The sequence below is a fragment of the Megalops cyprinoides genome, chromosome 13, assembly GCF_013368585.1.
Source record: "Megalops cyprinoides isolate fMegCyp1 chromosome 13, fMegCyp1.pri, whole genome shotgun sequence".
NCBI classification, from domain to species: Eukaryota; Metazoa; Chordata; class Actinopteri; order Elopiformes; family Megalopidae; genus Megalops; species Megalops cyprinoides.
The window spans coordinates 10,104,443-10,175,911 of record NC_050595.1 but is presented as its reverse complement, the minus strand read 5'-3'; the positions used below and the strand labels follow the sequence as shown (position 1 = coordinate 10,175,911).

Sequence of the window (71,469 nt, the reverse complement as noted above, 5' to 3'; positions counted from 1 at the left end):
TGCAATTGATGGGACTAAAATGTAATCAGTATGCAAAATCAGGATAGGTTTTGTAAACATTTTTGCACATCTGTTTATATATGATCATTTTTTGATGCTTGGTATACAATAGTATTTTGGTTGGGATTATTGATTAGCCTATTCTGAGAAAAACATTGAAAAATGTTGTAACCCTCTACTGTTGCAATTTGTCTGCATATTCAGAAATGGCAAGTATTTGAAGTGAGTCATTGAGGTTTGTTTACCTGTAAGTGTCAATTTCATAAAGCATGCACCATGCGGGTGATTGGTATGTTAAGTTAGGAGTTCTGAGGAAGGACTCACGGGTTCACATGACAGAGTAGTGTCAACATGCCTTTCTGATTACCTGTGCTCTGTGCTCCATTCCTTCCGATTGGCTGTATGGGTTACCCATTGAGGCCCTGGTTGGGGGAAGTGTTTCTCCCTCAGTTTGCGATTTGATTTTGTGTGTGTGTGTGTGTGTGTGTGTGTGTGTGTGAGGAGTCCTCAGGGACAAGAGGGAGATTGTTTCAGGCCCCTGTCTCACAGTCCTGTAAGGTAGCATTCCTCTGCTTTATGGTTAACTGATACCGAGAAGGAGATTTACAGTTTACCTTTTTCAAAAAGAAACAAGGACAGTAGGAGGGGACACTTTCAAAAAAAAGCAGCTGCTATTCAGGTTTTCCTTATCAAAGCCTTAACATCCAGTTGCAAATTAGTAGTTTTAAGTAGATGGAATGCAACAGGATGGCCGTCCCATTGTATACTTTCAGCTGCCTGACAAGCTACTTGGCCTCAGGCATTTTATTTATGCATCGAAGGGTGCAACTAATTTCTGTAAGCATTGTTTCATCCACCTCCATTTTCATCAACACACCACTTGAATGAAAAAATTAATTTACTTGAGCTAACAATAATTTTTCTGTGACTAGGCTGCAAACATTATATTCCCTGCCAGTTGTCCAGTATGATTTGAGTTAGGATTGTTCTGAATCAGAAGGAAACCTATTTTTTGAAATGTCAGTGAGGTGAGTTTGAATGTGCATAAAGTACATAAATTGTCACAAGGAATAGAGGAAAGAATCTCACATAGTCAACATGAGCCAAAGCAAAAAATCACTTAAATTATCCATTAGCACACTTAAAAAAGTTAGTGGTTTTTATTGTAATCTGTGATTTATGTAATTGATTTGTAACTACTTATGAAGAGGATTTGAAGTCCCTTTGAACGTTATATAGGTGGGTGATGAACTATGCCTATTCTCTGTTCTGCTTGCATGACAAATCATTTGACTGCATTGACATTAAGAAAAAAGTATAGCCCAAATGTCAGTAGAGTAATACTTTTTCGTATCAGGTTTATGGCTGATTGCCATCATTTCATCAATCAAATCAATCTAACACTGTGAACTGAAGTTAAAATGTTCCTGCCAGACATTGTTAGAAGGCACCTTGAACCCAGCCATGTTCAAACTAAAATGATTGTCAATAATGAATGTCGTATATGAGCATTATCAAAAGATCGACAGTCTAGTTTCAAACATTTGTACTGCTGTTGTATTGAACCTGCAGCTTTAGAGGTGAGTGGTTTTCTAATAACCGGTGTTGCACTGGTGAGAGGCTGTGTTAGCAAACACTGATAGACGTGTGCTTTTTTGATGGTCTGTCTGCACGCTTCCCTTCTAAGAAGTGAAGCATGGCGCTGGTGTTTTTTTTTTTTTACGCGTGCCAGGTTTGCATTGCAAATCCTGGGCTCTGCGGCAGTTTCGGCTCTTTTTCCCCCAAATATTTGCCATGTTCTATCAGCTGGGTGACTGGGTGCATTGTTAACTATCAAACTTGCCCGGTTTCAGTCGCGACAGAAAACTTAAAGGGGAAAAAAAAAGCAGCAGGTTCATTGCAGCTTCTTATTAAAAGTGTAGTCTTGTCTTCTCTCTTACATCACCACTTTGAGTACATGCAAATTTAAATGTAAGTGCTGCAGCGCTCCTGTCTGCCCCAGGCATGTCTGAAGTCTTTGCCTGCAGGCTGGAGCAGTTTCATTAATAATAACAGACTTTATTTATACAGCGCTTCTCATACAGCTCAAGGCATGTCTGCTTGTGTCCGTTTCTCGCCTCACAGTACAGGAAGAGTCTGACGAAAATCCGCTCAGATCATAAGATGTCTGTTTGCGCAGTAAAGGTGTTCGAGAGTTAAAACAGTCTGCAGGCCTCTCTCTATTTCCTTGGTAGTTTCTCTGCCCTGCACCTGAAACAGGTGGGATGTGCGAGTGTCCACTTATCTGTTGTTTTATTACACCATCATATGATGCTGAATGCATAGTACTACAAGAATGTAAACAGTGATGAGCAGACAGGAGATAATGCTGTACGACTGTCATTTTGACACACTTGTGCCCGGACAGACCAGTTTAAATGTACTGTGCATGTGTCACAATGACTTTTGAAAGCCTTCTGTGAGTCTGCAGTCCTTTCTTTCGTGCCGTGCTGGTGAGAGTGTATGCAACTTCTGAATTGTTAGTCCTTTCCTTCTGCTGTTGAACTGTCAGGACTGTTGTGAAGAGGATCAGCTATGCATTTAATTGGGTTACAGTTGCACACCAGCTCCCCCAAGGAAACTCTCACCATGGTAACTTAAGAAAGCCATGTCCCCTTGGGTAACGCTTAATCCTGACTCAAACACAGGTGACGCATCTGAAAATTGAAGTGAGAGTTTTATGTATTCGTTAGCAGCATTAATGTCCTCGGGGGGATGGAAATAAACCTAAGGTGTAATGAACAGGTTTTTATAAAGATAATACTTGTACTGACATGAACGATTTTGATTTTGTGTAAATACCTGTCGCTATACTTACTGTATGCACTTTTGTACGTCGCTTTGGATAAAAGAGTCTATAAATAAATAAATGTAAATGTAAATGTAAATACTGCTTTAATCAGTCATTTTAACAGTGTATTGTCAGTGCCTTGAAAGCATTTCAACTTTGATTGTTTATTGGAATTCAACCGTTTTGACTGACTGTCATTGGCTCAACGGGTGTGATCATTTTCTAGCTTTTGGTTGCGATTACTCTGAAACTGTTGACTGTGTAATGACTATTTTGACTATACTTTGACTGTACTTTGACTGTTCATTTTTTGGCTGTGTATTGACTGTGGTGTGAGTGTTGTGTCTATGTCTTATTTTGACTGTGCTGTTACTGTTCAGACTTGTGATATGTGTTTTGACTTCTGTAAATGGACAGCTTTGTGTCAGTGTTTTGACTGTACTGTAAATGTTCTGAATGTGTTTTGTCAGCTTTTTAACTGCGCTGCGTAAATGTTCTGACAGTGTTGTGAGCATTTTGACTTCTCTCTCCCCTGTAGGACCGTGCCAGTGCCATGCTGTGGTAATCCAGTGTAAAAGCCCGTGTCACAGATGGAGCTGAAAGTGTGGGTGGACGGCGTGGTGCGGGTGGTTTGTGGTCTGTCCGAGGAGACGTCCTGCGAGGATGTGGTCATCGCTCTTGCCCAGGCCATTGGTCAGTCTCTGGTTCTGCTGTGCTGATACTCTCTTTGCGTGGTCAGCAGGTCAAACAGGTTTCCCTGAATGGCCATTTCGTGATACATACTTTACACTAATTTCTCAAGGAAACGAGTGGGTTCATATTTCATTTGTCCTGACCACATTGTTCTATAACTTATGTATTTTAGAGCAGCAGGTCACCCGTCTGATCCAAAGTCCTGATTCTGATTTGCTGTCTGTGTTCTCCACAGGTCAGACGGGCCGTTACGTTCTGATCCAGAAGCTCAGAGATACGGAGCGGCAGCTGCTGGCTAATGAGCGGCCACTGGAGTCCCTGGCTAAACTGGGCCAGCTGGGCAGCGAGGTTCAGTTCTTCCTGCGCCGCACCGGGCCCAGCAGCAGCGATGGGCCGGCTCCAGACAGAGGATTTCCTCTACCTAAACTTCCAGAGCCGGAGCCCCCGAAACGCAGGGAGCCGAAGAAGTCCCTCACCTTCAACCTGGGCCCCTCCTGCTCACCCAGAACTAAAATAAAGCAGTTTAAGAAGCCGCCCAGAGACTCCCCAGAGCAGAGAGCGTCGCCCACTCCTCCTCCCCCAGCCCCCTCTAACGGCGTGTCCAAGGACGAGGTGTACCGTCAGGTGCTGCAGCAGCAGGAGATGCTCCAGGCTCTGCAGGCCCAGCTGGAGGCCCTGGACCAGGAGGCCTGGGAGCTGGAGCAGCCCCCCGTCCCAGACCCCCGGCGGAAGGAAGAGCTGGAGCTGCTGGATCAGACGGTGCGGAGGAACGAGGCGGAGCTGGCGCACGAGGACTTCTGGGAGAAGGAGCTGCGGGTGGAGGCGGGCCGGGAGCAGGGCATGCGCAGGCAGCTGGAGGACCTGCGCTCCAAGACGGACAGCTGCGGGCGCCGGCTGCACGATTTCGCCGCCCGCTCGGCGCAGCTGGAGCAGGAGATCCAGCAGGAGAGCTCCCGGAGCGCGCCGCCCCCATCCGAGGAGACGCTGGCTGCGCTGAAGGCGGAGGTGCAGAGGCAGCAGCATCATGGGGCTGAGCTGGAGGACTCCCTGACCGACACGGAGAGGGCGCTGGAGAGAGTGGACAAACTGCTGCAGGTAAGTGGGGAATGACCTGGCCCAGGAGAGGGGTGTCACTCTCCCACTCTGACCCAAGAGAACACTTGGCCTACATGGCAATCCCGAAAGAAGAAACTCATTCCCTACTGTTTTGTAAACCATGATATCTCTTTTTTTTTTTTTGCAATCCTTCTACCACCTCACTCTGGAAGGACTCTTTTTCATTTTTTACATAAATTGTATATAGAGGAATCTAGATTTTTATATACAGTTGATAGAGAGGATTGCAATAATACAGCCATGGTACATTCCCCCATACTCTGTTCTTGGCTCATCATCATCCTTTCCCCCAGAGCTCCACCCACTTCATTCCAGCTCAACACCACCCGAGTGCAGTCATCACACCCCTTCTTCCTGTAGCCATTTTCCCTCTGGCACCTCTTCACTATACAGTGGTAACTTACAACTCACAAACTGATGTCAGAGCGGCAGCAAAAACAGGGAAATATAGTTGACATTTTTACACTTTTATGTCATTTTTTCATTTGGACCAGAATGAACCAGCCCAACCTGTCTGTCCTGTCTGAATTGATAAGAAAGCATCACATGCTTATTGTATAAACAGATGCACAGATTCATTTGTGATACTGACATTTCCTTGGCTGAAATTTAAGTAAAGAAAGGAGCACAGGTAACAATTACACTGAAATACAACTGAGATTTTTTTGGGTCATATGATTAAAGTGTATGAATCCAAGCTGTCTTGTCTCTTTAAGATCAGGAATGTTTGTTTTAGTGTTTGCTGTTTATTTAATAGAGCCGCCTCAGAGGTATGTCTGGTTACATTGCTGTCTTTGGACGTTCTGTTTAAATAATTACTGTTACAATAGTCTGTTGGCACCTGACAGAAATGGAAGAATGTAAACATAGCTGTTTTACAGTGTGTAATGTACAAGAGAACTAGGATGAGATGGAGTGATAGAAAAGAACTATGCTGGTTGTAATAGATTTTTTTTTCCCATTCAAGACATGTGCAATGCAGTGGTAAGGGATCCTTGAAGCAAGACCCTTAAATCCCCCCCGAACTGTAAAAATGTGCAGAAAAATGATAAAGATGCCACTGTGTGTGTTTGTACACTGTGCTTCATTCTTGGCCTCATTTTTGTGGTGTTCTGCTGATAATTTATGAATTTATGGTGATAGTTTTTTTTAAAATCTGAATTGTTTGGGAATATACATTTTCTTCTGTGTCAAACTAAAGATAGAAGATGGATGCAGTTGGAATGTATGAAATGTAGATGACATCTTAGTTATGGTTTACAATGATTTTATATAATTTAGACAGGAGATCTGCGCTTGCAGGTTGTATCTTCCCCGATTGTGTCTGCCTCGATTCAGATTTTTGTGGACTACTGCCCCCATGTGGCTGGAGTGTGAACACTTGCCGTCAAAGGACCTGGCGGTGTAGAGGAGAAATGCCTTGTTTTGTGTAGAATTATAAAATACTTTTCCCCAGCTCACTACTTTTTAAAATTCCAAACAATAATACCACTTATGGTGTAAGTTAAAATGCTGCACAACTCTTGAAATATGCCTACATGCTGGCATCTTGGGAGAAATTGACTTCTTTGACCACAAAGAATATCCTTCTTCCTTTAACCATGTATTACAAATGCGTGATTGCTGTGCAGTTTCAGTTTCAGTTTCCAATGGTCCACTCATGGCTTTATGAGTGGACCATTGGACATGAATAATTTATTACATGTTTATTGTGTACCACGAAAGAGGCCCAAATTAATCAGAATTGAACATTCATTATTTTACAGGGTATTTATCAAACAGCTGTTGAAATGATCTTAAAATTCTGAATATCAGTGAACTCCCTCCCGGCGAAACCTCACAGCTGCGATGCCTTGTGTCAGTTCTTTGTCTAAGCAGCGTTTGTTCACCAGGCCACTCCAGTGACAGCCCAAAGGCTTGGCAACAGCACCTCTCCTGGTCACTAACAGCGCTGCACTCTGACCCTCACCCTCAGGTTAAGAATCAGGAGCTGGACGACCTGAACAAAGAGCTGCGGCAGTGCAACCTGCAGCAGTTCATCCAGCAGGCGGGCGTCCCCGCCAGCCAATCGCAAGCGCGCACAGACCTCCAAGAGCAGCTGGAGCAGCTGGAGCTGGCACGCCTCCTACCTGAAGGATCCTGCAGTAAAGGTTGAGACCCTCTCGTTCTGCGACCCTCTCGCTCACTGCTGGTGCCAAATATGGGCAGGCCCCAACTGTACACTGACACAGACACCCTTAGAAGACTGCATATGTACACATACTGTACGTACACACACGCACTCACACATACAAGTACTTATATGCACATGCCAACAAACAGCAACACACAAGACATGTTCACACTCAGAAAGAAGCACTTTTACAAACAAAATGAAAGGAAACGTACAACAGTGTTTATTTTTTCATGAATTTATTTAGGCTTTTATTAAACTTTTTGATAAGTGATACGTGTGGCATACCTAATGTGCTTGTATTGTAATTGCATTTTATCAGCGGTGTGCTGCTTCTATTGACGGTGTGCATTTTAATGACACAAAAATTATTTCCCAATGGTTAATAAAGTACATCAATCAATCCAGCAAGCAATCAGCACATGAGTGTTCAGTTGCACAGAAGCTTTTAAGTGTAAATGCCACCTCAACTGTCTCTCTTGTCCCTGACAGACTCCGTCCCGTTTCCCACGGAGTCGCCCCCTCGTCCCACTGCCAAGCAATTCCTGGGAAACCCCCGTAACCTGCAGAACCCCCTGGTGTCCAGACTCAACCCCGAGGGTGTGTATGTGTGAGACCTCCCCCGCCCTCAGCTTGCAGCCTGACTCCGCCCTGCCAAAAGACCGTGTCCCCTCTGCTACTCCCCTCAGGGGAATCCCGGCCACTGTGTGCCTCCGCATGGAATCTCCTCTACCCCAGCCCTCGGACCTCTCTGTACCACTCTCTCCCCTATCTCTCATTTTTGGACATTTTCTTTGTTTCTCATGATCTCCTGTTTAATCTACTCTACATTCTAAGGCTTTTCTGTTTCCCTCCCTTTTCTTTCTGTGGGTCTGATCTCTTGTTTCTCTATTTTTAGTCTCTCTCTGACCTCCTTTTTTCTGTCATCCTCCGTATGTCTCTTATTCTGCCTTCTTTTCCTTTGTACTAATGATAGCACTGACTTCTGACTATTCTAGCAGCACTATAAAAAACAAGGCCGAGGGGATCTGAGCTCTTTATTCATTTATTGAATGGGGCAGAGTGAGATTTTCATCAAAGATAAAGCAGCAGTACTGTTACAAGCCAATGAGTCTCACTTGGTCTGCCAAAGAGTGAATATTCTACACATTATCTAAAGGCACCACAACAAGCTAAATATTTATGTTTAACTTTAATTTTAAGATGAAGTCCTCCATTTTATAAGTGATGAGGGCATATTTTATCTCTGCACTAGAATATGTGGCATACCGTGTTCTTTAAATATTACGTTTAGAGACAGTCGCTTGTGTCTTATCTAAACAACCTTAGCAGATCTCTCACTACCAGTCTGGTAAGAAGTCAGTGCTGGGTACTGTTTGTGGACTTAAATCGCGTGAACTGTGTTGCTGGGTTCAAATGCTTTTCAGCCTGAATTTGTTCAAACTTGAGCTGCTAGCACTTTGAAGCTAATTGTGAATTTTTTTTCGTTGAAACAGAATGTGCTGAATCTGTATTACTGTCAACCCAAAAATCCCACCTCCCTGATAACATGGTTCTCTGCACCTCAACTTAACAACCAGCCATTGACATCTCTGAAATTCGTGAAACAGGAGAGTGTGCTGAGCATAGTGGTGATTAAAATATACACGCCAGAACGCTGTGGTACATGAATCATGTGACAGCGCTGTTTTAAGATGTACAGATAAGCACTGTGAAGCAAGGCAGAACTCTGTACTTTCGTTCTGTGGCTCATCTGCACGTCCCTTTAACGTCACATAACGGTACACAAGCATGTTTACATTGCCTAGCAGCTCAAGTGGGTTGTGTTTGCCCTTTCTCCTGGATGCTGTGCAATATTTGGGTGTTCCCTTGTGAGGGACAGGTGTGCACCTCGGCGGCTGGAATATTTGCTCCCGTCCCCAGCTGCACGCTCTCTACTCTGCCCCTCAAGCGAAAAGTGTGGTTCTGAAGCCAAACTCTTGGAGCATCACTTCGGTTATTTTTGTGTGTCTTTCAGTCCTGACATCCAGAGAGTCATCGTGGAGATAAAACGGCTACCGCAAGCCCGCGGATTTCTGTCACTGCTCACTTTGTCACCACGTATTATCTTGTTATTAAAGCTGTCATTTTTGATATCATATATATATATATATATTGTGTAGTGGTTTGCTACACTGCAAAGTATGTATTTAGTTAAAAATATTTTATGAAGCTTATTACTCTGTCTGTGTATATAATAAAGATGGTTACTTGTGTTTTAGACAATTTGTGTGTCGAGTTCCTTTCTCAGTTGAACAACCGCTAGCTCAGAATAGTGTGCACATACTCCTCAGTCTCTTTGGAGAAACTGGCACTTTTTCAGTTAGTCTGTGCAGTGATTCAGTGCTATGTGATAACCACTTGTAGCAAATATCAACAGTTCTCATGGAACTTGGTGTTCTTAGGAAAAAAAAAGCATAATCCTGAAAATACATACTACAGTGGACAACAGCTGGGGGGGAAATCAAGAGGTTGGGCTCCATATAGTGTACATGTTATGTGGGTTGGGCTTCTCTGTGTGTAGTGTCAAGTTAGTAAGTGTTCCACTAATTTAAAAGCCCTTTCCTGTCTTCACCACATGAGCAAAGAGCCACTTTATCCTTTCTGGAGTATAAATAGCATATGTAGGTTAAACAGACCCACAGCTTTCTCCCAGGACCAGTATTATTTCCAGACGATGTTAAGCATTGTCCTTTTTCATGGGTGTGAAAGTAAAGGCCTTAATACATGTGGTTTTTGGAATGAACATGTTTTCAGATGATCTTTAGAATCTCTTAATACATGACCATTGTGCCATTATAACTGATTATCAAATATGAAACAGAATTTTTAATGAATGACGATGGATACTGGTACTAAGAGCCACCGCTCGTACATAGACTCATGTACTCTAACATTGAGTACAGAATCTCATCTGTAAAACTGCATGGACTATCTTTTGAAAGTTGGGAGATCATACAACTTGAGGGATTTGGTTTTCTCACCTCATTTTACTGATTGGTTTATTTTGGGGAAACAAATTAGAACACTGATACATTGGTACATTGTATCAGTACACTGGTACATTGTTGAAAAAGAATAATCTGATGCATTGTACAAAACATTTATAGCCAAGGGTACTCTCTAACAGCAGTTGGGCTTGTACATGTCATGTGATCCAGCATCAGGCACTATTTGGTAAGGTGATACCTAATAATACATAATAATAAGGTGATACATTTATTCATTTAAAAATAAAACCACATTCCATAAGATAATGAATTCCTGTGAGACCTTATGTACAGTATTCCCAATAATGTAATGCTATAAGTTGGGGAAGGTGGCCCTCAGACCCCACTGGATGTAGAAATAATCACATTTTCCATGCACATTCTTCACTGTTGACCTTTGACTTTGCATTGTCCACAGTTACATTTCCCTCTGTTTTACCCCACTGTTTGTTTACATAACTATACAGACATGGTCAGTGTGTGACAATGAACCAGACGTGGGAACTGACACACTTTTTGAACACGTTTGTCTTAGTAAATCAGCAGAACAATTCCACCATACAGTGGCTGGTAGCAAAGGTAATACTCCACCTTAACACCTTCGAGAATTTCTACTAATCTTATTCCTGCCACATACAGGTTACCTCAGCTCTGTTGATTTAGTTTTGGTCTTCAACAGACTTCGGCAAAGGTTTGACTGTTTGGGTTTCCCCTGTCTACTGTTCGGGGATTGTAGTTAATTACATAAAAAAACTGCATTATGGTGATAAGATCAGGGAGAGTTTGGCGCTGCCTGGAACAGTTAAGCTCCAAATCCCTGCCATCCTAATAGTCTTAAAAGGCCTATCGGTGCGCAGCTGAGCCGCACATGATGAAGCACCAGTGACATATACAGCTGCTGAAATGCGGGCGGCACTCCTGCATCTGACAGGAAGACTGAGGGGAAGAGGACGCTCATACTCTCACCGGATCAGACTCGCCCTGACTGCCGGAAAGACCAGAATGCCAGCATGACGGAAAAGAAAAAAAAAAAAAACAAGCAAACAAACCAAAAAAAATTCTTTATGCAGTTATCTTTGTGTTTTTGTCAGGATTGATGACAGGTGCACTCCTGTGAGTCACACCAGTGCAAAACCTCTGCTACTGCTGCTCTCCAAACATCTCATGAAGAGTGTGACAATAGATTATGGTTTTCAGGGCCTATATAAAATGAAAAAAAAATGCTTGTTGACCGTTCCTGTTAAACAAATGATTGAACATTTCATACAGTTCGACACAGTGCACTTTCACAGAAATATCAAGAAATCCTCAAAAGCTGAGATTCAGTTCCAACAGGGTCAGATAGCCTACATCACAAACTTACTTTTGTCACAAGTTGTGGTTCGAAGGTGTGAGAGAACAATCATTGAGGAATAGAAATTTCACCAGTTTTTTACCCATATAATAAACCTCGTGTACGAAATACACACAAAAAACCCCAAGCGTTAGTGACCACGGTGTATGGCGCAACGATTTCCAAGTGCGCGTCTGATGGAAAACGCTGGGTGCTTCGGCAATCAAGCGCCGTCTCGCTGCAGCTCCTCTGCATTCCCACGAAAGCGACCGAAACCCCAAAAAGCAGGTTAGCCGCTGTCACACGCACAGTGGACAGAGCAAAACGCGCAATGTGCGTTAGTCAGTGGCTCACCTGCTTTTGGAAATCAAACACAGGGACTTCCAAAATGCCCACGAAGAGCTAGAAAAATAGAACAGGAATAAATCACAATAACACAATTCACAAGCCACCGGAGTCACTAGTACACGCTTCTGTCCAAAGGCCAGCTGCAACTCAGTTTGGAAACTCATCCAACTCTGTACCTTTATAATTTCGTTTGGGACATTTAATTACATTTACATTTCAAAATAAAAATGTATTTTGCCAAATCAAGAACGTGTTAAAATAGTTCCAAGAAATAACAATAAAGTCCACCATGATTTGGCAAATTATTACCCAAAAAGAGCAGTACACGACATAAAATGTATTTTACAATTCACAGACTATTTCATATTTATCGATGAAATTAAAAATCTACAAATTCTAGCTATATCAAGCCAGACAGCAAGCTTTGTACTCACCCCTGCTCAAGTTTTCCTTATTTCTTGACGAAGGCCTTCCTTTAGAATGATAATTTCGATGGCAGTCACGTTTCTTTTATTGTAATATGAGGAATTGGTTTCTGCCAAATGTAACGTCCGAATTTAATAAAGTTGAATTTTCTTTCATTGCTGTAGTCACTATCACAGAAGTTCAGTTACACGAACCCAACCTAGTCCACACCTCTGTATCTGCAACCTGACCTGGTTATGCAAATTAAGCGGTTATTGGCCTGACCTATACCCAATCAAAGAGTACAGTAGAGCTGGAAAGCCCGCCTAATAAGGACTCCTATCGTATTACAACCTCTGAGGGGTGTGCTAACTGTCGCCAATGGGTTAGGTGGATTTTCTTGAGTTATAGTTGGGGTGCGGCGCGTTCAGTTCTGCACGTCTTACTTTGGGAATAAACCATTCTCACGTCATCCGTTTCCTTTCCGTGGTCCCTTTTCACCCAAAACCATCCGCTGCATGATTTGGCCGATAAAAAATAGCATCGAGTGAGACAGCAGCGGTGATTGAGGCGCGAGTGCAAATTCTGAGCCCCGTTTTCGAAATAGCGCTCTACCCGTGCTGCGCCGAGTGGTTGTTCTCTGTCCAGCAATGTACAGTTTTGCCATGAGGCAAGTGTCGGTGCGCACGTACCGAGGACGCGGCGTGACAAGACAGCAGCGACAGGGGGGCGAGCCCTACTGTAAAGCGCGATGGCATGAGAGCGGGCGTGCATGTCCTGCAATGTCCAAAAACATTGCGCAGCGCGCCTGAAGCGTTTGCAGAAATCACAAACCGACAGAGCACGTTACTGAGATGTGCTGCCCTGTGTTTTTAGAATATACAAACAGGATAAATTATATCGACCCAGCTAACACATAACGTTGCGGCAACGTCGCCAGTAAGTGCTCATTACCTTCTGGCGACGTTCTTGTGACGTCGCAGCAACGTTGAAGCCTGTGTTGAGTTGTACCAAAGAGTATGTCATGGATTTCAGTTTCACTGTTTCAAAAAGATCGACTAATAACTTCTTTTGATTAACTGTCCTGTGTCAAATTCTCTGGATAAGAATAACCTGAAGGAAGTGTAGTGGGATATATAAATGTATATACACCCATATAGCCTAGAAATTCGTGTAGAAAGATGAATCTGAAGGAGGAGGTGTAGCCTAATACTCGGCGTTTAAACTTTGATAAACCATATTATATATTTACATACTTGCTGTGTTATGTTAATAATTTTGTACGTGTTATTTTGTATTCTGTATGTTCCTGTTATTTTTTTATAACTGTTTTCAACAAAGCGCGAATAAACACTTAAAGAAGGGGAATTTCCCTTACTCATTCGGCGATGTAGCGTCCTGTATAAGGCACCGAGGTTGTCACCAGAGGCTTGCGAGTTCAAATCCCAAGCGGCCCCTGAGCATGATACTGGGGAGAATTTCGGATCACACTTCACATTTTTGATCTAACTCTGTGCTGAACTGGTGGCACTATAGCGAGCTTGTCGCATAGTTAACTTTGCAATGCCCCGGTACCTTTCATTGAATAGCTTGCACGTATACTTGAACATATTCCTAAAGACTGCGTTATACTACAAAGCAGGCATTGATTTATGTATGTATGTGTGTATGTATTATTTGACTGCTACTACTGTTACTACTAATTATACTAAAACTATAACAGCAATTACTACTACTAGGATACTAGAACTGTAACTCCAGAAATCATAAATGTAAATCATCTGTGGATTGAATTGAAATATTTTAATGCAGACGGTTTAGATTTCTAAATCGGATTTTACAAAACATGCGCAAAAACTGGTGAAAAAAAAAGTTTATTCACGTTTGTTTTCCGCCCGAACCGGTGTTACTTCTCATAAATAATCTACCCAACTAATACCACATTTCGGAGTTAATTTTAACGACAACTGCACTAACTTGTGCTGTGTCTTTAAGAGTGTTACAGCGATATGAGTACGTTCGGCCATTTCCGTCACAATCTCCAGCCGGCAGTGTCACTCAACGAAAAATACCACAATTACCCCACGCACAGCCGATTAGGGTAGGTGTGTAACATGGCTAACACTTAAATATCTTGTGCGTGTAAATAATACGAGGGCGTTTGGTAACGCTATGGGATAGGTGCATGCATCATCTTGTTGTTGTTAACGCTAAAGTTAGACGCACTAACCGGCGAGTTTGCTTTAACAGGGTAGTGTTTCTAACTGAAGAGGCAAAGTAGCTGGTTTACGATACAGTTTGACAACGTTGTTACTTGCGTGGTTTTGTTTTTCGCTGAACTGTCGTGTATTTTAAGAACTAGATATTATAGTTCTAAATATATTTAGCATAAAGTTGGCATGTGCGAAAGTGGTAATTCCAAAGAAGCTGACCACCTCGTTCGCAGTATTGTTGTGGAGAATATTGCTATGCTGTGGTACAAGCGGCTCTCAACATAAGAAACAACCTTACTAGCGAAGGGTCAGCTGGGCTAAAACTTTGATCGAGCTTGTTTGTTCCGGGCACATACACGTGTATTTACATTCAGTCATTTAGCAGGCGCTCTTAGTCAGAGAGACTTTCAGAAGTCCATACGAAAAGGTTAGGCTAAGAGGTAAGAGTGAGACGACAACAAATCAAACGTCCAGCTTTACTTTTGTTCTTGGCCTGGGCTATGCTTTGCACCCTCGACTTGCATGTTACAGTTGGTGCTGGCTGGTTATGTTGCTCATTCTCAAGCTATTAATCAGCATGGCAGCACAGTAGTTCCATGCATCGAGTAGAACCACGGAACCATATTCTTCAAAACAGATGTGGTTTTTCACAGCGTGCTTCTGTTACGAAAGGGGGGGGGAGGAAGGTCTTCAGCAGTTAGTACTTTAACATAACGAATGGCTGGCATTTCTATATCAAGGAAAATTTAAATTGATTTGTTTTGTTACGACCAATAAAAAGATAGATAAAAGACATACTTTTAATAACATACCAAAAACGACTGAACAAAGCGGCAATGGTTGGCTCCCCTCAGCCGGGACGGATATTTGTAATACTCAATCATTTTGACAGAAGAAACCACTAAAATGTGCTTTCCAGTGGTAGGAAGTTTATATCAAAACATATTCACAATTGGTTCACTGTAAAAATTCCACTGAAATAAGATAAAGCAGTATTTGCCATTTGTCTTGTACTTGCACACTGATTATTATTTCATGCAAACTGAATACTGTTTTATTTATCCGTAGAGTCTTCTGCATTCTGAAAAATGACACTGACATGACAATGACACATTATAGAGCAACTGTTGCGTGTTTGTGTATGCATTAGCTGTTGTTATTATATGCTTTGTGTACAGTCTGTAGAGTATCTGGTATAATGTATCACTGCACATTGCACAGCATCTACTACTATGAGTATTTGTGTCCATAGTACATTTTTTTTCTAGTGCAGGTAACAGTCTAATGGTTAGCCATGGATGAGGAGGACAGCCAGGATGAGTTGGTCATCAAGAACACATCCCACGGGAAGGGCAAAAGGCCTGTGTCATCCATCTTTACTGATGAAGGTGAGAATCGGAGCGTCAGCATCAAGATCTGGGGAAAGAGCCGCTGCTGTGGTCAGCTTATTGTGTCTCTTACCTGAGAACAAAACGCAGTGGGGATAGGGGTTGGGGATTTCCAATGTCCTGATTAGCCCTGATGTTGGATTATTTAGCGAAACACCTTTTCTGTACAGTATGTGTGTTTTGAGGTGCATGAAACTTTCCTGGTCTGTGCTGGATTAGGCCAGGTAACAGCTATGGGTATGAAAGGGATAGCTTCTGTTTGTCCTCAGGGGGACAGGAATAGATGGTTTGGAGAAAAGCAATAGAACAGTGGGGCTGATCTGAGTTCTGATCCTATTGTGGTCATTGGCCAGGCCTGATTAGAGGAACTCGGCAAGATGGCTCGCCACTAAATTGCATTTCCTCATTCCAGGAGGGAACATTACCAGGTCTTTTCAAATAGAGAAGATGAACTCAAACTTGTAACTGTAGTGCCAGATTATGTCTGTTAGCATATTTTAGAACATTGTATTGACTGTTTAGTTATCTGCTAATGTATTCACTGCCCATTCCATTAAAAAGCCCTTCCCTCATCATGTCTCTGTATTCAGAAGATGACACTGATGAAGGTGGAGACAACTTAGAGGAAAGTGACGATAGTGGGGAAGACGATGAGGAAGATGAAGAAGAGGAAGTCGATGACAGTGATGGTGAGCTACCAGAAGTGTCCTCATTCCATGTTCAAAGACACTCACTGACATGCACTCATTTTATAGCCTACCATTTAAATCTTAACAAAATGTGGTATTTGTACAAATCATTTAAACATCAGTCTTACAGTGTGTAGACTTTGAGGACAGCAGATTGTAAACTGAGTTGAGCTAGCATCATTCTGTACTGTTGACTTCCCAGATGGTGAGGAGGATGCTGGGAAGGGGTTGGAAGGCGCTGTTGGCGGAACCTCTGCTGACCTGAGCTCTGACGAAGATGCAGAGAAATGTCCCATCTGCCTCCACTCCTTCCAGGAGCAACCTGTGGCCACACCTGAGGGCTGCGAACACTACTTCTGCCTGGACTGCATCCTAGAATGGTCCAAGGTGGGCACTGCGCCGGGGCTGAGATTTGTCTCCAGAAGCCACCAAAATTTTGTTTTACAGAGTGTTTTACAGCAGCAGTGTTTTACACCATTCCCATGTTATTGTTCCCCCTTCTTAAGAATGCAAACTCCTGCCCTGTTGATCGGATTGCCTTCAGCCACATCCACCTAAGAAAGTGTTACGGAGGGAAAGTTACAAAAATGGTAGGTCACGGCGTAAACCTTTTCACCAACAGCTTAAAGCATTACTTCCATCTGCCTTCGTTCTGTGACCAAAGCTGTTTCCACGGTTTATTTCAGTGAGTTTCCCTGACGGTATTTCTGTTTGAGCAGATCGCAGTGCAGAAGCCAGTGAAGGCCGAGGAGGAGGTGCTGGACGTGGATTTTGACCAGACCTGCTGTGAGGTGTGCGGTCGGAGCGACCGTGAGGACCGGCTGCTGCTGTGCGATGGCTGTGATGCAGGGTGAGGCAGCGTGCCCGCACCACGCTCTCTGACTCCGTCGCACGGGTTACTCACTGTACCAGGGCAGCAACGCCCTTGGTTTGAGGCTTGGCCCCTGAATCCCCAATCTGGATGTCGTGGCAGGTACCACATGGAGTGTCTGACCCCTCCGCTGGACGCAGTGCCCGTGGAGGAGTGGTTCTGCCCAGAGTGCGCTGCCAATAACCCACACACAGGTAACGGTGGGAAGACAATGCAGAAAAACGCACACCGGGCGGAGCCGATGCAGCAAAGCCTCTGCATGTACATTATACTACATTACATTGCATTACGTCATTTAGCAGACACTCTTACCCAGATCGACTTCCAAGTAAGTGCATCACTGTGCTAAGAGTGGTTATCGAGAAGTACTGAGTACTAAGTACTAAGAGGTTAGTAAGGTACTGAGTTAAGTGCTAAACTAGTGTAGAGTGCTTTTTTTTTTTTGAATGTCTACTCATACTGCTTTACCATACCCTCCTGTTTCAGGGCAGGGTGGGGAGGAGGTGAGCGAGGATGAGGTGGCAGCCCTGGTGGCTGACGCTGTCCCCACCACCAGCCGTCTGCGGACCTCCGCGACCGGCCCGACGCGCTCCATCGCCCGCACGCGGCAGAGCGAGAGGGTCCGGGCCAACGTCAACAGGAACCGCATCACGCAGGCGCGTACCATGCAGGTTTGCATGAGGAGTCTCCTAATAACTCTGATTTAAACTAACGCATCGTGAAATAACAAAATATTATTTCATTCGAAAATGTATGCTATATCATGACGCCCATTGTAGAGCAGTTGTTGCATCAGGACTAGGAAGTTGGAGGATTGAACAAAGGGTGGAGCACCAGTGCTGTACACATCTGTAGGGCAGTTAACGTCACTTGCTAGCAGTATCTAGTCCTAGCATACTAGCTAAGCATCAGGTAAGCAAATTTAAATGTTACCTAGCATTACATTTCAGCGGAATACAGGTGCAGGGAGAGGTTTGTGCTGCAGTGCAACAGGTCAGGTTGTCTCAAAGGTTGCCTCCTTTCTCAGCATGTACCCAGGTACTTGATACAGTCAACCTGGCTGGATGAGACAATCAACGCAGTGTTGAACTCTGCTGTGCATGTGCGAAGTGTGACCCCTCGTGCTGGAACCAGCAGGAAAAGAAAGGCAGGTAATAAAAAACCCAGGAGTCCAGAAATACAGTGTACAAACTGTCTGCTAGTGGAAAAAACAAATTGTGTAGTGTTCACTCTATAAATTGTGGGAAAGCTACCTGTGATGATAGCGTTTCACTGTCAGGTATTCAGCTTCTGTTTTAAACTGCCAACGGATTGTTTTGACTTCTTAGGTTCAGTGGGTAAGCAAAGGAAATCAAAGTCTAAAAAGCTGAGGGCAAGATCTTCTTCAGCTACCAGCAGAAAGGGCAGAACTGCTAGGGCGGACATGGGGAGCCACCGACAGCATCTCAGGCGAGTGAAGAAACAGGTGAGGGAGGGAACGGGACTGACTGAGCCGAGAACATTCCTGGCTGGGGACAGGAGTTTTCTCGTAATTTTTGGACATACTGTATGATTCATAGATTTCACTATAGATTAAATCAGTAACAGAGATGATCAACCTTGATCATGCCACATCGCACTCACCTTCTGGATCCCCTAGGTGGTGAAGAAGGACCCTGCCCCTCATTCAGGATTCTCTAAGAGTGTGGGAGGTGGGAAGCAGAAACGGCGTTCCTCCAACACCTCGATGTACCACCCTGAAATTGGACCCTCCCCCCTCTCCATCTATGGAGACCCCTTTGATCTGGACCCTTTTGAGGATGAGTAAGTCGCAGACTAGGCCGTATACGCCATAGGTCACATTAATTCTGCATATGTTTACGCCAGAGAGTCTCTGCTTTTGACAGCACTGCACACTGTTCTTCAAACCATTCCAGCTAATGTAGTACTGTTTCCTACTTTTCCTGTTATGTTGTGTGTAATCCCACCGAGGAATTGGAGGTCTGACTATGCTATGATTTTTTTTAAAGCGACAGGGAGGCGGAGCAGGCCTCAGGACCCTTCTCCCCACCGAATGTGAACAGACGGGGGCTGTCCCACTCCGCCCTGCGCTCCCACCAGCCTGTGGCCCGACCTGTCCAAGTCGGCCTGTCAAGGTGCGCTGGCCTCACTCCAGCACCAAAGGACACACACAAGAACATATACATGTGTGTTTTTCCTATTGTAATAGTGTCATCATTCTTGTGTGGTGTATCAATATTATAATCACTCTTTTAATGACAAAAAAGAGGCTGTTCAGTGGTGGAGGTCAGAGGCATGTGTGTTTGTGTTTGAGGCTGCATAGGTCTGATTGTAGTGGCATTGCAGGCGGGGTCTCCATATTCCAGAGGCAGACGTGGTAGAGGAGACTTCTCCAGTGCCAGACTTACTGGGCAGCATCCTGTCTGGCCAGAGCATGCTGCTGATGGACAGTTCTGATGTGGTCATCAACAGAGATGGCTCTCTAAAGCCCATGAAACCAGGTTGGTTTGGGGTCAATGTCTGCTTTTTAAAAAGGTGGACAGCAATACAACATATGTAATTAGGTTAAATGTATCTGCTTTTGCATTCTAGCCTGTATATCATCATCAAGGACCAGCATCTCAAGCAGCAGCAGCATCTATGAGCTGACCACTCAGATCCATGTGGGGGTGTCGACAAGCTCCGGGTCAAAGGCAGATCATGGCAGTCAGGATGCAGGACCTTCCCACAGCTTCCCTAACGGACTATCCTCACCTCACTGCCCACCTAGCACCAGGTCCTCACCAGCAACACCTATACATCCTCAGCAGGCTCCCCACATGTCTTCCATTGAACCGGGAGGCACTCATGTCACTCCGATAAATTCTGGAATCCAGCGACCTTCTGTAAATCGAATGGGTCTGAACCAGAGAGGCTGGAACACACACGGTCCAAGCAATGGTCCTACCCCTCTGAGACACACAAACAGTGCACCTGATTCAAACTCCAGAGGGAAGGAGAGGGGGTCAGTGAAAAAGCTCCCTCCTAAACCGTTGTGGCAGGATGTGTCTGGGCTGCCACGGATACCAAAGATCAGAAAGGAGAGCTTCCCTGGAGGCAGCAGCAAAGGCAGTGATGGCATCTCGGACTCCTGTGTGAACAGCATGATGGGTAACGGCAGCCTGCAACAGACTGTGAGCCCAGGGACATCCGGGGGTGAGCAGGGGAGAACAGGGGGCGGAGAGAGACAGAGGCAAGACAGGGCAGGCACCCAGTCAGCTTTCTCCAGCTCTTCCTCCACCTCCACAAGCGTGCCAGCAAACACTAGCTCCTCTTCCACTGTGAGCTTTCACACCAGTGCCAGTGGAAATACATGGCATGCCAAACAGCACTCCAGTCCTGGGGCTCTTTGTAATCCCCTGCCATCCACAGCAGCTAAAACCTCAGAAAAGAGCCCTGAGTGCAAGAAGGTGCAAGGGAAAGATAAGCTGACAAAGAGTGAAAAGTATGACCCATTTGATCCCACAGTCTCTGACTCAAATGCCTCTGATAGTGCTTCAGAGAGTGAAGCTGCTGACACTGGAGTTAATGCTGTGATGTCCAGAGAAAAAGAGCCACCAGCCTCTAGTTTGGAATTTAACCAAGATGATGTTAGTCACCAAGCAAAACCAGAAATACCTGAGGGCGACTCAAAGGAGAGAGACAAATGCTCAGAATCCAGTCAGGACACCAAGAATGAGAGGGAGGTGACAGAGACCGATGGCTGTCTGAATTTGGGTGATGAAACACAAAACCCATGTAAGCCTGAGGAGTTAAGCAATGAACCTTTGCCTCAAGAAGGGGAGGATACTTCAGCCAGCCATAGAACAGATCCAGCAAATGCAGACGAGCAAAGCAGCAGGCTACCCCAGAAAGACTCCAACTACCAGAGTGATAGGAGTGTAAAATCAGAGGACAAATCCAAACCCGAGGATCGAAGCTCTAGGCCAGCTTCTCACTCTGCTGCCAATAGGAAGGAAGATCAGAGGGAGAGGGAGAAAATGAAGGATGGACATTCCTCTTCCAGCTGCCCAGACACCAGTGGGAGGCAAAGAGAGATGGAAGGGAAGAGCAGCAAGACGATGCTGCACTGTTCCCAGTCTGGTGAAAGGATGAGGACACGATCTCCATCTGAGCTGCCTGAGACTTCTGGGAGATCCAGAGGGAAGAGGGGGCGGTCACAGTCACGGTCAAGGTCACGGTCAAGAGACAGGCGGAGGTCTCATTCCAGGAGCAGAGATGGATCTAAAGGGAGGAAACTGAAGGAAAAGAGTCGTGAACAACATAACAACAAAGGGAGTGAGAGCTGGAAGGGGTCAAAGGAAAAGCGGCAGGGTTACTCTCGTTCACGTTCCAGGTCTAGGTCTAGGTCTAGGTCTAGGTCGAGGGAGAGGAGGAGAGACAGGAAGTGGTCACAGTCCACATCTAGGTCAAGGGATAGACGTAGGTCAAGGTCAAAAGACAGAAAGAAATTGAGGTCCAGATCTCGATCGAGATCGAGGGAGAGGGGTGAAAATTTCCCATCACACAGCCGTGACTCCATAGAGAAGAATTCTCCGAAATCAAAATGGCCTTCTGCAACATCTCACAAAGAAGTTACAGGTCCTAAAGAAATGAAAAAACAGCAACTGGTCTCTGCCACCCTTGGCAAAGAAGTAACAGAACATAAAGAAGTTGTGGAAGACAAGGCAGTCTCTCTCCACTTGGTCAAAGAAGTTACAGAAAATATTACAGACAAACCTGTTTCTCCCAGCACATTCAGAGAAGTTAGAGAACCTGGAGAAAATAAAAAAGAAGAACCCGTGTCTTTAAATGCAGTCAACAAAATAATAGAACAAAAAGAAATCAAAATAAATATGTCTCCCACAGTGGTAAAGGGAGTTAAAGAACCTGAAGAGTTTATAAAAGACAAACCTTTCTCTCCCAGCAAAGAAATCGGAGAACCTGGGGAAGTAAAAAAAGACAAACCTGTCTCTTCCAGTGCGGTCAAAGAAGTAGCCGAACATAAACCTGTCTCTCTTGGAATACCGAAAGAAGTAACAGACCCTAAAGAAAAGAAAAAAGAAAGACATGTTGCTTCAAATGTGGACAGAAAAGTTACAGAACCTAAAAAAATGAAAAAAGACAAACATGCTGATGCCACTGTGGTCAAAGAATTGACAGATCTGAAAGAAATTAAAAAAGAGAAAAACATCTGTCCTGATGTGGCCAAAGTTACAAATCATGAAGACATTAAAGAAGACAAACCTGTCTGCTCCAGTGCAGTCAAAGAAATAACAGCACCTAAAGAAATTAAAATAAAGAAACATGTTTCTCCTGGCATGTTCAAAGACATTACAGAAGCTAGAGAAATTAAAAAAGACAAAACTCTCTCCAGCAGTGCAATCAACGAAGTAACAGAACCCAAAGAGTTAAAAAACACACATGTGTCTCCCAGTATGGTCAAAGAATTTACACATCCTAGGGACGTTAAAAGTGTCAAAAATGTTTCTCCTACTGTGGTCAAAGAAGTCACAGAGCCTAAAGAAATAAAAGTAAAGAAACATACATCTCTTAGTGTAGCAGAAGAAGGGAGCAACTCCAAGAAAATGAAAACAGAAAAAAACACATCACTCAGCGCAGTCAAAGAGGAGGTTGCTGCTGCCACAGCTCACGGAGGAGAGGAAAAAAATGGTGAGGAGCCAAAAAAAGACAAGAAAAGAACAGACACGAAACTGGATTTTAAAACTCAGCTGATCAAGATGGAGGAGTCTGCACAGGTCTCCTGCCAGGATAAGAGACTATCCTCTGAGAAAACTAAGACTAGTCCTGCTACTCTGTACACAGGCACAGAGGAAAGCTTCAAGGTGGGAACAGCTAGTGTTTCCTCCAACAATGTATTATTGATGGAGAGGGAGAAGACAGAGAGCACAGGACCTGAAGAAAAAGACCCAGTTAAACAGGAGAGGGAGATCTCCTCTCCCAAGCCCTCTGAAATCAGTGTGGGCAGTGTCCCTGATAGCCAGGATGTCAGAAAACCTGATGAGGCAGCAGGAGCTGAAGGTGATCAAGGAAAGGCAGGGGTTCAGGACACACCAGTGGTCATGGAGGAAGGACAGCGAGAAGTCACACCTAAGACAAATCTTGTCACAGTTACAGCCTGCACTAAGTCCAAACCTGCAGTGAAGAGGGTCACCTGGAGCTTACAGGAGAAGGATGAGGCCCCCACAGACAAACCTAGAAGTAAGTGTGATGTACATCCTGGACATGACATGAAGGTTTAAAAATCACCTATAATGCAGATGAAATTTGAGAGAAGTATGATATGGAACCTGTTTGTTTAGTCTTGTCAGGGCTGTGGAGGATAAAGAGAATCATATTGTATTATTTTCCATAAAATTTGGGATTATGAGCGAATGACAAGCGAGCGCCTTCTTAAATTTATAAAGGTGGTGACACTCGCTTTCATACATTTCTTAACTTTGTAAGATGAGTCTATAAACCAGCACATTCCAGAGAAGCTGCAGCTTTTTAGCGACTGATGGATTTCAGGCCTCAAGCATCCAAGCACACTCCAGCAGTTATTAAATATCTTTACAAAATACAGGCTTTCAAAATATGAAGGCAGGTGCTGTAGCTAAATTGCTGCATTTGGGAATTTTTTTCACTGATCTGAGGGTTGATCAGACATAGCTGAACTGAAATGAGATGCTGGAAAGGCGATGGAGCGTGTCGGAGAAGACTACTTGCAAAATGCTCGCTGTCGGGTGTGATATGAAGAGGGCTCTGTGTGACGTTTTAGTATTCTGGAAATATTAGCCAACAGCTCATCCACAATACACTACTTATTTTAATCTTTCAGAGCTTTGTACAGTGAAGCAGAGAGGTGTGGATGGAAGCACACCTGCCAACTCCAGCCAGGCCTTAACTCAGGTACAGTTAAGTTTACCCCTCCTCAGGCCATAAGAATCAATGTGCGGCCTTCCCATTGTGTTCACCACCAACGAGATTCATTTTCACACAGCAAAGACCTTTGAATCCAACAACGGATCCTTATCAATCCAGTAACATAACTTCTTAGCCTAAAACCCCCTACACACCAATTGTGCAGTCCCTGATAAGCCAGGACCACGATTCTTGGGAACAAATTACTATTCTTTAAAAGTACAAAACGCACCAGGGCAGTCAGGACTGGCACATTCTCTCCTGAAGCCAAGTCTGCAGGGTGAGAACAGAATAAAAAATCATCATGGAAGCTGTGGGTATCAGTGCGGCAGCTTGCTCACTGGAATCTGCACTATTCAGAGTGAATAGTCAAGGCCAGGTCAAGTTTTGTCCTTTCACCGGCCCATCCTTAGCAAGAATGATTCAAATTTGCTTCCCTGCATGTGAATGCCATATGTGCTGCTTTTAAACTTTTGATGCACTACATTCCTCATGCAGAAGCTCATATAATTATTCAGATCACACCCTGCTGTGCTCTCAGTGATCAAAGGCTCTTTTGAAACAGCTGTTTTCCATCCTTGCCATAAAGTTTTCTTCCTGTTGTGTTGATTGAAATCCTTGGCTTGACAGGCATGTTGCATGTATCGAATTGTAGTTGTCTCGTTTTACCAAAAGGTGGCAGCAGATGTTTGTTTTTGGCAAAAGTTGTCATCAGCCTACTAGTTGGTATGGTGTCTTATCTTCATAGCAACTTATTTAACTCCAGAATTTCATCCTAGGCAGCAGATGTAACACACCTTAAGTCTCCCACATTTTAACTGTTCACTGCACTTCGTGCTCCAACCACTATAATCTCAGGCACTCAAACATGGATTTTTTTTGTCTAATTTGTTTATTCCTATATGAAACTGTCATTTAATTATAAGAGTTGACATTGACCACAATAAGGCAATACATACAGTCTGATGATTAAGAGTCGGTGCATGTTCCCCACACACCCATCTACCTCGTCCTCCTTCCAGATGTGGAATCCCTGTGTCACCAGCCAGCTCTGTCCCTGAGACCCAACTTACCTATTTCTCTCTGTCCTTTTATTCCGCCTCACTCTCCCTCAACCCTGCCTCCAGCCTGAGCATACAGACAGGATAGAGAGAGGAGATCTGGGTGCAGTACTTCTGTCTTCTGGATGTGAGGCAGACCTGGAGCTGGGCATGTCTGCAGCCAGCACTGGGAAGGCCATCCAGGACTCATCCGAAAAAGACAAGGTGAAAGCCAAGGATAAGTTTACCGTTTTTTGTCAAACAGTTAAACATGAATGAGCGTTTAACGGAATCGCAGGCATTTTCAGTTCACAACTGAAGAAATCTTGGCAATAGTGCATGGCTGCCATCTGTCTTTCAAAATGATACCAGCTGCACTTGTAATTTGCTTCAACTTCTTCACGAGTTGTGACATGACATTTTTTTTGTCTTTCTAAATATCAGATAACAACTCCACGTGCTTTCTGACAAGACCAATATATTCATCAATAAATAAACCAGCTCGATGACAGTGTTTTTGCTTTAATTTGCTGGTGCGCAGGTTGCCAGTCAGTTGCCTTTCCGAGTTGCTCTGTGTTGATCTCTGGAGGCCAGAACTGGAGCTGTAGTCCATACAAGTGTGTGACTACCAGAGTTTTTTAATTCTTTAAGCAGGGTAAAATCATTTGCAGACCGTTATCAAATCTAACATGCACATGTTATGCCATCTCAGTGATGACTGCTCATGGTCTGTGTTCATCTGCAGTACATGAAGAAACTGCACATGCAGAGGAGGGCTGTGGAGGAGGTAAAGGTGGCCATAAAACCTTTCTACCAGAGGAGAGACATCACAAAGGAGGAGTACAAAGAAATCCTACGCAAAGCTGTTCAGAAGGTAAGCGCGTGTCAGTGCGTGAGCTGAAATGATCTCCTGGTCTTTAATCATCCGGCTGGTTAGCATACGACATGGTTACTCTGGTGAAGGGCAGTCATTGTGCTCTGACGCAGAGATCCGTGTGTTAGCATTGGTTTCAGCTGTTGACAAGAGAGTGAGGAAGACATGTTTTGAGGCAACAATTTGCTCCTGATCTTTTAGTGTAATTACAGTGATCATAAATCATGTTTTTAAGGCCATTGTCAGATGGACAAAACATGCTTTTATTCACTTTTATGCACAGTATGAAGTTAATGAATCGGTAACTGTAGGCATTTATGTATGTACTATTTCTTTTCTAGATTTGCCACAGCAGAAGTGGGGAGATCAACACAGTAAAGGTTGCCAATTTGGTAAAGGCATACGTGGATAAGTACAAGCATGCCAGGAAACACAGGAACCCTGGGGAGGAGGGGCGGCTCCAGGAGGCGGGAGGGGATCCTGTGATGCCCCCGACAACACAAACCTGCTGACTTCCAGGGGGAAACTAAACTTCTCCACAGGCAACAGCCCTTCAGCTCCCTCCGTGTCTGGAAATCACATTTTACCATTTTATGCGTAGTAAAATGATTTTGTGGGCAGCCATCCTGTGTGATGCTGCCGCCCAAGGTGTTCCTCTGAGTTGTTTTAAGAAAAATGGAAAAGACAAGAAGACGTGTCCAGAGTTTTATTATTCATGATGTATTATGACGCATGATAGGATACTCCTGACACTTGTTGAATTGTTGAAACAGTGTCCTCAGCCTAATTCATCCTGTCTCTCTGAAAACATTAGGACTCACTTTCTACATTCTCACCTTTAAAAAAGATTCTAAAAAAACTGCATTTGTATGTACTGTTTTTCTACAAAAAGACACAGCTTTTTGCAGCTGTATTCCCTTTAATTTATTTTATTTTCGAATAGTGTTGTTTTCAAATAAATATGTGTTTCAAAATCAGTAGTCACAATACTGTAGCATGCAAGAGCATCTAATTACAGTTCTGAGGATGTATGTGCACAGATAGCAAGAATGTAAGACCTCAGAGATATAATCCTTTGGGAAAAGGATAGCAGAGATCACATTTGGAGGTGCTTTTAATTTGCAATTAATTTCTGTTTATTTTTTAAGAAAACCACCAGATCATTGAAATGAACAAGGTAGGCCAGCAGTCAGTGGTCTAAATAAAAGTGGAGACACCTCAGCAAGTGGTGCCATGGTGGAGATTTTCTCAGCAAAGAATAAGTTTTCTTATTTTACCTTGTGGCTGAATGGAAAACGGACACAAAACAATTGTATACATTTGAATTGATTTGTGTGTGAAATACTGTGATCAAACCTTGGTGGGAATTCGTCCATCCAGCAGCCTCTGAGACAAGGTGAATTGTGCACCCCTTACTCATCAGACATATATGGAATTCAACCCTTAGTTAATAGTTTATATCAAATTAATTTTTCAGTGTATGTCAGGGACTTAGAGAGTATGTCATAAATAAGCTACTGTGAGAGATCTACAGTTTCATGCCTTGGCTCCTGTTCAACTAAGTATGTGTACTTGTGAAGGAGTTTTTTTTTTTTTTTTTTTTGCAAAATGGTCTCTGTGAAATAAATTTCTCCAGAATATGATTTCTCTGATGTATCCTGGTACTCCTAAGATATTTCCATATGTAATCAGTCCTAGTGTTTTCTGATCATTAAGATATAGAACTACTGCACATCCAGAAATGCTAATTTACCTTATTCATGTACTATATTTAGATGACAGTAATGTAAAGAGGTATTTTTAGTTATACCTTCCTTGGTTTTCCAAGATGGATTTTTGAGGAAATGAGCTCACGTAGAATACCAGACTCAGCATATTAATGAGTTCCACATTGGCCCTGAAGTTAAAAATTAAATTTCTGCCAGCCTGTTCCAGAGTGGTTGTCATTTTATAGTTATAGAGTTTTATTGTACTATGGGTAGCATCCAGTTGCAGTCCAGGCTCATTGATTTCGAAATCCCAGGCACACACAGTTGAAGTCGTGTCTGTTGATTTGAAACAATACACCTTGACATGGGAATTACAACTGTATTTTCAGGAATTGTTTTCTGAAAATAGTTCATAAAATTTTTAGGTTTTTGAAAATTTTTATTTTGTGTAAATTCCATAGTGTAAGTGCTGAGAAACATTCAGTGAGCTTTTCACCAAGACTGCCATAGTTCACTGCAAGTTAAGGATATGCTCACCTAGTCTTTGCTTGTTGTGAGTGTTGTCTTTTTGGTCTGCATTTAGGAAGGTCTGGAACGCTGGTGCTTAAGAAGTTTCTTTTTTTTTTTCAAAAACTCTTATCTTGTTCATGTCATTTAACATCAGGAGGGAGCAAAAACCACTAACACTATATATGCAAAATATTTAAGAGGTCTGTCCTGGTTGGTTGGTGCTGTTCTTGTAATGATTTGAGGAACACTGGTGCTTTGGAAAATGGTGAAATTTTAAACAGCATTTCTAAAACTGAAATAACACAGTAATGCTGATAATTGAAAGTCATTTTGGGTGCTGCCTATTTAGCCTATGTAGACAAAGTGCTCAGTGACACTAGCACAGTCTGGAGGACTCCCGTTAAACCAATACAAATCAAAATCAAATGGCTTTAGGGACAGAGAATGCCCTGTTTCTCAGTTATTTTCCCAGTATGATGTGAGATGTTTACATTGCCACTCTTCAGTGAATCAGAAGTGAAAATTTTCACTCTGTATAAGACTCTGCAGTTCAAATTATTATCTCAACACAAGCCTTTGAAGCGTGTTCAGGTAGCTGACCGTTTTAAGTTGTTTATATTTTGATTCTTTCTTATTTCAGTTGAACAGTGATCCCACCGGTGCTGCTCCTCTCCAGCACCCTTTATGCCTAACAGAGTTTGTACTAACCAGAAAAAGAGAAGAATGGTGAAATGCATTCTGTGGTTTGTATGGGATTTTGATTACCGTAGAGATGTTTACATATCTGTGAAATAATTTCTGTTTCACTGATTTTATTGCTTAATAAAATGGCTCCTTGGTGCTGATTCCTGCTTTAGTAAAGGTGTGGAATAATATATACATTTGTAAAACTGGTTAAATTATACTTAAGTGTCCCCTTGGCAGGCCTCTGTTATCACATCTATTTGGATACTTTTTTTGACTGTATTGGCAAAAACTGGATTCTTTTGAATTGTTTGTACTGTAAATATGTTTAGTAGAGGATGTCTTTAATAAACAGGGAAGTATACAGATCAGTTGTCTGTTCAAGAGTCACATCTTTTATTTAAACTGCTGTAAGTCAATGTTCAAAAATATATTTTTTTAAATATTAAGACAGTATATTTTAAACTGCTACTACACAGACACTTGTATGACTGGCTTTTGCTTTAATACTCAGCATGGTCCACATTCAAATCCTAAGGGTCTTAACATTCCAAATGAGGTTGAGTTGTTGTAGTGCAGCGAAAGGTCTTTTCAGCCAAACCTGTGTCAGGTTAGCATCTGTACATTTTGAACACCAGAGAGTTCAAGGATTTTATCATTATAACATTGTTTACTTCTAAGTAAAATGCAAGTCTGCAGTGTGAGAGAGCACCACATGAAAATGCAGTCATTCAATAAGCAGCACTCACTGACAGGCCAAAAAGTCATAGTTTCCCAGCCGTGGCCTATATATTTCCTAGATAATCTCAGCCTTTGGACCTGCCTTCTCACAGAAATAGATACATGTGAATGCCCCGCCCTTTTCCGCAACAGTACCCACAGGTTTAAACAGGAAGTGCTGCTAGTACATATCACAGACAACTCGGCAAGATGGCTCGACCAAACGGCAAGTACAGAGTGCTTTGCATTAAATATGATAAGTATGAGGAAAGTATGGCCAAGTAGCTGCCTGTGCTTACTACCAGTTGAAAGAAAAAATAGGAATCAGTCTTTGAGAGATTGTATGTTTTTGTGAAAAATACCTTTCATTCATTGTAGTTCCAGTGACACAGCAAAATGAAAGTCAAAGCAGAAGTTACACAGAATCACTGAGCTGAGCGTTGTCTTTCACACATTCGTTCTGTCCTGAGATTTTCAGCAAGACTATGTTGCCACTGAATTTTAACAAAAGTGCATACATTTTATCAGTGTATTGTCCATTTTTACAGAATAGTATGATGATGCAAACGTACATCAAGTGAGAAGCATGTTAGTCAAATGTCTGTAGTAATGTATGGAAACAATAGTACAGTGTAAATGTATTTTAAGAGATACAACATTCATTGTGAGGAAGGAAGTAAAAACACAGCCAGTAAAATTAATGTTTACCAGGTGGAGCAGAAGAAATATTTGTGGTATAAGCTGTGATAGGTGCCCGAGGCATCATGACGCATGGGCCAAAAAATATGTCCATTATCACCGATGAAAACCTTGGACTCAGTCATATGCCAAACAAGCCTGATAAACCTATAAAAGGTTTCATTGAAATGTCTGAACACTGAATTTTCTTCTAGGCAGTCAACAGGGGAAAAAAATGGATTTCTCAAAAAGGAAGCTCAAAGAGCTGCCTACAGCTGCTCTGGCGAGGAGTGATGTTGTCTGGAGCCTGGACCTGCAGCACAACAGGTTGAAACACGTCAAGGGGATCTCTGCACTTCGCCACCTGAGAGACCTCAACCTATCTCGGAATGAGCTCTCCATCTTTCCCCGGGAGATAGAAGAGCTCCGTGAACTGAGAAGGCTGTACCTCAACCAGAACAGTATCAAGACTATCCCAGAAGGCATCTTTTCTCAGCTAAAGGAGCTGGAATTCCTCAAGCTAAGCACCAACCACCTGTCAGAGATTCCCTCGGATCTTAATCTCTGTAAAAAACTTGAGTATGTGAACCTCTCCAACAACTGCTTGAAGGACCTAAGGGCTCTGGTGGGCCTGCCCAAACTGAAGGACCTCTATGTGGAAAAAAATTACCTGACCAAGCTTCCTGCCAGTCTCTTTTTGGACACAGGCCTGACTATGTTCAAGGGCACTGAAAACCCCCTTCGGGAGCCCCCCGAAGAGGTATGCGCAGGGGGGGTGAAGGACATTCAACGGTACTTCAAAATGCTGGGGAGCGACGGGCTCCACATGCGCAGAGTCAAGACCATGTTTCTGGGCTCTTCCATGGCCGGCAAGTCCACGATATGCCGCAGCCTAAAGAAGAGAGAGCCCGTGGAGGTGGCCCTCGACGACCGCACCGTGGGCATTGAGATCAGCGAGGTGGAGATGGGAGACGTCCGTTTCCTCTTCTGGGATTTTGCCGGACAGGAGGAGTACTACCTCACTCACCACGTCTTCATCACCCCTCAGGCCTTCGTCATCCTCACCATTGATCTGGCCAGGTAGAAAATAATATTAGCTCGGCGCATTTCACCAGTTTACAGTTTCCACCATGGTTATAATAGGCTGTGCTTTGCATTACTTTGCATTTCATTATTGGCATTTAGCAACCGCTCATAGCCTGAGTGACTTACATAGGTTACAATTTTTCACGTTACACATTTATACAGCTGGATACTTACAGAGGCAATTGTGGGTCAAGTACCTTGCCCAAGGGTACAACAACAAGGCCCCAGCAAGGAACCAAACCGGCAACCTTTCAGTTACGAGTCCTGCTTCTTACCACTATACTACACTGCTTTGCACATCTTGTAATTGTTGTACAGTAAAAAAAAAAAAAAATCATGATTCACTGTGTAAAATCCTTTGCCTGTATGTTTCAGTTACAGTGTCAAAGATCCACAGTCTTTCAACGAGAGTGTGAGCTTCTGGATCAACAATGTGCAGCTGAGGGTCCCTGACTCTGTGGTCCTGCTTGTGGGGACTCACTTGGACCAGTGCAGAGATGAAGGGGAGGTGCGGGAGAAGAAGGAGCACATTGAGATGAGCATCAGGGACATGCTGGAGGAACGGAGGGAAAATCTGGAACAGCGCATAAAAAACATCAAGGAGGAACAGAAGGATCCTGCCATGTTCTCTGATCACCTGAGAGACCTTGATCAGCTTACTGAGTACCACCTAAAGGTAGAATGCACAGAGATGGGCTTACTGTTCCATGGGACAGCAAGTGTTTAAATTTGGTGGTCTGATTCGCTACCAGAATTCACCTCTTGTAAAACGTGGGTACAGAAAGAGGTGTGAATATCCCAGACTCATAGCACTCGGGTTTCATTATTTTTCGTTGATGTGGAAGAGGTCAGCTATAATCAGAAAGGGTCATGTTAAAAGGTTTCAGCTCAGGCCTTCTGAGTCTTCCTCTTCTGAAGATTAAAAGAAGACAGGGCCTGCTTTGATTGTAATTAGGTGCATTTGAAATAATTAAAATGGTGGTACAAATGGAGTGCCTCTTTATGGGAATCTTTTAAGAGATGGATTTTGACACCCTGAAGAACCCGAAGTTTTTAACAATCTAACCTTACTCATGAAAATGTTTTGGATTTTGTATTAACTGCACATTTCTCGTCTGTTTTGCTCAGGTCATTGGCCTCATACCCATTGACTGCACAAAACCTGAAGAAATTACAAAGCTCCAAGACCATATTTTATGTCAGGTGCAGAAGACAGAACTATTCCCTAACATAGAGAAGACACTGCCACGTAAATTTCAAGAGGTAGAATTATCAATCAAAGACCTTAAAAAAGAAGAGGCCACTCCTAAACATGGTACTGTAGGGCTATCTTTATGCCTTAACCAACATTTCTAAAGCTTAGATGATTGCAAAGCATATTTCTGTTAAGTTGAATTAACTATGAATGTACTGCCATACACAGGGATATGGTCTTTTGACGAAATTCTGGATAATCTATGCACCAAGCTTGGTGAGCTGGATCGTGAAGACCTAAAATGCATTCTGCGTTATCTACATCGGATTGGGATCATTGTGTGGTATGAAGAGATAACCTCTTTGGTGGATACTGTGTTCGTGGAGCCATCTTTCCTCATAACTCTATTCAAAGTAAGTGTGTCCTGCATGGAGGAAGGAGTGGCACAAACCAAATCATGAATTCACGCTGTTATTCGACGATCCATATGGTCATCTGGATCATATGGGTTTCATGGATCATATATGTACTCGTTTTCTATGTCAGCATGCTTTGAATAGCTACCATCATTGCTCCAAAATTGAACTTATGTCCGGGGGTATTGATGGCATATGCTATAACAGATAACAAGTAGTAGTTAACATTCTTTGATCCCAGCACTTACCGCTTCCTCCTTTTTATTTCTTTCAACTTTCTTTGACATAGACCATTGTGAGACATGACTTGGTGAAACAACTGAAAGACATCCCCAGAAACGAGCTGCAGCGGGAAAGGGCTCTTGACATACATAGAAGCAAATGGATCAATGACTTACAAGCGAGAGCCACACTGCACAATGTAGCCATACGAGTCCTGCTGAGAAGGTCCCTGAGAGAGCACCAGCTGGATGACGAGGACGTAGTGAAGGAGATAGTTGGGACCAGGACAGAAGATGGGAAAGTCCTCCAGCTTTTGCACCACTTCGAAATTTGTCTTCCAACCAAGTTTAGCAGCCCCCTCAATCCAGAAGCCCCCGAGTTCAGCCCTAATAAAATGTGGAAGCTCTCAGACCTCTCCATACACGATCCAAAAGATGCCTGCTTGTTCCCAAGCTACCTTCAGGACAATAATACAGTCCTGAAGATGTGGGGGGAAGATAAGAATGATGAAGTTGAGGTTCGGGTCTATTTCCTCCCAGAGATCCCCCATGGGCTCTTCCACAGGTAATGCTGTTTTGTATGTCTCTGTTACTTCAAGTTTAAAGTTGACCCCAGGAGCATAATTCATCCTGAATTTTTCCTATAGACACACCATGTTTTAAAGAGGCTTATTTACTTTGTCTTGTGGTTCTTATGAAACGACTGCAGTTATCTGTACCATTGTGTGTTCCTTAAATAGCATTCAAGCTTCTGCAAGGTAGGATCAACACATTGTTATGCGAAGTTGACTGTAGGAGTAGTGTGGCTTCTAGCTAGCTTTTTTTTCATTTTGTTTTTTTCCCCGTAGGCTTATCATTAAGGCCTGTTCATTTTACCCTGCTCACTGGGTGGGAAAAGAATTGTGCCTCCTTAGTTCTGGCGAAAGACTGGTCCTGCTCAAAGAAAGGTGTGGGAATAAAGATGAGGATCAATTCATTGTAATTCGCTGCAGAAGACCTGACCCCCTCAAGCAAGGTAATGTACCTGAAATATCCCAGCTGTTCAGATGGATAACATATAAAAATAAGTAAGCTTTTGGAATTGTTGTGGATGAGAATATCTGCAGAGTAAAACATATTATGTGAATGTGTATGTGTTCACTTGTGTGTTTGTCTCATATTTGCCTCTGGCCATTATATTTACAGACATGGACAAATGCTGGGACATGGTCAGGACAGTTCTGTCGAAACTGATGCAGCTGACTGAGCAGTGGCCTGGTCTCTGGCCGTACATCTGCACTCCGTGTAGAGAAAGCGGATGCTCTGCTTACTTCCATTGGAATTGCTGGAAGGAACCTTATACGTAAGTTTTGGCTTGATTATAAATGTCTCCATTTCATCTCTTCAGAATAACAGGAAATGCAGTCTCACTGAATCAACAACTTATGGATCGTGGACACTTTACATGGCTTGTAAACCACAGTATTAAGCCACAGTATAAAGGTATAAAGTAGCTCTTACAGCTTTTACATGTTATTGCTAATTCTTGAGATTGAATTTCAACATATCTATTTATTTTGTCAAGGAGCCTCATTGTACAAATTGGCAAAACACATGTGTGAGCATGGAATAAATATTCATATTGATTACCTTTCTTTCCTCAGGGGGGCAGAGGAGAAAGAACTCTGTGATAATGGGCATATACATCGGCCTGAGATGCTGTTTCCGAAAGGTATTTTTATTAGTCATTATACTATCAGTAGTATTGACAAATGCAACCCTGGCATGAATATTAAACATGGTTTTATATTGTTCTCACAGCTCAGAGGGATACAAAGTCCAATGAGTCACTGAATGTTGCCTTGGAGGAGACATCTTAACATCAGTTTTGCAGTCTCTTCCCAACTCATTTCTACACAAGCCACTGTGAGGATATGCTCGAAAAAAAAAAAACAGGAGACAGTGAGGATGGAAATTGTGAGGACAAACTAATAGTTGTGTGCATAAAAGTAAATGTTGTACTCTCAGGCAAGATACTTAACTCAAATCAGTAAATATCTAGCCTCAGTGACTATCCAGCTGTATACATATATAACATCTGAAAATTGTAAGCTATGCATGTCACTTTGGATAAGAGTGTCTGCAAAGTAATTGCAATGTCAAAAAGGCTGTTTCATCCATATTAGCAGAAGAAAAATATATAACCTGTACATTCAAGCAAGCAGACCAAGTGAACATTATTTGAAAACAAGGGAGGAAGTTATGGGTGGTTGTTTCAATGTGTGTCATTCCTGTCACCAAAAGGAAGTTCTCAGGTACTGGCATTGACCTTGACATTGACATTGACTGCAGGACAATAGCGAAAAAACTGTGAAGACTCAGTGGCAATCTGCAGTGTTTTCAGATGAAAATGAATTACACAGAAATATTACAGTTGATTGTTTTATAACATTATAGCTATAGTCTTAATATAGTCTGGTCCCAGGTTCGTAGTTTAGTTTTCTAAAATAAGCACAGACAGACGTCTGACCTGCCATAACCTTTTGTCTACTGTCGATTTGGGGGCGTTTCCTTATTTAATGAGGTAAAAAGATAAGAAACGCAGATTTGGAGGTTCCTCTGATTCTCCTTCTTTGGCTTGACAAGCATTGTAATAAACAACTCTTTGTACTGCTGTGTGTACATGCACATACATGTATTACAGGAGCAAAAACACTTGATAGCATATAATGGAAATGAAGACAAGAGTTTGGCATTCTTGATTGCCAAATGTACTGCCAAAAATAAATGCATTTCACATTCATAAATCAATTCAATACGTTATTTGCTGTTACAGAAAAAAATAGCAGACTGACAGACCATTGTTGTGCATAATTTCTGTTCGTTTCTCAAATAAAATAACTATGGTCGACAACTATGACTGTTGGTCTTGTTTGTGTGAATGACCTCATACTGTGTGAATGGCCATAAGACCAGAAAGGGGAACCTGCAGTCATATTTAGGTGTGGTGAGATCATTTGCATTTGGTTTTGAATATTAGAAACTGTTGAGTCTGTGTACAAGGGAGTGTGACACTTTACTGGAACGGCCAGGTTTTTTTGATAAAGGTTTTGATAATTAGTCTGGCCTGCTTCCTGGTACATTTCTAGACATGAGCTTTGAAGACTACCGTATGTATCCCGGCTGATTTCATTGAATTGGTTACTTTTGCCATCTTAATTGAACTCCTGGTTGATTAAGTAGCTATTTATGACCATAAGACAGTGGGACAAAGCTTTCTTCTGAGCAGGCCTGGCTAAATTCAGGGCTTTGTCTGTGGGGGGTGGCCATCTCCACATCTTGTACACAGGAGTAGAATCAGCAGCCGGGAAGCAATGTACAAGCAAGAAAGGTACTGTGGATAGAGTAAAATTCTTGTCAACCTTGTTACTGCAGGTAAAAGGGAAACAAGTAAAGTGCAGAAAGCCACTATAAACTCTATTGGCGATTCTTTGTGGTTGAAACCTCTCCACAATGTAATTGAGAACTGACCTTGAATGAAGCTATATGGCTACAGGAAGAGAAAGTGGTCCATTTTGTTTAAGTGCTACATACGTCATTCTGGTTACAGGGAGCCTCTGGTTTGAAGCAAATGGTTCCATTCTTCACCTTAAAGGTGTGAATGAAAAAAAACGTCTGCAAATATAAATGTCTGTTATTGTTAAATATTTACCCTGTAAGAGACCCTAACCTGTGTTTTAATAAGATAAAATAAGCAAATGTAACATATGCAAATTTATGTAACCAATAGAAATAACTGTAAGATGAACTTTGTTATCAACAAGGCTTGTTGGGGGGACTTTTTGCTCCACAGCAAACCCTGTTTTGTATAGATGTACTTATACTGTAACACATATATAGACCCCTCTTATATTTGCTCAGTCAGTTTTTATTCCTGTAGAAATTAGTACTTTATGTGATTAACAAGTGTTTGTCAACCCTATTAACCATAAAGTGGCAGAACAACTAAAACCATTTAAAACTAAATGGGTTTTAAAGTCTACTGTTCAACACTGTGTACAATGTTCTAATGACCTTGACCTGTAAAATAAGTATAACTTGCCCTCCTGAGCTCAGATTATACTGTGCCAATGGCAAGCCAATGCCCAATCATGCACAAGTTGGCAGAACTTTATTTGTTGATGTAGGCTATAGATGTGTGTACACAGGCAGGACATGTATAAATGTTTCCAAAGGACATCCTGAAATGTCTTGTTGCTCATATCTGGCAGACATGTCTGGTACAAAAATGTCCTAATGTTCCAATTCTAACTTTCACACAGTGTCTCTAATGCTAATCATCATACAAAATGGTAATGAAGGAGACATGTGACAACAAGGCTTTTCTGGCATTAAAGACAGCACTTGATGTGTCACAGTTTTTGTTTATTACTCTTCTGCGAAACCATATACTGAAACTGTATATTGAAACTGAATTGAATTATGAGTAGTTAAAACAGAGGTGTGTTTCAGTGCCTTTATGAGACTACACAATGCATTCCAGTTCAACAATACAAGTTGTCTTACCAGTTTTGCCTTTTAAGGCATATATTTTAAGGTTATATGCTTTCTCCAAACACGTGACATTGTGACATTTCTCCAACATCGCTGTCCAGTGAAATGTTATGAATGAGATTTTAAAAAGCTTTAAGATTTCTACATAGCTACATTGCCTTATCATTAGAAACCTGACAACTTTCTTTTTGTCTGGGTGTGGAATAGCAGGGCAACCTGTGTATGAGTCATGGTGAAGTATGTGACTCATATGCTAAAATAGACAGAAACTAATCAGAGTAGAGTTGAATTCCTTCAGAAATTCACAGATGTTTTTTTTAACTGTAGTGACTTTGGTATATTTTATTGAATAACTGATTTTCAAATGATTTTCAGTGAAATTTGAATTGCAATGTGGCAAAGCTGCCTGATGCTTCTCATGTTAAAAAAACTTACAAAGCTTGCAGTAACCAAACCTTCTTCCATCAGTTACACCTCTTTCAGGTTTTGTGTGCCTGAGAATGTGTCCAGACAGGTGTTAAGCAATTACCTAACTGTCTGATTGGCCACACCCCTAATTAAGATTATATAAATGAGAGGTGGTTGCAAGAAGGGATGGAGTTTTGTTTTTTCATGTGTTGTTTTAGCTAGTTTTACCCATTCAAACATATCATGTTTATTTATAAAATAAAATGAAAGTCAAAACACATGTGAGATAACATATCTGACACATGGAGTCAAACAGTTGGCCATGTCTGTCTATGGAGAAAGACAGCAAGAAGTAGAGGTGAAAAGATACTGTCAGAACCAGAGAAAAACAGCGTGAGGTAAGGTAAAGTTGGGTTTTTATGCTCCTAAATGCACAAAAGCACAAAACACTAGCAGGAAATTGATGATTGAGGGCAGGTGTGTCTGAAAACTCATTATCTGAACTTTTGGTGAAAAGTAAAATAAAATGAATTTACTGATCGGTCCTGGCCACGACTCAGTTTTTCTGGAGAAACCTGGGCATTTAATCAATAGGATGACAAACATCCACCATAAAACTGAGTTATTACATCATCATCAGGCTGGTCATTTCCATTGATGGCAGCTAGTGCCGGTGAAAGATAGACCCTTAACTTTACTGATTGATGAAAGAGATGAAGACTAAAGATCTGTACTCCTCTTGTGTGAGTGGGAGTTGGGCTTTCTGCAACACATTACTTGGTGCTCATTGCATATATCTGTACTTATCTGCGGGGCTTGGTTTTGTACCACTGTTTCCAGTTATTTCATCATTGGATTTCAGTGTTCCGTCAGCATTGCTTTAGAGTGTATTTTTACTGGAAAACACGAACAACGAATATACCATTCTGAGAGATGCATGTGTTCCAATTAAAACTTGCAAACCATTAATATTGACGTAGTTTCAAAGCTTGCCACCTACTGGCACTATTTGAATCTATCGTTTCTAAATAATACTCGTCTCCTCGTCGTTATATGTTAATAGGTGTTAACTGGTACCTGCGAATACAACTCAAAACTGATCTTAAATCAACTAAAGATATAGACTATAGATAATCGACACCATCAACAACTCCAAACAGAAGGTACTCTGATTCAACTTGCAAAACCGTGTACGGGACAGTGGCAAGCTGATGTCATGCGGAACTCCCTTTAATATCCGCTAGAGGGTGCTGTATGTCCATATTGCTTATCCATCCTTAACAAGAATGCATTGGAATTGCTAATCACACTCCGTGTTCGAGTCTTGCTAATAGTAAGTGTAATTCCATCAATCCTGATCATGAACACATGTTGTCGTTAGGGAGCAGACTGCAATAGTAATACATAAAGCCTATGTGTCTAATATGCGTGATAACAAAGTTGGTTGATTTTACTTTCGTCATGTAACGAACAAGGAGCTAAAATGGTCATTTAATGTTTTGGTCTTTAAGATGAATACTCGTGCTGTATTTTTGGTTGATTTGTCTACCCGTCCTTTGACGAAATAGTGTCTGCCTACTTATCATATCTGACAATGCATGATTTAGTAATAAATGTTTTTACTTGGTTTAAGAAGTTTACAAAAACGGCAATCCCTGAGCAGATCGGGGGATACTCGAAGCGGCAAGAAAAATATGTCCACAAGTTCATAAGGTTATTTGGTCCTGTTTTTCAAATCAATCGATCAAGGAAAGATACTCTTATTACTAGGGCATAGGTCATGTGTCATAAACACACGTGTGTGTGTGTGTGTCTGTTAATGTATTCATACCTAAAGTGTATGGTCCATGGTTATTGGGAGTTTAAAATCAAGATACTTAATATGTGCATACATGCCAGCTGTTGTATGCTGTGTAAACTAAATTACCTGTAAATAATAACGTATATAATAATGTGTATTAATTAAATACATTTACAAGTGGACGTGCATTCCTGCAACAGTTTCCTCATAGGCCTATTTGGTACGCTCCTATTTTCTGTTGTACACATTATTAACATTCTTACTTCGTAGATGGTCTGACGCTGCTTGTGCATTATCTAACAGAATACATATGACGGACTGCTTTGATTAATGCCAAAAGATGTACACATTTAAATCAGTCGTGCTGCAAAGCAAGGGTTTATGGAACCGTCTTTGTCAAAAGAGACAAGATGCAGTTATTTTCTTCTCCCCAGCAGTAACCTGGATACCGGAGAGCACACACTTGGTATTTTAGATTTAAAAGCCCGAGAGGAGACGGGTGGGTGGAGGGTCTGATAACTTGAAGACTTGCCAGGGGTGTATTGTCAAATTCAAAAGACATTTCAGAACCAAAGCTTTCAATTTTTTCTTCTCTTCTATTTTTCTTTTTTATTCGCCCGGTTGCAGACCATTTGAATCAGCCAATGGGCTTTCAAGCTCGGTATATTGGAATGTAAATGAGCACAGCGCGTGCTCCTGGTGCTGTGAAAGCGCCGGATTGTTTATTGAGCTCGCGGAGCCACGCGCCTGGCTCGCGAAGCCAGCGTGCAGAAGAATCACACAGCGGGGCGGGGCCTTCCAAGGAAGCGTGCATCTCTAAAGGGGTGGGGAGTAAGGCGCGTGTTGAAAAAGAGGACTGCTGCCAAAGTTTGCTTCAGATCGACCACTGGAGAAGGTGCTATTAAGATTTAGATCCAAGTCCCCCTGTGTGCACCAGCCACACGCCCCACGCGAAGGACACGAGAGCAATACGTTGCCAGTTCTCGTTTGTTTTTCCATGTGTGAGAGGCTGCGTTTGAACAACCGTTTTCTTGAAGTCATTCTTTTTACTTAAGAAGATGGAAAGCACCACCATCGCCACAACACAAATCACGCAAGGTGCATACTCTTTCGGGATCGCGGAGGGCCGTCCCCCGATCACCTTGCAAGCTTCGGCACAGGACTGCGGTATCCCCAGCGCCACGAGCCAGCAACCCAAGAGCAAAGTGCTGAAAAGACAGCGCTCTAGTTCGCCGGAACTTCTCCGGTGCAAAAGGAGGCTAAGCTTCAATGGACTGGGCTATACAATTCCACAGCAGCAGCCCGTCGCGGTGGCCAGACGCAACGAGCGGGAGAGGAACCGGGTCAAACAGGTCAACATGGGCTTCCAGACGCTGCGCCAGCACGTGCCCAACGGGGCAGCCAACAAAAAGATGAGCAAGGTGGAGACGCTGCGTTCGGCGGTCGAGTACATCCGTGCATTACAGCAGCTTCTGGACGAGCACGATGCAGTGTCAGCGGCATTTCAGTGCGGGGTACCGTCCCCTACACTCTCAAATAGCTACTCCGCGGACCCAGAATCGCCTCATTCCACTTATTCCTCAGACGAAGGTAGCTACGAGCATCTAAGTTCGGAAGAGCAAGAGCTGTTGGATTTCACGACCTGGTTCGACAGATACTGATCAGGTAATTTATTCACGTAAATTATGTTCTGCTGTTTGCCATGCTTTTAGTAAAACTTTTTGATTCCAGGTTTTTAATTTGAATACTTGATCAAATACGTTTGTTTACCCAGACCTCTGGTTCTAAGTCATTCCCTTTCTCTCAAGCAGGTGCAGAAAGTTGTAACGACAGAAAAAAAATCAACCTGAGCGCCTCTCTTCGGTGTTGCCATGCGACGGGAGAACGGGATTACAACGGTCCATGGGTGACTCTTTGCATTACAGCGGAAATTATCACTGCTCGCCTGGACCTACTGGACAAAGCCTCCAAGGACAAGGAAATGCCGCAAAAGCCAATGGAATTAATTTTGTTAAACTAAGTGCAATTAATTGTATGTAGTCGGAACCATGAAGATTAGCATATGTCTCCACGTTGACACGAATGTGGTGTCGTAACGGTTTTGTTATCGACAAGGTGATAAGGAGGTCTGGAGCGAGGAGGGTGACAGACCAGAACAGGACTACCACGCTTAGCTCGCGAGCCGGATGTGCTGGAAAATCAACAAGAACTCTAAATTTCATTTTATTCTTAAGTTGTTTGTTGATGTACATTTTGTTTCTGATTTCATTTGTATCATACTTCTCACTGAATTTATATGAAGACTTATTTTTGTATTGCAAAAAATGTTTTGTTTTTGTTTTCGGGAACAATGCCGCTTTTTGAGCGAGTATGAGGTAAAAAGGGAAGAGACGAAAATCACTTCACTTCGCTGGATTTTTTTTAATGTATGTTTGAATTGACTGTAATAGAAATACTGTTTCTTCCATTGCAAAAACGTTTTAAATGGTTTTACGTTCTATGGAAGACTTAGTTTTCATGTGCACTTGTGTTCCCAATTTTTCATACTAAAGTGTACATAAGCATTTTTGACAGAGATATCATATTTTATGTAAAATAGGCTTTATAAATAAATATTACTCTATTTATGCTATACCTTGTGCTTCCTTTAATTGAGTTTGGCAACCTTTGGGGTCCTCAGTCACGAAGAGGTGGAAGGTTGTACTCATGCTATACTTGTGCATTCGTACCCCCTCCCCCTGTCCACCCCCACTCTGTCACCCATGCATGGGTATAATACTGAGCCCTTATGTTCTTTTGGGAGCTGTACTGAAGCCCACATTAGTTGTCTCCCATCACATTCAGGGGTGAGCCAGACCACTGTGAATTCAGATTTGGAGATGCTTATGTGTGAGTCTATGGCTCTGCTGAATGGCTCAACATGCCATCTTGCTGAATTTTACACCCAGATCAGTTGCAGTTAGTGTGCATAACCATGAACATAGACCAACACTAAAATGCTGTAATTCATCAAGCCATTTTCCTATTTGTTATGTTAGTTGCAGTGGCGGGTAGTGAATATAACAATCAGGAATAATACAAGTGCAGTGTGTGTAGGGGGAGGGAGAGGGTACAAGTATTTGTGTTCATAGCTATAAAACTGTATGGTGCTTTCATGAGATGCACACACTCCAGGGTATCTTGCAGTCCAGAAATCGACCATCTTACCACATAATTTCAATGCCATCAAACACTGAAATAAGTGCAGTTCTATTTTTTCCACATTAAAAGTGAAATAACTGCCACCTTGCTATTTATTTCACGACTGTTCCTAGTTTGGGTTTTTTTTAACTGTTTGGTTTGTTCAATAGATGCAGTAAGTAGGATGCAGTAATAAAACCAGCAGTCAGGGATATGCTGGTGAAAATTCAATCAACACTACCCACTGTTATGCCAAGTGCAACTGCAGGAAAAACTCAATGAGAAGCACATTAAACGCTTTCAACAGTTTAGTTCAGAGTCTGTAGAAGGGGAAATGAGTGGCCATCAAAAGCATGTGAATGCTTGAACAGCTGGAATGTAGAAGTATGTGAATGGCTCACAATGTTGTATGCATTTAATTGTGTGTGTGTGTATGCGCACACATGTGTGATGTGGAGGACATTTAAAAAGGTTTATGTCTCAGAAGTGCCAATCCTCCAATTATCAGCATCCTTTTCTCAGTACTTTCCAGTCCTCCAGTTATCAGTCTCCTCTTCTCAGCACATTTCCAAAAATCAAAATTGGACCAGACAAGATTGACATTTAACTGTACTGGGACTCAATGTAATGTAAAGATAAACTCAGCATGGTCATGGTCATGGTCTACACCTTAATAACAATAACTCATTTTAGTTTCTAAAACAACAGACACAAAAAGAAGAGATTTTTTTTCTGCTATTCGTTGAAATGTAGTTATTGCACCTCAAGGCACAGTTTGCCGGTTTACCGATTTTACATGTTTTTGTTTGGACTTATTTACTGTTAATACTTCACCCTTAAAAGTAAGGTTGTCACATTAGCAATATATTTAATGTGAAATGTTGGGAAAGCAGCAAAGTAGTTATATTACTTATCATGAACAACCTCAAAATGTGGCAGGTTCTTACAGGGGGTTCTGACTAAGCATCTATTTGTACTTCATTAATAACACACACACACACACACACACACACACACACACTCACACGTAAATATACTTGTGTGGCAGCCTGGACAGTTTAAAAGTTAGTGTATTGGTTTTAACAAATGAAGTAGAAATCTTAACGGAGCAGCTGTGAACTTCGGCACCATCTATAAAATAGACACACACACACCATGCATTGCGCTTTGTTTGCATTGTAGCAATATGACATTTCAAGCAATGCATTGCTTCTTTTTATCCTTTCCCTCTTTAGCCAATATAAAGGGGGCGGGGTCACTCAGTTTCTTCAAAGGATTCTATAAAATACTGTTCAGAAGACAAAGTCAGACAATGCATCAGGTCAAAATTCTTGTTTCCCGATTAAGCTCTGTCTAAAAGAACGGCTGCCTTCGACAAACACTTGCATCCCCAACTGCGTTTTTGAGTTCGCACACATAACCCAATCAAATAGCCCGTCTCCTTCAAAACAGGGACCACAAAACCCCATTGTCCAGTCTATTGTAAGCGTTTTTGAGCCTCATTATACGTATTATACGCCCTTTTGTATTGTAAATAAACATCGCTGCAGAAATCAAGCGGAACAGAAAAGGAATAACGAACTGAATTTCAACTGGAGCTATAACATCAACTTCAAATGTCGAGACCCATCATTGATACTGAAATAAGAAATGCAAGTTTAGTGTTTAGAATTTGAAGGTGCTGATAGCCTACGCATACAAAAATACCGTCAGCACCACTTCACAGGCGGAAATTGAATGAAAACATTAGATGCCTTTTGTAAACTGCTATGTTTTAGGGTCGCCTATCATTGCTGGCTGACGCTGCTTGTTGACACAGTTAAGAAGCCTTCTCTCTTGTTAAGAATAGACCATTATCGTGTGTGCATATTACAGTACATTCCCCTGTGAACAACTCTGTGTTGTGAACTGAATAACCTTGTAATAATTCATTGTGTGTGTGTGTGTTTGTGTGGGGAGAAAGAACGAGACAGAACTTTTTTTTGTACTTAATCTGCAAATTTGTATATGTATGCAAATGGTTTACATTATTTTTGCCTAGGTCAACGTTGTAAATGGTCAGTTAAGCTATATATCCAGTACATTGCCACTGACTAAAGAAAAAAAATGTCTTCCTTCACAAAGGTTACTCTTTATCGTCACAATACCACGCCTGTGAGGCGCGAAGTCGTTTTTCATTGATTTCCAGATAAGTGTGTGGAGTCAGTGCCCTCTGCTGAGTGCCCCCCACGTGTTTCATTTCTCTTGCAGGTGTAAGCCACGCGCTTCGACTCAATGGCTAACATGCGGCCAGCCTATTGGCTGCCGGCTCGCGTCCTCGTTTATCAGCCCTGACGGCCGAGCCATAAAAAATCAAACAAGTGATTAATGACAGCAATTGCTCATTGCTTTATATAACCGCTGATATTCCAGGTAGCCAGCAGAAAAATGACAAAAGGACCGCTGCACCATTAGAGAATGCGTGAAAATCTATTTTTAATGTCCTTTATTGTCAGGCAATGGCAACGCCTGTACAAAAGTGCAAGCGCTTGCGTTTGATTGGTGTTTCCTTGAGAGTCCATGGGTTCCACAAAACGGAGAACATATTCATGCCGTTTAAACAATGAACTGTTGCTAAATCTCAAAATGGAAAGGGTAGATGAGATATTGGCCAATAAACCAGGGAACATATTCAGAGAAAGTTTTACTTAAATCTAGGATAGGGGAATGTGAGGTTGTTTGGAAAGACATAGCATGCAAGATAGGGAATAAACACAGATAAATATATGTTTATATCAATGAATAGGCTACTATTATTTTCAGTCTCTGACTGAATCAATCAAATGTTTCAAGATTTGAGACTTTTATTTGGACACAAAATAATAAAACATGAGACGTGATTTTAAAGTTTTCAAGTTTTTTTTGAAACATTTTCACTTACTATTAAAATGACTTGCTTATTAATCTGTATATACAAATATGTAAAAGTATAAATATTCACAAAATTGTCACTATGTGGACAGTGATAAATACCAGTCCTAAACTTGTTCAAAGATTTTATGTAATGAAATGATGCTCTTATAGTTCTTTACTTGGACCATGCTATTTCTGAACTTTGTAAAGAATTGTTGTATGAATGGATAACAGACCCTTTTAACACCTGGTTGGTGGATCACTTAAGCATGTCTGTTGAGTGTTTATTGTTTTATAATTTTTTTTCTTTTCTTTTTTGAGGCTACTCTATTGTTCCATTTTAGTTCAAGTTCATGTTTCCACGGTGTGACTCTGCCGATCTGAGACCTCAGAGAGACTTCATCAAAAGGGGTGTTGAAGGGGGCAATAGGAGAAGTTAATGTCTTCAGTTAACCTCAGAATTAAAGAACACAAATTTACCCCAATTCCTTCAAAAAAAAAAAAATCTATCTTGTAGAATTCTGTCTCACTGAAACGTGACAGTTATTAGTCTTTAGATATGGAATGCTAACAGACCTATGGAATACACAATATCATTTGCTGACATTAGCCCTTGAGAGCAATTATGGGCCCACCTGACCTCACAGTCCCTTTTGACTGGAACAAACCAGATTATTTGGTAATGCATTTTGATGATGATTGTGGAGCAGTTAATGGTCCCTACCAGCAGCAGGTCTCTAAGGCTCTGGTGGTTGCCGGGATAGGCCCAGTAGTAGCCGCCCTTGCTGTGCCTGCTCAGAAACACGGGGGCCCTTTACATCATTGATCTGTGCCATCCATCTTTTTGGCCTCTAAGAACAGGTGCAGCTGAAATAAGTCAAAGTGACAAAGGGAATTGCCTCCATTCGTAACAAATGAGAGATGTGACATCTATTGGAGAGGGGACACCAATGGGGGAACAACCTTGAAAAGCAGTAGCAGAGCTGTTAATTTTTAAGCACGCCCAGAACAAAAAAAAGGAAAAATTGCAAGGTAATCCATACAGTGTGGATAACTTCATAGTATCTGCAGTCTGTTTGCACAAGTATGGACAATGCAGCAGCCCCAATGGGAGAAACAAAGCGTGTGTTAGGAGCTTTGGAAGGAAATCCAATAATATCCACTCTGATCATCAGCCATCAGTCCTTCTCTTCATGTTCCAGTCTTCAAGTTCAGTCCATTTCTAAAACTTGATGCCTGTACAAGCCAATCATTCTGTGTGGAGTCAGCCCCGTCTTTAATATGGCCCTCTCTCTGCTTAGTGCTTACCCACTAAGCCTCAGCCTCATTTAGTGGTTACCCCCCCCCCCCCCCACACCTCCTTTAGGACAGCCATGTTTCACATTCTCTATCTACAGTCCTGTATACAAAACTAACATGAAACACTGATCCATTACCCTTCATACAATGTGATGTGAAAACATGCCATTCTCCTTGATTCAAGTGTATTCCCACTTTGTACTATTTAGCTGTTATGCTTGACAAGACATATGTCTTGTATTTTAAGGTTTTGTAAGGCTAAGGAGGCATTAATGAAAAGCCTTTAGAGTGTTGCATTAAATTACATAAAAATATTAAGCATTATTTTTACCACCTGCTTTTTTAAACTTCTTTCTTCTCAAGGGGAGCATAATTCCAGAGAACATCAGCTACACTTTGGCATGACCCTAACTGTCTGGAAAGCTAGCATATTCCCTCCTTCTGTTGGGGGAACCTGATGTGCGAATTGTATTTTCTGATGGAACAAAAAACCTTGTATGCACAAAAATGACAAAGGTAAAACTGCATTAACCATATCTCAAGAATAATTTTTGATGCATACAAATTATGAAAGCCTCAGAAAACTTTACCTCAGTTCAGTTCAGCAGGAGCAGAGTATCTCCTGACTTCCATATGAGAGGCCATTCATGCCAAAGTCAAGTTAATTCTGAGCTGAACCAGAGCAGGTGAAGTCAGATTTGTATGAAAGGGTATTGGATTGCCCTGGCATTAACCCTTAGCCACATCAGACTTGAGCTTTGACTCCCAGAATGCTGAAATCACATTTTCCCCCAGCATCTGCAACAGTGGACAGTTTATCAAACTACAAATGGATTCAGTTCCTACTCATTTTGTTGCACCATTTTATTCATGTTCTTTTCTTAGAACATGGTACCTGTCTGTAAAGGATCTGTACAATGGCTGTCTTATTTTCGGTGAAAGTCGGGCTCTGTTTTCTTTCTCCACTCACGAGCTAATTTCAGGGGGCCTGTCTTGTGTATTAGAATGCCGTCTCTGCAATACAAGCCATCAGGTTTCAAGTTTGGCATGCTCTCTGGAAAAAAAAGAGACTCTTTAGACTCCTGTATTTTCTGTCTTTGAGGCCCGGGAATAGAAAAAAAAGGTAATCCCTCCCTTTTTGAAAACGCTGAATGCTCAGAGCCCAACACTTCTGACTGACATGACACTTCCCCGCTGAATGGGGTTTAAACTTCTGACGACCTAACAGGGTCCTCGCCACGGTGCTGCAGGGAACCGTCATTTGCATGAGCCATTGTCCCGCAGAAGTTTGGATGCTTTGGCGAGGCCCTTTGCCATTTACTTCCACTCTGGCTGGCTGTTGCGGATTGTGAATAGTCTCTGCTCCGGGGGCAGCACAAAGGAGCTTTTGTGCCACGGCCACACCACATTCATCATGTAATGCCTGTAAGACAAATCTGATTGGACGTCTCTGGCACTTTGATGTCGGTCCAGAGCGCGAGTGGCCTGGTGATGGCTAACTTCGGTCTCCATTGCCCATTCTTAGCGTAGAGACGCGGGCTCCTCATTATGTGAAAGAGCAAATTCATAATAAATTCTCCTGTCGTACAAAAACGGGTCGAGATGATTGACACTACTTTACAGCGGGCCAAACAAAGCCCTGATTTGTGCCTGAATGCTGAAAGAATAGGCCGAGCGTGGACTTAATTCAAGCAATTTTAATCTCTCTCTTTCTCTCGCCCCTCTTTTTCCCCCCCTCACTCCCGTCCTTTTTACTTTCACCCCCTTTTCTCTCCAGGCCTTTATTTGTGAGCGTTCTCAATTTACGGGGTAATTCTACTCTGTCGGAACGACTAATTGCGCTGTGTTAAACTGTAGTCTGGTGTATTCCTGTGATACTGAGCTTATATCAGCCTCGTGATTGTAATAATTGTGCAAAGGCCTCATTGGGTTCAAGTGGACAGGCTGAATGGACAAGACTGGAGGCTAGTATCAGGGTGCTGTTTGGGGGTTTTTCGCCTCTCGTTTCCCTCAGCTGCTGCACCCCCCCCCCCCCAAGCCTCTCTATTGTGGAGCCAAAGTTCTGCTTGTTTGGGTTGTACAGGTGGACATGATATTTTGTTGTCCAGCTTAAACATGTAAGAGATGAGTTCTTTAAAATATGTGACTTATGCAGTCTGTGTGTTGATTTTGAAATGGAACAACAAGGTCCACTCTTTAATTTTGCCACGTCACACATAATTTGTACTGGAAGTACAAATGTGTCTTCTTGAACTTTCTCATAGCTATCCAGCACAAGATCGTTAGGTCATTTGCTCTGGTTTGTTGAAAGTTTATTATCACTGTGTTGATAGCACAATGTATTGTATGAATATTTATCACTGTGAAAATACTTTACCACACTCAACTATTTTTTGATGTATCAACATCTTGATATTTGATTATTATACTGCTGCCAAAGAATGCTTACTCTTATGGTGATAGCTGTTCATCCAGTAGCAGCCTAAAGTGCCTTTTAATTGCGCAGCACTAAACTACAAAAGAAAATTAGATTAGTCCTGAAGTAGCCTTTATCTCCACATGCTAATGAGCTGACCCATAAAATGCATGTGTTGAGTATAAGCTTGTCTCTGTCAGCCTGTTTTGTTATGGAAATGAGCATCTTTACATCTTATTTCTCCAAAAATCATCCTGCTGACATACACTAGTCAGTATCAAGTGTGTGTGTGTGTGTGTGTGTGTGTTTCCAGTTGGTCAATTTGTTGTTGCATGTGGACTGCCATGAAAAGAATTATGTCCTGTCTACAGTCAACAGCATATGTAAGGGCAATGGGTAACATATTTTCCTTTTAATGCTTGTTCTGGCTGTCCACATAAACACTCAAAGGCTTGACATGCCGGTGTTAAGAGGCTTAGAAAATACTGTGATAGAGATATACCACCCAATACACTGCTACAAAATTGCAGTTAGACAAGAAAATATCTGTGAACTCTAGACATTGAAGTTAACTTTTTATACATTAAATCCCTGCTCTGTGATTGACCAAGAAAGAAAAAAAAAAACAATAAACATATAGTATCTTGAAAGGTTATAATATACAGTAGTAATGAATTTCACTGAACAAATGACAGTATGTGGGTGAAGTGGAATATCATTTTAAAATAAACCATAGATTTGATTAATCAGAAAGATTAAACAATTATGACAATTATTTTTCATGTTCCTTGCTAAAAGAAGACTAATTAATTCAATCGATCAGCGATGAGTCAGAGATTCATTAGTATACCTTCTTTCCATTCCATTTTGGGATTACAGGCCCCAGAGAACACATGTTATATTTTAATGCTTGGGAATGAAGGAACGGTTCTCAACACGTGCACCTGTCCATCATCCTGACCCCTTTTGGATATATGTATGTATGCTCCTTTTGGAGCATGTACACGACAAGATTCATATTAAATTCTTCACCATTATTTTTTCTTATTCTGATTTCCATCTGAATACAAACCTTAAATAGAACCCTTGTATAAGAGAGACCACTTGATTAGCTACACCAGGTCTATGCCCTCCCCGCCAGACGAAGGACACCTATAGCCATCAGCACATCCAGAGCTCTCTTAAACTCTTCACCTCCCCTCTCTAACTGTGCCTGTTTTCTTTGGACACACCAATCATCAGATAAGAACAGGTTATACCTTAGTCTCTCTCTTTGTCTCTGTTTTTTGGGATATGCTCTGGCTTGCTTGGTGTATGGAAGGATCCCAGGACTCTGTATTGTCAATACTGTCCTGTCAGCCTCAGCTATCCCCGTCTGTTCACTATGGAACATCCCTTTTTAATTTATGTGCCCTGTATGTGTGCGTTTGTGTGTTTGTATGCATGTGTGTACATTTGTGTGTGCATGTGTGCGCGCATGTGTGCGAGTGCTTAAGTATGTTTGCGAGGGTGTGTACATTCACATGCGTGCCTGTGTGTGTATGCAATATATGTGTGTGGATTTGCCTGCATGTATGTGTGTGCGTGTGTGTATGTGTGTGTGTGTGTCCGTGCGCGTGTGTCTGTGTGTGTGTGGGCATGCCTTCATTCATGTGCCACCTATCGAACTCCCTTCTGAGCATTCCATGCCAAGGCCATGTAAATACATCCCCCCCCACCCCCCCACTCCTGGCCTCTCTCCACACTGTCCCACAGTGAGACGGGGACATCAGCACTGGGATTAATGAGGGGCCCTGAGGACAGCCAGTGCCTCCCCCTCTCTCAGGTTCCTATCACTGGCTTGCTGGGACACGCTGCAGAACAACCTGTTTGCCACATTGCGGCATGGCTCAATGCACAGGCTCTCCCCAAATGGGGAGATAGTAGCTTTTGTTTAGAACAAAACAGGGCAGTTACCAACCAATCGGTATAATGTGACTTGCACCTTGGCCATTATGTCTGAGGTAATAAACATTTCATGCTATAAGGGTGGGAATTCTGAGAAAATTCTTAAACAAAGCGTTCCTTTTCAAAAATTCTCTTGTTTACTGTAAACATGGCCTTGTGTTGAGTTATTGCATTTAGCTTGAGATGGGCCCATTCTATTATTATTTATCAGAAACATGGTATGTTATTCCTTGTCCCTTCAATATTCTACAGCAGAAAAATGTATCATAGTGTTATGAGTTAAAATTTCATCTAGATTTAAATGTCTTTTCAGCAGTTTTTGTGAAAAGAAGAGAGTTTGAGAACTGATGAGACCAGCCTCCTTTGAATAGTGTGTTAAGTGCTAAGGGGTATGTCATCAGGAAGCCCAACCTGCTCAGGTGTCACTTGAGACCCGCTCTCTGAAATTAGGGTGGGGATGGGGGGGGGGGGGGGGACACACTTCAGGAGCAGGCCCTGCCATTCACAGACAGTTACTGGTTTGTACTGTAACTTCGGCGCCTCTTCTGTCCAAACAGGCCTTCGCCCTTTCCCTCCCGTCGGCGCTTTTTGGTTCGTGGCTGAGCAAAGAAACACACAGACATGTTCCATTGTCACCGGTGAGGCGCGACAGAGGCCTCCTTTTGCCTGTGCCCCAAGCTTTCTTCCCCTTTAAAACAAGGCATGAGGGATTAGCCGAGCTCCACTGAGGAGCCCACCCCCGCCCCCGCTCACACCCATTCTCATTTCATTAGCTTGTGACCCCTCCAGTTAATTATTTTGATCCGGCCAAAGGCAGGACCTGCTTTTAATGATCCTGAGTGACACGTCGGCCAGAATTGGACGCACAATGGTTAACACGTCCATTGAGGCAAAAAAAAGGAGAAGCAGAACTAAAAGAAAGGGTAGAGGAAGAAAGAGACTGAAAGTGGCATTTACCAGCCCGGGACCAGGCCCCAGCCCAGGGGGCTGCATGCAGAGGAAGCGGGCGTCAAGGGGACGCGAAACATCTTTAGACTTTTGTCCGAATATGGCATTGTTCTACATTGATTGAGTGAGCCCCTTTTAGAAGTGTAAAACGTCTGTAGTGCTTTAAGCTGATTTAGAAAAAAAGCACACCCACGGTACCTCCTTTCTCCCTCCCCCCCGAAAAAAAAAATGTGCTTAGAAAAATCTGCCTCGGACAAGAGGAATGTGAAGAGTGCCGCATAAAATGGGCTCTGATTGCATTTATTCGTATCCAGGGTTCGCCGTGGGGCACCAGCACTGTTCATCTTCCACCGTTTGGTTCATAATTTAAAAATGATCTAAAGGACCTCAATGTTTTGGGAAACAAATCTGTAAAGTGCACCTATACTTCCCTGGGTGGGGTTTTGGACTATGGTACAAAAGGACATGAATCTGGATAATTGTAAAACAACTTCCCTTTTTATTCAAAGAGATTGTCAAAATTCAAAATGGTCACTCATCTGCTTCAACAGAACAGTCAGGTTTTCAGCAGGGCAGCAGAAAATTTTTACAAAGCTGTGAGCTGTGGCGTAATCTCATTAGCCTGTGTTTTCAAGCTAATAGCAGTCTGCCAGTCCTGAAGGGGGAGCAAAAATGTATAATCAGTATATATATTCAGAATAACAATGTGATACAGTATATAAATGTGTAGACATTGTGTTCATAAAGTTATGTTTATAGTGCATTTTATGAAAACAAATGAATGTGATTAGCACTCTCAGAACACAGGGCCAATATTCTTTAGTCTGAATTAGCGGGAGCAACAACAGGTTGAATCTGCTATTTTCATTTTCATGTAGAATAACTGTGATGAGGAACTGATGGAGGAGATTCATATTAGCCTCCTTACAGCCTTTAAAGTCTTGCATTGAAGAGTTTTTGAAGCGCAGCCTGTTTAAGATGGCCTGTCAGCCATCTTTGAGCTTCTTTCCCATCAGCCTTTGTGTCATCCTTCCTGTCTCCACCTGGGCCTGAGTAGCGCTGCTGCACGGATCTCAGCTATTTGCTCCTTCTGGCACTGTTTGCACAGGGAGACCTTCTGTTTACATACGGACGTATGGTGATATTGAGCACAAACACAGTAAAATCCAAGCAGCTTGAGCGATTTAACGTCTCATATTGCAGTCAACGTTTTTTCCACATTAAAAAGGCTAAAATGTTGAGCGGCTTTATTCTTTCCCTGTTTTTTTTTTCCCCCCTCTCTTTTTCTCTTTTTCTTTTTTTTCGGACTGTGTTTGTTGGCAGGCAGACCGGTTTACTCTGTCTGGCCGTGCATGTAAAGAGCTGGCTTAAATTGCTCGGCATCCCCCTTTTGTTCGCACAATGGCGGTGCGTCTCGGGCTCTTTGCCAGGCCTCCCCTTCAAACTTTATCACCGGCGTCCCCACCACCCATTCCCTACCCGCTCTCCCAACCCCCCCCCCCCCCCCCCCCACACACACACCCCCCCAACCACCCCTTCCATGCAGCCCTGCTCTCCCCCTCAACTCGCAATCGAAAAAAAAGGGGGGAACGAAATGAGCACAGCCATTGATTTAAAAGCAGGTGTTCTGAACTATTGAGCACATCGATAAAAAAAGAACCTTTAACCCTGCAATTCTTTAGCCCGGAGCTGAAATGGCCAGGCAGGGCTCACAGATTTATCCCACAATACCAGGGTTGAGGGCTGTCAATCTGCCTTTCCCAGGCAGATTGAGCTGAAGCCGTGGTCTGATTGATTAAGGCCTCTTTTCTGAGGGGGGATCTTCCGAATGGCGCAGAGCTAGATGTCGTGAAAGGGTAGTGTCTATAATTAGGGTGATTTAATTATGACGTTCTCTCCCCCACTTCTTTTAAGGCCGACACTGAGAGGCCTCTGGGGTTATTCCATTTGTTTTCGTTTTCTAAAGCCAAATTATAACTTGCTCTCCATTTCTGTTCTAACCAACTTCTCCAACCATGATTTTCAAAACGCTGAGTGCACTTAGTTCCAGGAAACAAGGAGGCTACAGCATGGGGATTATTAAAACGAATGAGGACGCTGACAACAGATGCGTTACCTACAGTTATGTACTACTGCTGCTACTATTACTACTACTACCTCTGCAACTACTACCACTACAGCTATCGCCTGTACGACCTCTACATCTGCTGTAACCATTACTACCTGCACTACTGATACCACTGATAACACATCTGTTACCTTCCTTTCCTTAAACAAAGTCCAACCCCTAAGTAATTTTCCACAGCAAAATATAGAGCGATTCAATCCAATGCCTTTGTGGTAGCTAGGTGCAATGCTCGGAAACTGTTCATTTGTTTGCTTGAGATTGAATACAATAATAATAATAATAATAATAATAATAATAATAATAATTAATAATAATAATTAATAATAATAATGATAGATTTGGGGATGTGAAAATGTGAAAAGAAATACATAACAGCAAAATTTAGTATAAATGTATTACTTTCTGTATCATCTCTCTGTATCATCACTTTCCTTGTGCAGGACTGGAACTGCCCTGAGTTTTTCTGTGCAGGGCTGGAACTGTTCTGGGTTTCTCTGTGCAGGAATGGATATATGTCCTGAGTTCCTCTGTGCAGAGTTGGAGATGTGTCCTGGGTTTCTTTGTGCAGGACTAGATTTGTGTCCTGGGTTTCTCTGCGCAGAATTGAAGCTGTGTCCTGGGTTTCTTTTCTGTGCAGAGTTGGAGCTGTGTCCTATGTTCATCTGTGCAGGAATGGATGTGTGTCCTAGGTTTTTCTGTGCAGGGATTGATCTGCAGCCTGGATTTGATAGAGCAGAGGGATCTCCTCTGTGCGTGGCCTGCCCATTTCCTCTCCATTATTGCTTTGACAGTTCATATCTCGATGGCTTTTAGGTTGCTTGAAAAGCTGGACTCAAAGCAGCCTTCCACGTAGGTGGCATGTTGATTCTCTTTGTCAGCCACCGGCTCCTCTAATTACCAGGGGCCACACAGGGGCTGGCATTTAGATGTTCTGTACGCGTATCCAGGGTGCTGTGGCATCTTCCCTCTCAAAGCTCTCCAGCAGAGCTGCCGTGTGTGTGAGGAAGGTCTTCCCTCCCACGTGCCCTGCCAATCTTCTCCTCTGTGCGCATGAGCTGTAGTGATGGCCTAGCCTACTGATGCCCAATATCACCCCAAACACCAAAGGAAGCCCTTGATCCAGTCAACACGGTATGCAGCGAAGCCTAAAAATTTCATTCAACGCTTTCTCTCTCACTGCATAGCATTGGAACACTCCAAGGCACTTTAAGTTTTTTAAACTTTTTAAAGCTATTGCACATTATCAGCCATGAACCTTTAGTTTCACATTTTCCCTCAAAGAACCTGCAACCAACCACATGGTCAAGACACAGCCAATTCAGTTATACTTATTATCAATTATACCAAAACTGCACCCAGTGTCAAGAAAAACTATTGAAAAAAAATCTTTTTATCATGTAAAATACTCCTACCTTGGTCTCTGTCCCTCAGACTTTGAAAGCCTTTTTGTCCACCTCCTCTTTCAAATGCAATCTCTCAAACAGACTTCTTCAGATCTTTTCCCAGATCAGATCATCAGATATTCAGCCTCTTAAGCTAACAGAAATTGTCTGTATCTCCTCACCACCCATCACTTCTTTTATCATATTTCATCTCTCTTTAGATTTATTTTTCTGTAACCTTTTGCCTCTTCTTTTTTCTTGACTATACCACACCTAAAGTCAACTATGCTGAACTGGGCCCAATGAAGACATTTGTCTCTATGCCACCACCACCACCTGCTACACACACACACACACACACACACACACACACGCACGCACGCACGCACGCACGCACACACACACACACACACACACACACACAAGCATCTAAGCCATTAATCAGATAATTATCATCAAAAAACAGACAGAACAAGCTTCCATTGGAGCAAGGGATATGTGTAAGTTCCTGTCAGAGGGGAGTCCAGCTCTGGTTTACATGTGGACACCAGTCCACAGTCAATAGGCACCCCCTGAGGGCTAACACAGCTGTCTCTGAAGTGCTAATGCAGCATGAAAGGTTTCAACACTCATAATGTTCAAGGTGGATTCTCCATGCCCTGCCTGCTTTACTGAGGCCAACAGAAGTCAGTCAGGAAGTGCCTAACCTGTCTCTGTCTCAACCGATCACAATAACAGCACTCCTCCAGTGCTGGCCCTTTTATCAGTAGCTTTGGAATCTAAAACATTAGCACAACAAGCTCAGACAGACTGGGGGAAATGGAAAGCATAAGCAGCACAGGTATGGGGGTGCAACAAATTGTTCTTGCAATCCTATAGATTCCCGGCAGGTTGATTTCATAATACCACATCAAGGACAGGTTTCTGAATATTGCAAAATTGTTTCTGACGGTTGTGGAACACCCCCTCTATTGTTAGTTAAAGCAAAATTAAAGCTTCATCCATCTGGGAGATTATTTTGTGCAAAACGATATAAGCAGGATGACTTTTATTAAATTCACAAATAGCCCTTGAGCGCAAAAAGATAGTCTGTTCAAAGCAAGTGCATTGATGTCTATTAATTTAAGCAAACTGGAAATACATGGATGCCTGCACTCTGGTGTGAAGGAATACTAGCAAAATTGTTATGCAATATTGGCAGGAAATCTTTATTTTCAAGAAAATATCATTCAGTGCTATAACATTCCATCTGTCTGACTGTGTAAACAAAGTCAGTGTAGTGTTATGATCAGGCTGTTTGGATACAGTCAAAATGAACAAATGATACAGTGTTTCCCACATTTTGCTAGTCTAGTCTTGAATGACATTGAAGTGCACCTTATTGTAGTGGATTCCTCTGTGAATTTGGATTAAGTTGCCTGACAGCCGGAGAGGATGAAAAAAAAGGTTTCAACCAGCTGTGCTGATGAGGCGAATGAATGATTTAACAGGAAGTGATGTCAGTGCTGTGGGCAGCAGTTAAAGTTTGCTCCTTCCACGCAATTCCATAATAGGAGCCCTGGCCTTGTGTCACCGCCCCGCACTTTCATTACCTGCATCGGTGGATTAGCAGAGTTTAAACCCCATTCTCATTAGGGGCAGAGCCGATTTCAAGGCAGGATCCGGAGGGAACGTCAGCTCAAGCCAAATGGCCACCTAAAAGCTGTTAGCTAATAGTTGGAGACAGTGGACATATGCCTGCTCTCCTGTTGATTGTCACAGGATTATCGTAGTTACGCAATAGCGCACAGTACCCTATGGAATTCGCAGACGCAATTGTGACCTCGTATACCATGGCAGTTTAAGTACCTTTCCACTGGCATTGCACAACAGTCCTCTAATGTTTGATGCAGTTTGGGAGTACCCCACTGTCAGTTAATTGCTATTTCACTGCTGCCAATGTCTTAATCTTGTTTATAGATTACTTGCCAATAGCATGCTGGTTTGTAATGTCAGATTAAAGAATCAAAGTTTCAAACTGATATGTTTAGAACACAGAAACAGACAGGTTCAGGGCCAGAATTAATGACAGCATAACTTAGCGTGTGCACACAGGATGTACCTGTAAAAAGAAGGGGCTAATTGATTAACAAGGAGAATAGGTGTTGGTGACAGCTTCTCCATGAAAAGAAGTTAGCAGCTGTCAGAAAAAGCACGACAATAGCTGCTAGAAACTTGGGTTACAGCCTATGGCTCAATAGCCTCAAGATCAAATGTCAAACCTGGTTGTAAAGAAGAAAAACAACACCACCTTCCAAAGTCAAGCATGGCCATAAAACAAAAGAGTATTGGTTCATAAGACACTCACTTTTGGGAATCGTGTGTGTTGTATTGTTTATATCGGGTAGTAATCACAGTCTTATATAACAGCACATATTGCCCCCTTTTTTGGCACAAGTGGCCTGGAATACGGCAAATCCACCTTGAGCGCAGGTAATCTCCACTCCTCGTGTCCCTGATTAACCATTAGCCAGCCTGTTGTGTGTTTAGCATGGCACTTTAGACAGAAAAAAAAAATCTTCTATGAGGCCCGGGCCAATTTATCACAGGGGAGGAGTGGTTAGATATTGGTGAAAGGATTTGAGTCAACAGTGTGGCAGGTGTGTGGCACTTCTACAGCAGCCGGTGCTTCTGCTCCCAGGTCATTATGGGTGACAAAGGGAGAAATCTCTTCCCTCCAATTTTCTGCTTTTGACTCTGGGCAGAGTCCAGACCCGCACTCAGAGCAGTGTATGCTGGGAAAGGCACAGAAAGAGGACTGCACACTGTGGTTCATGTGTGCATTGCGATGATTCTCGCTGCCTTAATACCGTACGTGGGACTTGTTTTCTTCTTCATGTGTTTTTAGAACACTAGATTCTAATGAAGCTTACAGTTTTAAAATGAACTGCAGATAAAACATGGGAACACCGATTAACAGTTTTTTTTTTTTTTTAGTTCCAGGGACATTTCTGAAAGGTGAAAGAGAGAGTTAAATCTGTAGCCTAAACCGTGGTCATGTTTCCCCTTGAAACACACAAAGAAAATGGCTCTTTTCAAAAGCAGATTAAAGAACACAAAAACTCCAAAACAAACAGAAACCATCGCCAGCTAACAATAGGTAGTCTCAAAATCAAACGCGGGTCTTACGCCACAGGACTGGCAACAATCGTATCTTGTCATCACTTCAGGCTGTGTCTCTCAGCTCTGCCAACTCTTCACCTTTAAAGAGGATGGAAAAGAAGGATGGAGAACCAGTTGGACCTGCTGAATGGTACATCGAAGCCCAGCCCTCTCCTAATCTGATTACCGCTGTGTGGATGGTCAGGATTCTGTGTCACTGAGATGATAACTAAGCTCATTAGAGACTGAGGAATGTGTGATCTGCTCTTTTGTGTGCGAGAGTCCACCTTAGGAGGCAACTGACATAGATTCTCATGAAACATGGAGCAGGGGTCTTGGAACTCAACAGGTATTGGAGTTAAATGAACAATTCTGATTGAACAGAGCACAGATGTTTAAATACAAGGGAGAGTTTGCATACCTCAAATAACTGAGGTAAATGAGAACACTAATTATGATTCACCAGTGAGACCCTTGATTAAGAAAGATGGGAACACTGTTTGACAAAGATTTGAAAAAAAAAATACACATAAAATGAATTTTATATATTTATATATATATATATATATATATATATATATATATATATATATATATATATATATATATATATATATATGAAGAGCACATATGCATGCAAGCTCCGTAGGAGATTTTTATTGGATTTTACTGGATAACTTGTGAGTTACAGTGAACTTGTCCGGGCTCTTTTAATATAGTGTCATTTGTGGCTTGAGGAGCGTTGAAATCTTTTGCCTCTTTAAAACAAATCTTACTATCTACTGCTGAAGTCATTCTTGCAGCTGAAAGGTAAACAACACAGCAGCTTATTTTAACTCAGGAAACTTAAAAGGGATGCGGCATTAATGGAAGATGAGCATGGTTACTGAAGTTTGCGTATTAGTTATCTGTTCACGCTAACATATTGGAAAACAACACGTTTGCCAGATAGAAGTGTTCGCTGTTTAGCTTTGAATTCATGTACTGCAAAAATTTTCACTTGTTCAGTGGTGAACTAGTTATGTAAAGGGGTAGACTCAGCAAGTGTATTGGTGTTATTTAGTTAATTAGTTAAACGCCAATGTAATGTTCTCCCGTACCATTCTTCCAAGCTAACTAATAAATTGGACAGCCATTTCTACAAAATTCCATGTGAATATTTCTACTCCCTTAGAGTTCATTTTTGAACCTCAGCTTCCTGTCAAAATGATCACTGCAAAAATTATTTTTGAAATATCTATAATAGAAAGATTATTTGTCGTATGGGTTTTTTTTTGATGGACCATGTCTTTAATAAAAAAATTATAACGGATAACTTTATGGATGTATTTACCTTACATCGGGTGTGGCCAGGGACCAAGTGCTTCTGTATGGCATTAGCCAATAAAGCTATCACACACATTTATTTAAAATATTTGGCTGCCGTTGGGTCTTTTGCTTGAATTGCAAATTGTGTTTAAAAACCAGATAGCTTTTAGTGGTCTATTAACTGGCAATTCCATAGAAACCACACAATTTAGCAACTGCGGTGCAGGGATCCCAGGTGTTTTCCCACTTTCTCCCAGTCCTTAGCGTTAGATGTTATTTCAGAAAAGCCCACCCACACAGTTCCTATCCATAAATAAAAAAGTCTGCCTTTTTAACAGCATTCTGCGGTTGGAACAAGCACACAAACAGAGATACAGTATCTCAAAGCAAAGCGGAACTTACTCCATGCAAGCCTGTGTGCTGTCACTATGTTCGGTGCTAAACCAATAAGATGCGGTTTGGCCTCCACTGCTGTCTTGAGGCGGCACGGAGATAGTGTGTAATGACTCTCAGTCTCGGAGCAAGCATTCTTAGCCAAAGCATTATCGCCAGAGATTTGTCAGTTAGATAACTGTTTATCAAATGAGCATGCCTTGGAGTAGGGCTGGGACAGTCTTGTAGCAGGGATCCAATGGCAGGTGTTTCACTCAGCGATGCATTGCACCCTTTGAACTCTACCTCAACAAAGCCGAAGAGTGTGGCTGTATTTGCCCACGCAGCCCAAGTCTCCTGCTCTTTATCAGTGTCAGAAAGCAGCTTTAACCAGCTCGTCTGAGATGCAAACATAAAGGGATTGGCTTAAGATAAGGGAATGGATTCATTCATTCATCTGATGCAGCGATGTAGTGGGGGCTTTGAAACAGTGTTTTAGTTGCTCTGAAGTCTTAGATTAAGAATATTAGTAATCCTGTTCCCTTGTACTGTTATTATTAATGTTATTTCATTTGTTAGTCATGACAAGATAAGTATACTGCATTACATAAGAGCTGCCAGATACAATCATAATCTTCGGGTTTGAAATGATTGTAAGGAGTAGCTTTCCTAATTTCATAGCACAAAAAGTATCTAACAAAGAATCTCTGAGAGCAGCCATAGAAGTACTGATCAAGTATAAACACGTCAGTAACCAGGCATAGGATATGTCCTTGTTCTGGGTGGGTACCAAGATGTCTGAACAGTTGGTCGCAATCCTGCCGATATTAGCAGGCCTCATTCACTTAATTCTGGTGGTGTAAATGTCTTGGTGCTGGTTTTAACAAACATCACAGGTGGGTTTAAGGCCCAGCCTTTCCAAAACCTAAGCACTGTCCTGTAGTAAATAAAAGAAAGGAAAACAGTGCTCTTGACAGACTGCATTGTAGAGGAGCAGTGTTGTTGCCACAGGGCAGATTGCACCCAACGTCACATTATATAATTTGCCTGCGATTTGAAGAGCTTCCTCACTTTTTGAACATGAAGGGACTGCAGGCACTTCAGGTTTTCGCCTGCTGTCAGAAGCGCACGCTTCACTTGTGACCCTTTAAAGTGTCTCATTGCAGAAGAATGCTGCTGGTGAAGAATTCTCCTAACCCATCCGCCAAGGAAAACTCCATCACCCTGGGCACACGTGGGGTCTTTATTGTGATCTGGAGCCATGTAAACTGACTGAAGTGGTACTTACCTGTCATTGGACACCTTTTCACATCACTCTCTCGATTCCCTGTCAAATATTGTGAGGACAAGACTGTGTCTTTGCCTTTCTTCCAACAATAACCTGTTCTGAGCTCCGTCAATATCTCTTTGTTTAAAAAAGAAACAAATTTATCAATCACTTACAATGACAGTGCAGTACCACAGCAAAAGTGAACACTTCCTCCAACTGTATGTTCACCCTAAGGCAACTATAGCTGTACATGAAAGCTTTGTGTCATGGATTTTCATATTTGCCTACTGTTTGTGTCTGCATTACCTTCTGAAGATAGTTTTATCAAAATAAATATATATTTTTGAATATTCAATCATACAATGACAACCATACAACCAATAATTATTTTTGAAAAAATCACCACTATACTACAAATTCAAAACATAACTTAGAAACTTTTGACTCTTTCTAGAATTCTGAGGCTACTTAGAAAAATGTAAATATAATCTGTAGGGGGCATAAAGTATCACATCTGTGGATTTCATCCAGGACCATCTAATAGACAACCATTACTTTAAACAAAATCGTAATCAATGACAAAAGAAAAAGCAGAAAAAGAAAAGTTTAAAGCTCAAAGCATCTACAGGTAGTGACATACTGTCTCTTGAACTATTTGTCCAACCGGAGTTTTGTAATCTATTGAATTTCATGCTGGCTGCAGAGCATTGTCTCCTCCAGCCAATGGGCACACCCACATTTTGCCAGATTTTTTTTTTTCCTGCAAGACACTTTTGTTTGTGCAGCGGACTACCAAGGAAAATTCAAAACGGGCAAACAAGTTTTCAATTTGAATCGGGTAAACATCTGTGTTTATTCATCGATTTGTTTAATTGCCCTGTTTTAGGTCTATCAAACATTCCCGCTATCGCAATCTTTCGTTTTTGTTTTGATAAACACATTATGCAAACATCTTTGGTCGGTGTGCATAAGGGCTTGTGGTCCGGAATACATTAGGGCTTCCACTGCAGGGGAGATGTGTTTGGCTTCTGTGAAAGACACCATCTGTTCCCTGTGACAGTAATGAAGAGGGGGGACCGTGGCACGTACTCTCGCCCCCATTCATTGCAGCACCATCCATTCCACCGCGTGGGAAGCTCTGCATAGCTACGTCGCCCAAGCCGGGATGCCTTCACACAGCACAAGCTTTGGCCACAGGGCAGCCTCAGACACTGGTTGATATCAGAAGTAGGCGGCCCCTTCTGAAAAGGATAGCTGACTTTCCGTAAACTTTTGCCCGTGTGTAGATTTTAGTTCTGTTTTCTCTTCCTCTCACCACAGACGACAGAGCACTGTGTGTGAACTTCACTTTTACTGCAATGTGGACCTCCCTTTCACACACTCATTCAGAAATTACCACCAAAGTACGCTTTCTGTGATCCAGCCACATCTTTGAGGTCGTTATTATGCTGTTCAAGTAGGTGCATTCTGCCCAATGGATTTTATTCAATGGTGTTATTCAGCAATACTTTTGAAGCATCAATGGAGCTACACTTTTCCAAAACCACAGTCTTACCACCGGCATTCAAGAGGCAGAACAAGTTTGTTGTCCTTTTCAATCACAGAGAAGTGCAGTAGTTGGCTTGAAGTTAGACTTGTCAGAACAAGTTGTCAGAGCAACTTTAACAGAAATCACATATTGAATCACATGCATATGTGTAATGTTTTAAGACGACATATTGGCGCTGTAATTTTAGCTCTATTTCACTATTAGCGCTATTTTATTATTATGCACAGACATTCTTCTGACATCTGACTTGGCCCTGACAAGGTGGGTTACGGAGATAGACTGTAGAATTGATGATATTTTTGATTAATTGTTTTTGGAGATTGCTAAATGTACTGAGCTATATTTATGTACAAAAAGCAAGCACTTGCATTTGATCCACAGCCAAGGCCAGATGTTGATGAGATGTATCTAGGGCTAAGATCCCAGGTATATCATCATTTGATTCTTATTACCGTTCTTGTAGGTTTCACATATGAGACATTCATTTTTTACTATCAACTGTTGCTACATCAGGCCACATTAAAAAGTCAGTACTGCAAAGAGTTGAGATTTAATGCATGAGTGTTAGTGCCAGAAATGTTCCGTTCCATTAAAAATGTTCTTTGCCAGCAATATCACATTCCTTGCAATCCTCCCTTTGTCTGTTGTAGGCAAATGGAAGTCACTTCTGCTTGCCACTCTACTGACGTGATCCACTTTTACTGCAACTGAAAGGTGTATATTTTTACTACCTGAACATAATAAAAAAAACGTATAGAACAAAGTAATAGATTTGCGTTCTGTTCAGTCATATTCAGTTTAAGCCACACATATTTTGTTGCATTATGGAAATAATGTCATAGGCATCAACAGTCAGCAGTTATAGCCCAGGGCATTCTCTATACCTCATAAATCTCAGCATCACAGTGGCGGAACCTTGGAATACCTTGAGACATCTTATGAAGAAAACATACATTATGCTTATTGCACAAAAACCCTGATTGCTTATATTAAGCTCCCAGTTATCACCTAACCACAAAGATGTATTCCGTTTCTGGCTGTAAAGCCTAGAATCACCTATTCCAGAGTTTTTTTTCTCCTCCTCCATTTGAGTAGGTGTTGCTTATTATTCTGTGTTTGTTGCCTAAATGAATACAGACCCTCTGCTCCCTGTGTTATTAATGCTGTACCAACATTTGCATGATGACAAATATTTGCATGATGACATGAATGGCATTCAGCCACCAGCAGCCGGTTTAATAACACAGATGGTAATTTTTCTTTTTCATTATTCAACAAGGCACAGCTTACTTCTTGGGGACCAAAGGCAATATTGACTCCCCTGTCTCTGCTGACAGATTTGATATCGATATGGATCTCTCGTTCTCCACAACTGTTTTCCTTCCTTTCTTTTCCTGCTTTCTTCCATCCAACTCTCCTCTCTGTATCCTGCAAAGACTTGCTCCCACCTCCCCCTATGTGTCATCCATGCTGTTTGCACTCTCATTGGTGATGTCTGCTTCCCTGCAACACACACACGCGCACACACACACACACACACACACACACACACACACACACACACACACACACACACACACACTCCCAAAGACAAAATAGAACCCCTCCCCAGCTACCCTCTCCCTTGCATATTTGTGTACCCCTGTCTCCCTTTTGTACCCCATACTTTATGAATAGGTACTCTCAGTCCAGCCCCTAGGTCAGAGGAGTATAGAGGTGTATGTTAGGGGGGTTTTGGGTGGATAGGGGGTGCTAGGATTAGACTGACAGGGGCTCCTCTTCCCTCTGCTCCTCATTCAGCCCCAAACTCACCGTGAAGTGTTCCCCAGCTTGTTTTACATAGTGTAACCTCCCTTCCATTTGAACTGCTCCCTATAATACAGAGGCTATTGGAGGAACCTCAAGGGGTGTGTATGTGTGACGGGGGGCGGGGGGTGCCTGGTGGTGTTGCTCCACTGTGGGGGGGTTGTATGGAGTTCCCTCTGTGTGCACCCCTCTCTGTTTTTTTCCTGTATGTTCTTTGACTGTGGTTTCAATGTACTATCAATTCAATATAAACTGTGTTGTTATTTTATTCACAACTGATGATATGTACTCACTGTTATTATTTAAATTTATATTATTCAAACTTACATTCAATTTTCAAACCTTATTTCAGACACATTAGGTGATGTTTTATTCTTCAGAATATGTGCATCTCTACCTCCCTTTAAGAAATCCTCCTCTCTCTATATTGGATAAGGGTGAAAGGACAGCATAGTTTACTCTGTTGCTTAGATGAATACACTTTTTGCATATTCTGGGAACATCATTAGAGACGGCTGGAAAAGCTGTCAGAATCTTGTTTCTGTTTTTTGATTGGCTGCTACAATACAGTCACCAGGAGCGCTGCCATATTGCTGTTGCCAGGAACAAATCTGAGTAGTTTCCTGGACCGATATTTCTAGTACATAACAACAAAGTGAATATAAAGTAATTTTCTAATGATATTCAATGACAAGTGTAAAACATTCCAGACCTCTAACATGTCCCTTGAAAGGTATTGCTGTATGTATGCATCCCTCTATAAGAAGTAAAGTAAGAAGTTGACACAGTGATGCCTCATCTTCCAACAGCCGTGCAATTCTAAACAGCCTTCTTACACAGGTAGCATTCATTATGAAAATGTATGAAAATGGGGAGAGAATGAATACTTTACAGGGAATGTTATTATCATTATGATCTTTGGTGATTAGTTCCTTTTTTTTTCCTAATGCATGGCTTAATTGCGGTTATCTGTGTTTGAAGACGACCACCTGTGATTGGCTAAACAAAACAGACAGGAGGTTTATGGGCGGGTTGTTTCAGAGACAATGGTGCTGATTATGGAGGCTGGACTTAACAGGCGTTCAGAGAAATAAAAGTGACCTGTGAATGCCAAGGAGAGCTGTAGAGGACACTGTAGCTGTAGAGGAAGGGGGGATGGATGGATAAGTATTGGGTGAATGTGGCAGTGGTTAGTGTTTTGGCAGCAGTCAATTGAGGAGAAAGTAAAGCAGAAAAGAGAGCACAGAAAGAAAGAACAAACAAGACTTTACAAGAAGCACAAAGGAGCCGTTTGCCTAAAATGAAGCAGGTGCAATCCCAGGTGTAGGTTCTTTCAACCTCCTTCCTGCAATACTTTATAAAGGCAAGAAGCTATACAAACACGTATCAAAGACATTATTCTCTCTCTGATCAATTTGAAGTTGTCTACTTCGGCTACTCGGTAGTCTCCCCCTTACCTTTTTATCTCTCTCTCCCTTTAAGCAGACATTGTTTCCCCTTTGCAGTCTCCTCTTTGTGCCGCAAATTGAGGCCGGGGCGGTCCTGGAGCAGATTAGAAACCTGCACTGTAAAAGCCTCACAGTCTCATATGTCTTGATCCTCTTTTCAAGTTCAGCTGCTCCAACACCTCTCCTTTCAGTTTCCAGAAGAGCATCCCTTCATAGGGATTGCAGGTATCTCATGCTGCCTCTCCTCAGAGTGTCTCTCTAACTGAGACAGTTAATTATGCATATTCCTATTGCACATCCAAGACTAATAGGCCTTTTGTCTTCGAGTTTTTCATTTCACCCTCCCACTATGAGTGATTGTTCTGAAGGTTTTATATTATAGTCAGTGATAACAGAAGATAAATGTATTTGTGATCTTGAGGTAGAAAACTCATTTCCTGACAAGCGAGCTGAAGTTGTACTGTCATTCACTTCACTGTCAGATATGAAACCGATTTCTCACTGGTTCCAACATGGGACCTCTCAGAGGAATATGCATCATTCCAGTTGAGAAACCACCAATGTTTTCATTTTTCACAGTACGTCAAGACCGAATCAACTAGGCTGTTTTGTCTCATGAGAAAAAGGCACACATTTTCAAACCGACTTCAACATTGACAAATGTAGATGTGGGTAAAACGGTAAACTGTTGACCTATGACACAGCTGGAAGGGTCTAGGGTCAGGCATACCTGTGGAAATAAAACAAAACTACAAAGAACCACTTTGATTTTGGGCCTGAGCCAATACTATATGGGCTAAGGCTGGTTGGATGTGACCAGTGGAAAAATAAACAAGACATCACTCCCTCACAGGACAGCAGGGAATTCATTGTTTATTTATATTTGCACACTATCAATGCATTGTACATTTCCAGCTCTTTCTTGTCTGCAGCATTTCATGTTTTGGTGTTAGCTTGCCAGGTTAAATATAGACGGAAAAACTGATAGCATTTTGTATGAATGAACGCACTGTGAGCTTCCAAAGTGTCTTGCAAATGTTTTGGCATTTAATAACAAGCAAGGTACACACAAAGTGAGAACATTGCTGTGAGCTCTTTGGCATCAGTAATGGTAATTTATTTTAACTGCTCATACTGACACTTACAATTATGTTCAAAAACACGGTAGCTGTAAAACACATTGCCAAGCTCTTAATTCATTCTGAGTGAAAAAGGAACACAGTCACGCTTACACAGACACATGGTGTATTGGGTAATCTTTCCTTATTTACATGAATGGGGGATTCCAAAAAAAACAAACCATAACTTGCTTGAACAAAGGAAATGCACACCACCGCCATATACCAACTGACGCTTCCAATTCTAACATGTGACTCTGTAGAGCAATGAAGAACCAACTGAAGGGAATTCCCATAATACTGCATCCAAGGTACACTGTAAACAGTGTTTATATTTGCAAGATATCAGAAAGTACCTCTTGAAGAAATATGTTATCTCTGCTTGTGTGTGTGTGTGTGTGTGTGTGTGTGGGGAGGGGGGGGGGGGGTTGGGGGGCAGTGTAGTATTTCAGGTGGACACAAGCTCAAGGAACACGTCTTGTTTTCCATATCATTTCAGTGTCTGTTATTCTGCTATTCTGCTCCCTGGATGCCATTTCATTGTTAACTGACTTTTGTTTAAACACACACAAGAGAGTGCCAGTTACTCTCTCAAGTGAGGAGTTGAGAGGGGTGTGAATCTTTCCATTTCACCCAATCACACTCATTAAGGAAAAAAAAAGTGTTAAAATGAGGGGAAACACCAAGTAAGCACTACCTTCTAGACTTTCACAGACTGGAAAACCAAATTGACAGAAAACATCACTAAAACATTGATTGGTATGTCTGCTATGCAATTATATAATCCAGATGAATATAATTTGACATGTTATGACATGGCTAACTCTTATGGATTCTGATAAATCATATATTTGATCCTAATGGTATTATATGTCAAAAATCTAAGGGAGTTGCTGATTAGAATGTTCTTTGCACGTTATTTTGTGTGCTAACTTGCATGTTCTTTTGCAAGTCATTGTAAAGATGTGATTGTGCATAGACAACGTTATGTGCCCCTTCTCCTTCTAGGAAACCAACGTGATATAGACACAGGGACAGAAATTAAAAATCAACACCCAGTTGCTTATACACAGTGGGCCATACTCTGTTGTGTTTTCCATCCATTTGTCATCCTAGAAAAACATGTCAGAGAGGAGTTTGAACCCAGTACCCATCTTCATTACTGGCAGCCTACACTCCACACCTCTTTTTCCACAGACACAATCCTTGTCTTCTTCCAACCCAAACCTCTCCATTTTCTCTCTTGCTTGTCATCCGTAGGGCTGTGCGAGATGCATAAAACTGAGACTCGGGAAACTGGAACTTTCTTAATCATTCCTCTGAACTCTGAACAGGCCATACGTCGAACAACACATCCGTGGGCCGCTACACAAGTTCAGGATGTAATGGTATTCAGAAGCTTGTCAGTGCAGAGTAACCTTATTTTCAATGCTTAGTATTCTCTAGAAATATTTATTTTTATTTATTTATTTTTAGTTTATTATGTCTGCATTTCGTTCTCATTCTCTCGATTGATAAATTTATACATCTGGTCATGCACCTTTCATTCACACTGTGGTATACAATAACACCTGCACCTTTGTATTATTATTATTATTATTATTATTATTATTATTGTAAACATATAAATAAGAATGTATCGGTTAGGAACAATTGTGCTTTCAAAGGAATGTTTTTAACATTACATAAAATGCATGCATAAAAACCCTGACATATGGGAATCAAGATTAGTGTCAAGATGACTAAGAATTGCATTCCTGCTTGTATTTAATAAAGCTTCAAGAACAGGCCTGTTCAAGAGACAAGAACATAAAGAGGCAGGAAGAGTGACGCTCTGTATTAAACTCTATTACATTTTGATTCATTTGCTTATTCATAGCCTCTCCGTGTTAGGCGAGAGTAAGCAATGTACCGCAGACGGGGGGAGACAAGTTGGTATGTGCACAAAGGTGTTAGAGGCTGATGGAGAAGGGCATGGAGAGGGAGGGGTACCTCAGGGCAATGTGCCGACATTTATTCAGGAATCTGGGGCAAGGTAACATCTGAACCCACCCTGGAGTATGAGGTGATGGGAATAAAAAAAGCGCCTGGGGGGATCTAGATGTTAACCCTTCTGAACCTGGGCTGCTTCTCCTGCAGCATGCAATAGTCTTCACATTCTTGTTATTATTATTATTATTATTTTTTTTTTTTTGCTTTTGCTATTTTTTGCTCTTGTTTAATTTTTTTTAAGATGCTCCTTCTTGCCTAAAGCAGCAGCAAGTTTTACAATAAGAATCTTGATGGATTTTCAAACTTGTGTGTTACAAGAACACTTAGTCAAAAAGAACGAATAGTCAAAACGAGCCTGATGTCGAGCCATTATTTCATAGTGTCAGTACCAAAGGGAATAGGCCTGCCTCTGCCATTCAGAAATAACACACATGCGTAGAGTGAAGAGAGTAGATCAGTGAGATTGAAATAGCTGACATGCATAGTGACACAAGTAGATCAGTAAGGTTAAGATGACAGTTGTGCATAGAGTGAAGAGAGTAGATCAGCAAAATTGGACCACCGAATGTCTGAGTGTAGAGAGTGGATCAGTAAGCTTGAAATGACAGATGTATATATAAAGAAGATCATTAAGATTGAAATGACTGAGTGCAGAGTCAAGGGAGTAGATCAGTAAGGTTGCAATGACATATGTAGGTACAGTCAATAGAGGGGGGTGAATAGCAGCAAATATAAAGAAGTGCGTGACACAGGGGAGGCTGACGGTGGATCCCCTCTTGATTCCTGGCTGAACTCTGGAGTCACTCCCGTGATTTTGCTGAGAGTAATTAATGCTGTCAGGAGCTGATCCACAACTGCTATATTTATGGTTGTGCTCTGGGAGTGGTGAGAGAGAAAGCCTTCGGGGAATATCTAGCATAGGGTCCTGCCTCTCCTGCAAAATCAGAAATATTCCTGGAGCTGATGGCATTCACACCTTTGCATAAACCTCTGCAATATTAATATTGTAGTTAGGATATGAATGGAGATTTTTAATGTTTTTTGACCCACCTCCTTGAGCTCCTTGGGCCTAGGTGTGATCCTAAACAATGTTTTTGTTTCCAGTTAAATGTCTATAAAAACAGTCCTCTCCAACTATGTTTGGAGTACTCATAATTTAAGCAATCTGCCAGTTGCTTCCTGTCGGCAATGAGTAACCACCTGGCACGGCCTCAGCTCTGGCTCTCTTCAGTCTCATTGAAGTCAGACCTGCTCCAAGCAGAAGTTGCATCCAAGTGCTGTTTTCGAGTCAAATCTTTCTGCCACCTTAAGCATTGTAAGCTAAACAGCAAAGCTGATCCTAGATCACACCACTTAGAGACAACTCAT

The 71,469-nt window shown here is 42.1% G+C and overlaps 4 protein-coding genes across 6 annotated transcripts in view; all 4 read left to right on the top strand.

Moving 5' to 3' along the window:
* The window catches only part of LOC118788460 (ras association domain-containing protein 7-like), a 19,872-nt gene extending 10,902 nt beyond the window's left edge, over positions 1–8,970 (top strand). For both annotated transcript variants that reach the window (XM_036544465.1, XM_036544466.1), the window contains exons 2-6: positions 3,369–3,523; positions 3,759–4,618; positions 6,615–6,789; positions 7,305–7,412; positions 8,830–8,970. In XM_036544465.1, the coding sequence (XP_036400358.1) occupies positions 3,421–3,523; positions 3,759–4,618; positions 6,615–6,789; positions 7,305–7,412; positions 8,830–8,861 (1,278 nt within the window). In that variant the 5' untranslated portion in view covers positions 3,369–3,420 and the 3' untranslated portion in view covers positions 8,862–8,970. The remainder of the gene's footprint in view (positions 1–3,368; positions 3,524–3,758; positions 4,619–6,614; positions 6,790–7,304; positions 7,413–8,829) is intronic.
* Positions 8,971–13,960: 4,990 nt separating this feature from the next.
* Positions 13,961–26,752, top strand: LOC118788077 (PHD and RING finger domain-containing protein 1-like). The gene is made up of 18 exons (XM_036543938.1): positions 13,961–14,028; positions 15,409–15,528; positions 16,119–16,217; positions 16,420–16,604; positions 16,724–16,807; positions 16,937–17,067; positions 17,191–17,282; positions 17,575–17,759; positions 18,116–18,239; positions 18,417–18,553; positions 18,728–18,891; positions 19,098–19,223; positions 19,435–19,589; positions 19,681–23,328; positions 23,948–24,018; positions 25,158–25,295; positions 25,816–25,944; positions 26,286–26,752. Exons 2-18 carry the CDS (start codon positions 15,435–15,437, stop codon positions 26,454–26,456), a joined length of 5,733 nt encoding a protein of 1,910 aa, XP_036399831.1. The 5' UTR covers positions 13,961–14,028; positions 15,409–15,434; the 3' UTR covers positions 26,457–26,752.
* A 3,024-nt stretch (positions 26,753–29,776) lies between these two features.
* On the top strand, positions 29,777–35,022 carry si:ch211-210p4.6 (malignant fibrous histiocytoma-amplified sequence 1). The gene is made up of 10 exons (XM_036544236.1): positions 29,777–29,797; positions 30,461–31,325; positions 31,707–32,007; positions 32,460–32,646; positions 32,755–32,939; positions 33,232–33,728; positions 34,012–34,178; positions 34,349–34,505; positions 34,807–34,874; positions 34,964–35,022. The coding sequence occupies exons 2-10, from the start codon at positions 30,481–30,483 to the stop codon at positions 35,020–35,022; spliced, it is 2,466 nt and encodes an 821-aa protein (XP_036400129.1). The 5' UTR covers positions 29,777–29,797; positions 30,461–30,480.
* Positions 35,023–40,798: 5,776 nt separating this feature from the next.
* On the top strand, positions 40,799–42,042 carry LOC118788537 (achaete-scute homolog 1b-like). Of its 2 annotated transcripts, none has more exons than XM_036544563.1 (2): positions 40,799–41,570; positions 41,717–42,042. In XM_036544563.1, the coding sequence occupies exon 1, from the start codon at positions 40,964–40,966 to the stop codon at positions 41,564–41,566; it is 603 nt and encodes a 200-aa protein (XP_036400456.1). In that variant the 5' UTR covers positions 40,799–40,963; the 3' UTR covers positions 41,567–41,570; positions 41,717–42,042. The 2 variants fall into 2 exon arrangements, with proteins under 2 accessions (XP_036400456.1, XP_036400457.1); XM_036544564.1 differs by having other exon boundaries at positions 41,714–42,042.
* Positions 42,043–71,469: the final 29,427 nt, after the last annotated feature.

Excerpts from the sequence above, each read along its gene's own strand:
- LOC118788537 (XM_036544563.1), top strand. The coding sequence starts at position 40,964 with ATGGAAAGCACCACCATCGCCACAACACAAATCACGCAAGGTGCATAC.
- si:ch211-210p4.6 (XM_036544236.1), top strand. The coding sequence starts at position 30,481 with ATGGATTTCTCAAAAAGGAAGCTCAAAGAGCTGCCTACAGCTGCTCTG. Across the intron at positions 31,326-31,706 it reads CTCACCATTGATCTGGCCAG|TTACAGTGTCAAAGATCCAC; the intron begins GTAGAAAATAAT and ends TGTATGTTTCAG. Across the intron at positions 32,647-32,754 it reads AGAGGCCACTCCTAAACATG|GGATATGGTCTTTTGACGAA; the intron begins GTACTGTAGGGC and ends TGCCATACACAG.
- LOC118788077 (XM_036543938.1), top strand. The coding sequence starts at position 15,435 with ATGGATGAGGAGGACAGCCAGGATGAGTTGGTCATCAAGAACACATCC. Across the intron at positions 18,240-18,416 it reads CAGCAGGAAAAGAAAGGCAG|GTTCAGTGGGTAAGCAAAGG; the intron begins GTAATAAAAAAC and ends TTGACTTCTTAG. Across the intron at positions 19,224-19,434 it reads GTCCAAGTCGGCCTGTCAAG|GCGGGGTCTCCATATTCCAG; the intron begins GTGCGCTGGCCT and ends GTGGCATTGCAG.